This window comes from Epinephelus moara, chromosome 14 (genome assembly GCF_006386435.1).
Source record: "Epinephelus moara isolate mb chromosome 14, YSFRI_EMoa_1.0, whole genome shotgun sequence".
In the NCBI taxonomy this organism is placed as follows: Eukaryota; Metazoa; Chordata; class Actinopteri; order Perciformes; family Serranidae; genus Epinephelus; species Epinephelus moara.
Genome location: NC_065519.1, coordinates 22,526,675 through 22,598,763, shown reverse-complemented (window position 1 = coordinate 22,598,763; position 72,089 = coordinate 22,526,675). Strand labels below are relative to the sequence as shown.

The following is a 72,089-nucleotide window of genomic DNA, read 5'->3' as shown; positions in this document are numbered from 1 at the left end:
CCACACTCCTCTCTTTTTCCCTCTGTTGAGACATCCTGTCTTTGCCACAGTGCACCCGCCGCCCCCTCCTTTTCATCTACACGTGTGTTGTTAAATTATCCCTCCTGTTTTTCACATACTCCACACTCCATTCCAGGGGAGCTCTCTTTATGGGGCACGTGAAAGGACAGAAGAGGAGGTATGTGCCGCAGCTCTATTCAGAAACACTTAGCTCGTAAAGACAGCCTCCCCTTCCCCAATCAATCCGCTACTTAAAGGCGGATGTAATTTGAGCTCAGTCAATGTGCTTGGTGTTGAAAGCATCCTGCCTGGTTTTCCTAACCTGAAAAAAAAAGCCCACTAATGTCCAAGCATCTAATTAAAGCTTGAGTCTCACTTGATCACATTCTGGAGCGGTCAATGGGTGGGGGGGTGTAATAGTTTAATTATCTCCCCCCCAAAGTGGTTAAAGCTAATATTTAATTAGAAAATAAACAGAAAACGGAGGCCTCGGTATCAAATCATGATCAATGAAGCAGAGCGAGGACCTATATCGTAATAAGGGGGAAAACTCCCAGCTTATATTGCCACATAAAAGAATCATAATTAGTCAAACGTAATTAGCAGAACATTACAGAATTACTAGGCTGCACAGCAATGCCTTTCATGCTTGTGTGAAGAGAAAGCAAGGAGACGGCAAATCAATGAGCCTAAAATTTGACGGATATGGATAGTGTTTATATACGGCAAACCCTCCAGTTCTTCACAGTGCTTATGGCATTTCATTTTCTTTAATACACATTTAGATTTGAAGGTTTGCACTCGGTAATACCCCATCTGAGTACTGTTATCGCTGTCAATAAGGATAAAAAATTATAACCTGTATGTGGATATTTATTGAGGAACATCCCACCTCGGGCAAAGTATACAGACATGTTGTTATTCTGTTGCTTAATAAGCATCCAGGACCTGGCTCTCTGCATGTAAGTGTGTGTGTCAGTGTGTATGACGCAAGCTCAAGTGTTGAGATCTTATCTCATAAAGAGGCTTATAAATGTACAACTATCTCATGTCACATAAAGGAGCCCACTGATTTATTCCTATTGATCAACTGCCGGGGGCCGCGACAGCCTTGTAACGGAAATCAACACTCCCTCACAGCCAAGGCAGTCTGGCTGCACTGAGACATATGCACACAAGTCGTCTGCCGGACTCTACGGATTAAAATGGAAATTATGCATGATTTATCACGCTTCACTTGAAAGTAACTCCGTGAGAAAGAAATACAGCGTGCATTGCGGAAAGACTGGCGGACAGGTGGACACACAGAAACACATGAATATTGCAGGAGGGGAAAACTGCACAGGCGCTCCATCCCCAACTTTGGCGAGCTTTTAAAAAACAAGTGGAGTAAACTGACACCCAAGTTTACTAAGTGTTTATGTGACATCACAGCTGACCAGTGCTAGACAATGACCCTCAACCTGTCTCTGTATGGTGCCCCCAGAGGTGTCATAAAACCTGGGCAGGGAGCTTTGCTTGGGATGACAGAGTGCCAGGCGCTCTCCCACCAGGACCTAATTTCCCCCTGTGAAAATGGATAGCACGTCCATAGCGTAGCTTAGTTTAAAATGCAAAATGTGGACATTATCTGGCATGGAGATTCAGCGGCATCCATCACGCTATGCTAATGCAGCCCAGTGGTTAAGATATTCTAATGTAAGCCACCCTGGAGATGTAGAGGAATTAACACAAACAGAGCAGGGCGGCGGGAACACAGAGGGGTCAGGAGATAGGACAGGGGAGCTACTCCTGAGACAGGCGCTGCCACACACACACACACACACACACACACTCACACACCTACACGGGCTCAAATAAAAAGAAACACACAACGATGTTTTTGAGCATGTGCACACACTGACATACTCAAATATACTTTGTAACTTATTCACAACCCATCCATACACACATCCACAAGTTGACAGCAGGAATATTCACAAAGACAAATAGTTTGATGTTTTTTGTCACTTTAAAAGCAGTTATGACTCAGTTTTTGAACCCATCACCAATTTTCAAAATCCAGCCATGAAATCAACACTGGGGGGATCAAATCTGCCTGCTGAATCAGGTTTTGTTTTTCATTTGGCAAAATATTATTTATTTCCATAATTACAGTTCCTGTACAAAATGATGTATGAATGTTAACATTACCTTTTCATGCATGTCCTAACTGAAGAGACCTGTTACTATTGGTACGGTGTTAGTGTTACATCAACAACTGATGGGAACATTAACAGATCCTAATGTTGCCCAGAGCGAGGGGAATATTCTCCACATGTTCATTAGCTAAGGCACAGAATATATGCTAGCTAGCTAGCGTTCTGACAGGAATTTAGCATAAGGAACAGAGAAGATAACCATTCATAAAATTATAATTTTCATAACACTTTGCAAACCTACCACAGTCGGCAGTAGCCTAGTAGTAGCCAAGATGACCTGGCTCTGCATTAGCCCAAACTCAGCACAGCTCGGTTGAGACTCGTGATGAATGAAGCCCAGCGGTGTCTCAGCCGGGATAGGCCCACATCTGCAACGACCAATCACGCCCAGATTTGGCAACCATCAATGAATGGGCCAGAGCACTTTTTGGTGCTGGCTGCGGTTTCATCCGGCAACCATGTCTCAGCCGGGATATGCCCGTGTCTATAACGCCTGATAACAAATTTTGGTGCTGGCCACCATTTAATCCACCTATGACATCTAAATCTGGGCCAGGTTTGGCAAAATGCAACGGGCTGACTGACATTTGGAACTATGAAGCCAGAACTTAGCTGAGTCAGCTGACACTCGGCCTCAACTGGACCGAGTCCGATGGCTACCTGGGATGTAGCCTAACACTTACATTCTAGTTTTCCACGTTTTAATATATCTGTAAGTACTGAATGCTGATGTACGGCAACAGCACTTGGACAAACCACACACAGAACTGCAGTACACCATAAAACTAGAACTGGTAGTCATAATAATGGCAGTTTGTTCAGTTTATGTATGACTGTAATTTAATTTGCTAATGATTGCATGGTGTTGGGGGGGGGGGGCATTTTGAGCATATTTGAATACTGGGGTGATGTGTCCCCTCAATGTATATTATAATTACTGCCTTGCCAGATGCACACACATTAGTTGTCTGACATCATTGACTACTTGCTCCCATATCCGATTCATTCTCCATTCAGACTGTCTCTTCCTGGCTGGAGTAATGTTTTCATTCACATTACAGCTGCACGAGCAGTGAGCTTGTTTTCCCCGTCCTGCAGGCTGTTTGGGGGCCTGTGCAGAGTCCCAGCAGAGTTCGTCTCCTCAGCTTAGCGGCGCTTATGAAAGCCCTGTCCCAGTCCCCTGCTCTGCCTGCCAGAGCTGTAAGGGAAGGCATTATTATCATTATATTAATGTGACATTAATTGCTTTTACTTTTTCACTCCATTAAGTGTGCTCTATCTCTTTGGGAGCCTGGCCAGATGGTTTATCACTTCCCGTGCTGTTGGTAGCACCATTAATGGGCTAAGACACTGGGCTATAAAATAATTGCGCCGCAGTGTTGGAAATGTTCATCGCGCTAATTGAAAAGTAATTGTGGAGGTATAGTGCAACTGTCACGCCATAAAAGCCTGTCATAGGAGAGGAGGAGGGCTTTCTAGTAAAAGGCTATTGTTTGCAGTCACACAGTACAGCAAGTGGTCAAAGCAACGGTGGAACAGCCTTTATGCTAAATGTTAACAGGGGCAATGAGCCATTGAAAACACGACTCTTTTATTTTCTACCACCTCACATATTAATGTAATAAATATATCACAGCAATTCTTTTTATACTGTAGTGATTTACATTATCATAGTGTTTTGTTATGTCTGTAAACCCTGTCTACATATTGTAAAATTAACACTGTGAACAGGAGTATATGAGTCAATTAAAGGTGTAAAATGACAATGCAGGTCCTGTGATATGACATTGGAGTGCTGGTAATGATTATTTTGATCAAACCAGGTGCATTATAGCAGAGCTCTTACACCGACTAACCTGTAAACCATCTGTTAAAAACAAGTAAGCATGCAGAGAAGTGAGAAATGGACTATTTTCGTTGTTTTTGCTGACCGAACAAACACACAGTTACGCCTGCCTGCAGCAGTGGGGACGAGGGAGCAGACACAAAACAAACACTGAATCTGAATCAATGACTCTGGAGACCGAAACCTCAGATAAAACCTCTGGTGCATCCTTATTTTTCCACTACCCTACATATCTTGTTGAGACATAAATCAGAATTACAATTTCAATAACCACAGCGCTATCAGCAATGAGATATGATTTACTTCTAATGAACTTTGGATATTACATTGCAAGAGTATTAAATCGTTAAAGTGTTAATGTAACATTATAAAATGCCATTAAGCTGGCAATTAATCAGCTTGAAAAATAAAAGGGAAGTTTTACTGCTCTAAATCCTATAGATTTCTAATTTTTTCCACAATACTGAGTGTTGAGAATTAAAACCCTGCAACCCCCTAAGTTGTTGACTTTCAAAGTGCATGAGACATATATTTGAGGTGACAAATATTCAACAAGAAGTAGTTTTCCTGAAACGCAGAGCTGTGGAATGTGTGCGGATGCTGCTAAGTGAGGGTCCACAGTTTGTGTCTGTCCCTTTATTGATGAGAGCTTGTTGTTTGAGGTGACGCTGTGGGTTAACGGAAGGGCCGGTGGGCGTTCGTTTAAGCCGTCATTACTAAAACAAAGCAGCCTCTCGCTGCTTATCAGCCCCTCATCGACTCTCCTTCTAGCCCCTGTCGTCCAGCGTATTGACACCCATTGACTGGGACTTGAGGAAGAACAGGATGGTGAACTTGTCTAACGCAGATCAGGGTCAGGGCAAGGGACAGAGGATGGGGATGTTTGTTTGTGTGCGTGAGAGAGAGAGAGAGAGACCCCTGCTTTCTTCCTCATGGATCCAATAGTGCTGTGTGTGCTCCAAATCAATGACATGGGGTGAAAATGGGGCCTGAAATTGGAGTGATTGATTCCAGCAGTTATGATGCCACGTTCATTGATGCCTTTTGATTTGCGCTACTCTCCTTTCGATCCTTCTTACTTCCAAAATGGCCACATGCAGCATATAGACTGTATACTGTGCGCGTGGGGGCCGCTTTGAGGAAGGAATACATTCTCTATAGGTCAAACAAGCAGCGTGAACTGTGAGCCACCTCCACCCCTCACCCAATTTCCCCTCCCTCCCTCGTTCTCTGCTCCTTCCCAAGGTCAATATCCTGAACAATTAGTCCGAAGAGGAGGAGGAGGATTTGAAGCATGGTCGCACCCTCTCCAAATGCCCCCTCAAGGGCTTCAGGGGGCAGCAACGGTATGTCAGACTAAAGTGAAAAGTGTACCCATTCCCTCTTTATGTCTCCATTTTCTACCCTCATTAGGGCCATTCATGAGCACTTAGAGGCCCCCTGCACATCTACACATCACCCCGGTCAGGTCTGCCCTCTCCTCGATGTACCTTTCCCAATCAAATAACTATCATTAAGAGCCAATGTGTCTGTGTGTGTGGCAGAGACGCAGACAGCAAGCTAGTTGTATCCATATAGCGCGATCATACTAATGTAATATTGATTGGTCCCAGTCACCATGGCACCAGGACAATAGTCCAGTCCTCCCGGCCACTGGTCAGTCCCTTCAGCAGCCTCTGTTGCCTCTCTCCTCCCCCACTTGGCTGGCTGGATGATCCATACTGCAGCACATTAAAAGGCATGGTTTTCTGTGTCTTTGCCTGGTAACATAAAGCGCGTAGGACGGCAGCGTCAGAGGACAAAATCTAAATGTATTCATAAACTTCACCCGCAAAGTGGCAGGTCCATATAGTCGTAAATCTCATCCTACCTCTCCTCTCTTTTTCCTCTCTCTGCCAACGCCCGCTGGCCTGTCAAGCCTCAGAGGAAGGGAAAACAAAAACGGGCCAGTCGTCAGGGAGGAAGAGGAGTGTGAAAATACAGCGAGGTGAAGCAAGTACAAATGTTGAGCTCAGAGGAAACTAGTCCCCTGTGAATACATGTGCAGCACTACACACACACACACCAACTCACACAAAAAAATAGACAGAATCATTACATTCAGCTCAGGATTTGCTGTTTGTTCTCACAGTAGACTCACCCACTTTCTAACATACGTGGAGAAACTTCCTCTGTTCTGAATATTTTCGGTGCGAGACAAAGTGGTGAGTTGACGTCATTTTGAATTCCAAATATCTGAGAGTGTTCCTTCAGTTGTTTTGTCTGGACAGCTGTGCCCTTCCATCCATCGGACCACACATGCACACGCACTGAGAGACAAGCAACTGAAGGTTTGCAGTAGCAGAATTCAGACTGAAGAGAGTGTTTGATGGCAAGAACTGCAGAAGAAGGAAGCTGATTCTCTTGACGTCTCAGCTGCCCGAAAACAAAGAGCACAGGACACCATTTTTGATTCAAGTGAGTGATTTGCATAGAAAAGTTCATAAGCACGGGACATAAGGATATGGTCATAAAAGAGAGCAATAAAATTTTTAACTATGACAGAATATTAAAAGTGGCAGTAAATTGAAGGCAGGCTGCAGAATGACCCTTGTGGAGTGACTTCCTCGGTTGGGACTTCTAATCTCGGCGTATGAGAGGGGCACTCACTGTACACAGAGAATAAAACATCTCCTGCCGACCCCTGACAGATATGGTTGTCTCTCACACTTTCATCCTGCTGGATAGTTAAGATTTAAGATAATGACACAACGACTTTCACATTGATGCCGACATTGAATCTTTTTAAGAGGCCTCCTGCTGCCGTGCCGGGACGGGCCTGTCAGCCACTGGCAGTGAAAGAGTTGAATGTCTTGCGCATACTCGTTTCCCCCCGATGTCGGGAAGAAATTGTTCGTAACATCGGCCCCCTCACACTTGTCTCAACTCATTTATTTCAGCCAAGGTCTGCGGATATAAATAAAAGGAAATGTTACTGGAGCATTCAAACTCGGCGCCAGCCTTGAGACCAGTAATGTAACCACATATCATCAAAAGTGCTGAATCTCCCTTTGTCACCACACATGACACGCAATTCCTCCAAACATATTCACGTTTTGTTGCCATTCATACAAATAAATAATCACAGGGAGCCAGGACAGCGCTTTAAAGCTGACCTCTACAGTAATACTGAGTGTCCATCAGATTTATCCTGAGGCTACTAAAAATAGTTATTATTTACCACCCTCAAGCATTTTTCTTTTAACATGCTGGAGCTTCTTCTAAAGCTGGATTTAAAGCTTTTCTCTCATGAATGCAGTTCAACAGGTGGTCCATAGATGGAGCTCTTCTCATTAGAATATACATTACATTACATTACAAAGCTGTCCTCGGGTAACTGCACGCTGTCCTTCATTCTTCAACAGCAGCAGAGCTGAGCTGCAGTGTGAGCTCTACCTCTACCTGCCCTCTTTGTGAGCAGGGGAAAAAAGGCAGCAGGAAAACAAACATGCCGTGATGTTGAGGGGGAAATGTTGAGCAATATCTAACTTTGTCTCAAAATGATATAGTGACCATTTTTATCGTTGTGTTTCTCTGCCTTACTTAACACACCGGACCCCTTGTGAGAGAGTGTCAAACCACAAACCACCGGGTCCCCGGAGCAGTATGACTTAATTGAGCTATCCTGGGAAATCTAATTACAATAATGCACAGAGGATTGTGTAATATTCCCTCTGCTTCTGCTCTAACACCTATCCCTCACACACGCGCACGTACACTCTAACTCACACACACACACACACACACACACACACACACACACACACACACACACAGATGAAATGAGCAGGGAGGGTGAGAGTAGACATAGAGATACGGATGTGTTAGAGGGTTGGGGATAGGCACAAACTGCAACAACCGTAAAACATTTTCACGGGAGATGTTTTAATCACGATTCATGGGCCAGTAAACCTTTAAACAGCAGTCAGTCAGACCCGCTGGGCAGCGAGGACAAAACAATGACATTGTTATATGATCAAAGAGTGCAGCACGGGGACGGAATAAAGTTGCTTCTTCTTTGCTTTTTTTTAAAAAATATATATATAACCATTTTTTTTAATAGTTCCTCAAAGTTTGCGAGAAGGGTCTGCATAAACAGTTTAGCTGAAGGTGGGCGGGTGACACAGGAGAACAATATTAGAACAAAAGCGCACTTAATTTGCTCGTTTGATATTACACCGTACAGCTGGGCAATGATCATAGCCATATCACTGTAGAGAGTTATTGAGCAAATCACAGCAATTCAAACGCGGCCATATGCAGTGTAACTCTGTGCTGCTGGGGCCAGGAGACAAGCTATAGAACACACACGCACATACACACACACTGGGAGTCGTTATTGGGATTTCTAAAATAATCCATCCTCTGGCTGTGCTCATTGACAGTGTTAATTCCACTAAAAGTGCCCTAAAATGCCTGCCGATATGTGAGCTTTTTCTGCACAAAGACAATAGGAATAGTCCTGCAGCTGTACACTGGAGGTATTGATGCTTGTCAGGCATCGACAGAGGCTACCTTTGTGTCTGGCGAGGACTGACAGTGTGAGAGGCACTTTGGGTGGCTGCATTTTGCGTGAGTGACACTACAAAGGGAGATGACTGGACACTGAAATGAATAAATTTGATTGTGTAACATCAAATTTATTTGAGAGTTCTCGTGTGTGTGTTGTGTTGAAACATATCGAGGGCTGGGAAGCAGATGTGATGTGTGTACAGTTTCTTATGGAGTCAATATGTGTGTATGTGTTTGTGATGGAGTGCAAGGTCAAAGGGACACAGGGGAGGGATGAGGAGGGGGGCGGTGGTGGTGAACTAAGAGGGGGGTTGCTACCGTGCCCAAGGCCATACCCACACAGACGGACACCATATTGAAATTAGCAAATGGACTGCATAGTGTCGCTTGCTGCCCCATTTGCGGTCCCCTCTTCTCAGAGTGATATACAGATGCACCCAGTGATGGGACATCACTGCTTCAAAGGGGCAGCAGGGTGGGGTATTCGAGAGGGGGGTCTGGCTAACCTCCCCCCCGTCCTAAAATGAAATGGGTTGACTCTTATTTATTTACAGCATGTTTTGCACTCATCCCATAACACTGTAAATTACCTGCATGGTCAAGGCTCCTTTCTCAGGCAAGGAGAGAGGGGAGAGAAAAGGACATAAAACATGTGATCTGTATGATATTTAATTCAGGAATCACATATGATCTGTCAATTTCCATATATCACGCTTTATGAGTCATATTTTAAATACAAAATCACGTTTATGAATATAAATGTGTGAATTACGAGCGGTCATATGTGTTATATGATGTACAATATGTCTATAGGCCCCAGACAGAGTGTCTTGCCAATATTTATGAGATTTCTACAGTATATCTCGTAAGAGGATAAGGGATGGGTGATTTCCTGGCTGGGGTCTTAGGTGGTTGATCACGGATCTATTTCTCACATGGCGCACATTCTCATCACGCTGTTGACTGTTTGACTCCCTGTTCATCTCTTTCTGAAATGCAAATGGCATGGAAATGGAAACAAGGATGATCACAATAAAGAAGATGATGCAGTGTGTTTTACGACCTGAAATACGTCATGTAATTTATTGTTATAAAAGGATGCTGAAGTTTGGTTTGTTTGATACAAGAAAGCTTGACACTTAGTTGAACTTAATTATACGGCAAAGCAGGCAGCAATGGAAACAGTACTCGGTGTGTGTGTGTGTGTGTGTGTGTGTGTGTGCGTGCGTGTGCGCAGAGAGAATTCCATCAGAGGGAGCTCTCTCGGGACCAGACCTGGTCTCTAGCTGAAAAAAGGCAGGGGCCTCCTCCATTATGGCAAACAAGTGCATTTGCTTTAAGGCCAGTGGAGATTTCTAACCTTTGCTTGACATGCCGAAAAGGTCAGGCCCCATCCGTGGCTTCCCTCTGGAGTTGAGCCTGACCATTTCCTCGCTGCTCCTGTGGACCCTGGGAAATCCCCGGATCCACGGTACCAACAAGCTATTGTGCAGGTAGTCTGCAAATAACATATGACAAAATTTGTCTTTCTGTGTAAAGGAGGAGTTAGTGGCATTTGGCGATGAGGATTGCAGCTTGCAACCAGCTGAAACTTCTCCCAGTAAGAATTCCTCTAGTGTTTATTATTCAGGAGGTTTTTACCAAGAGCCAAATTATCTGCAGAAGTCTCTTCTTCTCCAAAACAAAAGGACGCAATGATTTAAAACGGTAAAAACACTGAATAAAGCAGTTCCACGTTAAAAAATAAGCGTTTTCCCGACATTTTTAAAAAGTGTGACTGGCCCTAACGCCAATGCTTGGTTTGTCTGTTCTGGGCTACTGTAACAACGTAGTGGTGCAACACGCTGATTGAAAACACAATTCTTATTTTCAGGTGATTATACATTAAAGAAAACATACTTATTATATTATCTATTATATATCAGTTCCTGCTTATATATCCCCCTAAATCCAACACACCGGACCTTTTAATCACAGCTCACTATTTTGAAGTCTTTGTCACACAGGAATGGGACAGTACATATAAAACGGAAGGTTCAGGGGTCCTCTGCAAGGAAATTTTGAGACTCAAACATTTACTTTCTTACAATCTGGTAAATTTTTGTGCAGCAATGTGACTTTTCTGCATCAGTATATGGTGTAAAAGTCCTTTGCTACTTTAATTATTTCATTGGGGCAGACAAATACACACTCTAAATATTGAGGGGAACATGTCCCCTGTGTTCCCCCCAAAATCTACACCTATGATTGGTCAAAATATTTTGCAACTTAAAAAAAAAAAAAAGAAAATTCATGGTGTGAAATGACAAATATAGAAATATAAGCAATTATTACGCCTGTTTCAAGTTCCAAACATGCCCAGAAAATGTGACCAATCGCAGCTGCACACTCAGACGAAGCAAATGTCTTAATATGTTTCAAAACACAGGCCCGACCCTCAGTAATAACAGGGTAATTGTGTTAAACGCCTATGAAGTGAGCACACACAGCACCCTGTGTGAGTTTTTCTCCATTTGATGGACGTATCCATGCTTATCAATGTTCCTTATCTCCCTTCATTATTTCCAAACCAGTGGTTAAATTGGAAAAGCCCATAAGAACGCGTGAATACATGGCAGAGGCAATAAAACAGTAGGGGAGAAGAGCCCCCCCACCGCATCCCACACCAGTGTTTTCCTTGGGTGGAGTGAGATACATTCACCAGATAGTTGGAAATATTTCTGCCCCCCCCCCCAACAGCTTCATATCAGTGAGCAGCACAGATAAAGATACAGTTGGGCAAATAAATCTCAAATGAAGGAAGAAAAGCCTTCACATGCAGTTATCTTGTGTGTGAGTGTGTGTGTGTGCAGTTTATTACCTGCCCCACTCTCTCGCAGCGCTTTGTGTTCCTACAATGTTCAAGTGTTGGGGAACAACTGATTTTAGCTAAAAGCAGTATTTTCTCTGCAGCGCCAGAGGGTCAGTGTGGTCTCATCCTAACAGGCATCCTGTGCGGCGGCGGCGGCGGCGGCGGCCCCCCAGTGGTGCGCTTGTCTTTGTATCCCATGGGACTTTTTCTCAGGGGATTTCATGGGTTCGCTTTAATTTCTTATCAGCTGAAACACTGAAGCTTGTTCATGCAGATTCCTTCTGAAGGACCAGAACCACAGTTTGGCCCAGAAACTACAAGACCTGATTATTTAATTTCCTTTTTTTTTTGCTCTAGATTTTTATTTGGAGATTGATATTAGATCAACAAATGGGTGCTTAAACTGCACTTATGGTGAAAGTCTCACCTTTCACTGCATGGTTGCATGATGGTCTGATGAAAAAATGTAACCAGAGTAATTTGACAAACTGGGACAAAGGTTCACTGATGGCCACTAGGTTTTTTAGGACAGCAACTCAGCCATGCATTAAGTGGTGAGCAGAGCAGGCGTGTAACCTGATAAATGCACTTAAAACAGTGAAGATGGACAATGAGAGGGCGAAATCTCAGATGGCCCCGGCCTGTGTGCCTGCTAGGCACTTTGACAGCCTATTGATCAGCCAAAGAGAGTCTTGGGCAGGGTCAGAGGTGTGAGGATGCATGGCTCAGATACTGCTAGTGGGACAGGTACAGGACAGCAGTAACCAGGATCTATTAGGAAATAGATCTACTCCTGCAGAGCTGGTTACGTTGTCCTTTTTGTTGAAGATCAGATGTGTTGTTGACTGCTGGCGCTGGCAGTTTCCTCAGTGGAGATGGGTGAAATTTCTCCTCCAATATAATACACAACAACAATATAGCAATCTGTCTGTTGTTTGAAATTGATGTGACGTAACGTTTTCTGTCTGGGACATTGATAGCCCACGGTTGTGAAAATGCCCAGCTCCTGTTATTGAATAGTAATAGGCTTGTCGGCCAGTGCCTCCAATTTCACAAATGGAGCAATAAATACACATAACAGAATCAGTGGAACAATAAGAATGCCTATAAAGGATGGTTGTGCCTCAAAAACAAGGAGGAGCGCGTGGGGAAGGGGAAGGGAGAGGGAGTGGGGGGTCAAAAGAAAATTTGACAAAGGAAAGAGATGAAAACTGTGTGTGTGTGTGTGAGAGGGAAACAGAGAGAGAGAGAGAGAGATGGTGGCCCACTCTTCATTTCTGTGCCACAAGCTCTCCTGGGCATTTGCGTGCTCCGTTTTCAACCTAAGTGTAATTTGAGCCCTGGGTTGATACAAAGTGTATGCAGCAGCTCTGTTCAAACCCAATCACTCACCCTGACGTGTAATCCTTTCCCTCACCATCATCAACGTTGCTTTGGGAATAATGAAACACACTTAAGCAATACACAGCAGTCATACAGCTGCGAGCGGGGCCGCATCTTGATGAGATGCCTCGTAACTCTAATGAAAGGTGTTTTGACCTGTCAATGGAGGTAAATGATTGCCTTGCTACTGTATCTGTGGGAAACTTATTGATGGCAATATCTGGTCCAACCGGATGATTTGCATGAGAAACGAGGAGCACATTGCTTTTAAAAATACAGCACCTGGCAACCGTGCTCCACATTTTATTTGCGTGGGGCCTCCAGATCTCCTTTTTCTTTCCTTTCATCCCCAAGTCATCTTGTCTTGTGATGCCATTGTTTCCACGAAGAGGATTATTACAATTAATTGGTTAGCAAGACATTATTTCAAAAAGGGAAATTGGCTCTTATAATTATATAGAGAAGGGAATACTTTAACTCCCTGGAATATCAGCTTCCTGAAATAATGGAGCTACAGCCCCTCACTTCCCCCACCTCCATCAGCGTTAGTGTGTCTGTCTGCCTGTTTCCTGTGACGGATCCATTTTCAACAGCTCCTGGCCCTGCAGTGGCTGCGGTTGATGGCTGGATGGATGGCTGGGTGGCCTGCGTGAATCTCTGACTGGCTTGACTCGCGCACTGCCACCCATCTGTGGTCTGCTGGGAGCTTCGGTCGTCTCTTTGTTCTGTCTCAATGCTGAACTCTCAGTCAGTTCAGTGTGTGTGTGTGTGTGTGTGTGTGTGTGAGACTGGCCAGTAGAATGGGTAAATACACTGAGCAGAGGGCAGGGTTAGTGTAAGGGTTGCTCTACCGGGTGAATGACTAAGTAGACACACTACACTGATGGTAAACACAGAACAGAGCAAATGGGTATTTGAAATGTGATTTTTCTTTCTTTCTTTCTTTCTTTCTTTCTTTCTTTCTTTCTTCTTTTTACAACTACTAAAATAAATATTGTTTTTTTTAGCCATGCTAACAGCATGGCTAGCCACTGATATCGCAAGCATGCTGCATTGAGTATAGATTGGGGAAAAAAGGATGTAGCCACCGTGACATCACCTATTGGTTTTTGGACTCCCATACTGAAGCTTGGAGTTTGGCACCATCTTGAATTTTTGGAGCCAAAAGTGAGTTTATATGGATGAGAGGGTGGAGCTGTGAAGGAGCGAGGGGTGGATCTGACTGGCAGACTGTAGTGATGCCTTGCAGACAGCCTGTCACTCAAAGCTGCCAAGCCCTTTGTTATGCATAACCCTGAACCTTAATAAATGTTAAATGGGCAAGTTCTATAATAATTTACCCCCTGTACAGTCACCATGACCGGAGAAAGCTGTAGCTAAAGAGTGTAAACCATTTTTTGTACCAGGGCGTAATCATGTTTACTTCTGCAGTAAAGTCGGGGCATTTTAACATGGATTTCTATGGGGATTGACTCGTTTTTTGGAGCCAGCCTCAAGTGGCTATTAAAGGAACTGCAGCTCTTGGCACTTCCACTATGGCTTCATTTTTCAGCCCCAGATGTTGTCATTTGGGGACTGACTGACTGTTGATCTGATGGTTGGTCCATCAGTTTTGTTCAGACCAAAATATCTCAAAAACCATTGGATGAATTGGCATGAAATGTTGTTCAGTTATTCATTGTGCCCAAGAGATGAATCCTACTGACTTCAGTAATCCTCTGACTTTTCTTGTCACACCACCACCGTGGGAAAAAGCCCCCTCATGCAAAGAATTTCAATATCCAGCCTACTGGATATATTGGTGCAAAATTTTGAACAGACCATAGACTGTATATAAAGATCGATGTCATGACAGCATCGTAAAAGTGAAGCCAGAGCATCTTGATTGTCCTCAGTAGCTGGCTGCAGTAAAGGTAGAAAACCCCACCCTTTTCATGTTAGCCCATGGGACATGTGCCAAACTAAAAAACCAAAGTTCATGTCAAGTCCTTTTTTTTTTTTTTTCTTCAAAAGATGATCTCTGTCATTTTTGGTAGTTCTTATCATCCTGATGTATGTTCAAATGTTTATTTATTTTTTTATAAGTTTGGTTTTGGGAGGAAGTGGAGATGCGTTGTCCATCTATATATACAGTCTGTGGTACAGATATTCACGGTTCCCAGATGATATAGCCACATAACTTTAGTAATTCCTTGACTTTTTCCTCTAAGACCACTAGAGGCTAATATTTTTTTTGTCTTTAGTTTAGTAGGCTTGATGGCTATTGCATGGATTGCTAGGAAATTTGGTAGGTTACAGACATCCATAAACCCCTGAGGATGAATTCTAAAAACTTTGTTGTTACCTTAGACGTTTCCTCTGAATTTAGTTTTGGTTTATGACCAAATATGTGGAACACGAATGGCGCTCCCATCAGTCTTAGCAGTATTTTGTGCTGATTAGTAAGTGTTAGCATGCTAACATGCTAAAACAAGATAGTAAACACGGTAAATGTCCCAACTAAATGTCAACATGTTAGCATTGTCTTTGTGTTAGCATGCTGATGTTAGCAGCCTCACAGAGCCTCTAGCATCTTGTTTAAAAGCTGTAACTTTAAACATACTGAATATGATTTATAATTTTTTTTTTATCTTAATACTTTGCTTAAGAACAGATTTTAAGTTCCAACACAAAAGAATCACAGAGTTCAGGTAGTATTTAATTCATTGATCCTTTACCTTTTTGAAAATCAAAACGTAAAAGTTACACAGATATTGGTGATTCAATGATCAGAGATATCAATGTACACCATTGCCAAATGATATATTTCACACCATAAATACTCATAGCACAGAAGCAGGAAATCAGTAACCTGCCTCTGTCTGCAATTTATCATCAAGGGACCAATTCTGACACACTGATGTTCATAAAAACACATACCCGCTTAGTAACCAAAATGGGGGTCACACCCACTGATGGCCAAGTCATGTGGTCAACGTGAAGCATGCTTTACCTTTACAACAGATCTATGAAGAATGAGCGGGAAGAGAAGATCAGTAACTACAATTACAAATATTTTGGCAGGAGCACTGAGGGAGAGAAATGATTCTTGATAAAAACATGGATGGCTCAGTTTGTCACAGATGTGAGGATGATAAAGAGCAGAACGTGTTGAATCAGAGAAATATTGACAATATGATAATGAGGTAGTAGTCAGCAGGGCGCTGCATACTTTATTTTCAATGGTATTTCGGCAACCTACTGTATTGACGCTGATATATTTACATACTTAGACACAGCTTGTAATGTAAGACATGTTTTCTTTTACTTAACACAGTGCCATATTGCAAGGTAAAAAGAAAAACAGGGAGATGAGAGGACTCCCGTTATTATGATTCTTATGGCTGATCATCTTGGGCCACTACAAAATTCTAGTTGTAAAGATTTTATGCAAAAGTTTTCATTTATACTGCACTTTTATTGAAACAAAAGTCTTTTATCAGTGGAGCAAATCAAATATAGTTCTTCTGCTATACAGGATACATGTTTCTGATTAGAGGGATTTAGAATATGTCACTTAGTAGCATACAAATTCTCCCAAATCTAAGTAAAAGCATGCTTTGTTTAGCATGGTTCCAGTCAGAATTGGTCCCTGTTGCATTGCACAACAGTTAAATAACTCAAGTTATATTGTCACCCTCTAGAGTGGAGCTTGTTTACTGGACAGCGGCTAGTTCAAGTTGGGGTGATTGGGTGCTGGAGTAGGGTAGTCGTCCTCCATCACGTGGCCAATCACGCTGCTGTATAAAAGGCATGCCGGCCGCTGGATCAGTGCTAGCCACTGATATCGCAAGCATGGCGGCAACTCTACCCTACTGCAATGTCAGGGATTCCTTTGATCACAGTATCATATTATTGTGACAGCGCCACAATTTATCACATCACATAAAATCCTTCAGTAGTATAAGCATTCACCTCCAACACGTTCTCTCTCACATGGAGAGGAGCGGCATGGCTCGGCTGGACTGGACTACAGTATTACTCACACCCAGCGTTAATGGACATGGAGCTAAACACAGGGAGAAGGGAGCTCAAGGCCTCTCTCTCCCACCACGGATCACACCTTGTACTGACACGCTGTTGGGCTGCTGTTACCCTTAGGAGCATGGTGACACTTTGTTTCTTGCATAGCTATTCACATGTGCACGCGTGGGCATCCCGAGGTCTCCTCGCAGACGCCTGCCTGCCTCCTGGCCGGTGGGAAGGGTGTTACTCTGCACTGGCCACTGTGTCAACATGAGGTCAAGAAGAAGTGTTCCACGTGTCTACTGTACTCCTGGAGGGAGGCCGCGCAGACAACAACCTCCTGCTGGGTTAAAAATAAACCCAGTGTGAAGTGCCACCACTCCCGCTCTGCACCTGCCATTTACCTCTGTTTGGTTGAAGCTCTATAAATGCAGGCACGGCTATTAAAAGACGAGAGGTGTCTAAAATGGTGAGAGCAGATGCTGGGCACCTTGCTCCCTGTGTGTGGGATGACTCTGCCACAGGCTTAAAGGGGCCTGAAATAGAGTGGTTGACATATGGGCCTCTGATTGTTTGAACAAGGAATCTCCTGGACTTCTGCCACTCGGCATAAATCCTTTGATACTGCCACACCAAACACGCTGATCATCTTTCACCTAGCCCGAATCAGGTCATCTATTTGCATGCCAAGTGGCAATTTCCACGGGCTTAAACAATGACCAAATTTGGGGTTCAATGGGTTACATGAGCAGCACCGACACAAACCACTACGAGGAAAGGAGAGACGCGAGTGTGCAACAGCGGTGCAGTGGTGTGTCCCGCTGGTGGGACTGAGATACACAGGCATGGTCTTCTAGCAACAGCAGCATTGAAAAGCACATGAACGATAGGAGGTTAAGCCTGGCTTCCCCACAGCTCCCTTTATTGCTGAGTTACTACAGAGTAAGACGACTGACTACTTGTACCTGTCTATGCTAGTTTGGTTAAACATGGGACCAGCCAGTCTTCCAGTCTGAGACGGATCCACAAAGATCACACGGCTTACTGCTCTGGAGAGGTATATCCAAGGACATTTAAACTGATAAGAGTTCACATTTAGGTAACAATTTTAGTTCATTTTTTTTTCCCAGGAGGAGAACAAGAGAAAATGGCCACCAAGTTCACCAGACTTTGAACTGTACACTCAGTCTTCCATTAATAAATATATACATGTCCTGGTCAAGTCCAGGTAAAAAAAAAGAAAACACAAATGCAAGACAAGTGAGTCTGTTTATGGTTGTTGACACCTCGGCTGCCTTCAGAACAAATTTAAGGAACTTTTAGTTCTCTGAAAAAAAAAAACAACCTCTTTATCTTGTTATCAAGAACTGGCAACTACTTATTCTGAAGATGCTGAGGGGTCCGTCTTCATATACAGCATGACCACTGACAATTAACAAAAACCAAAAAAATTATTACTGTACATAGTATTTCTTATATATTTTAAATTAATCTGCATCATTTTTATATTTATACTAATAACCAAGTTTTGCATTTTTTTCTTGTCCCAGGGTTCCAGGAGGAGGAGTGAGAGAGGTCAGTCTCTCTCCTGCCTAGCACAGTCAGTGGGGGTCTCCTTCTCCTGAGTACCCTCAGCCTTGGTTCAAGTCACTTTCTGTATCGCTAATGCAGCCCTCCACCTTTGCCGTCGCCTTGGCCAGTCTGCCGCCCTCCGATCAGACCTTGGCCTCCAGCATCTCTAGGAAGAGTTTGTGCATGGGCACCTTTCCCTGCACTTTGATGCTGTAAAAGTGCTGCACAGCCTTGGTGGCCGTCTGCCGAAGCAGAGGCAGGGTCATGAGCAGCTTGCCCGCCCGCCGCGGGTCCTCCTGGTGCTGGCTGCTCTCGTAGTCCTGCAGGGCCTCGTGGAGAGCGTCCTGAAGCTTCTGGACTGCCTCCATGTCCTCTATGTGCATGGAGTCTGATGGGACGAGAGCAGAGGAAGCAGCGTGAGGATTGATGGATTTTCAAATTTGACAAGAGGAGAAAAGTAACTTGTAAGAAATGTAGTTTGCACTTTGAGACACTGGTAATATAACAGGAGTGATGGGAAATGGATTTTTCTAAAACTAAATTAAATCTCATGATTGATCTTTACTGCTCTGTCTGTAGCAGTAAGGTAGGGGAGCACATTATCAGTATAACTCACGCCCTGACAAGATAAAGAATAGATCATAAAAAGGAAAAAAACAACATCTGCTTTATTTCATTTATTTATTTATTTAGTCTTTGGTGGACTAGGAGGGATATTCATACGGCCCTTGACCAGCGAGACTGAAAATCAATGTTATCCTGCGGTAACAATGGCATGAATAGCACCCAATCTCTTCTGAGCGAGTACACATTAAACACCTCACTGTTCCAAAGGACAGATTGTTTACGAACAAAAAAACAAGGAAAAGAAAGGGGCTCCATTAGAGAATTGGACGCCATAAACAAGCCTGAGATGAATGCAACACTTCCTTTCAATTAATTTCCTTCCTTCTCCCTCAAAGGAGTTTCTGACCATCAGAGTGGAGGGAAAACAAACACTAAGAGGTTCAATTTACAGCGAGATGCTGCAGCAAAACCAGCTCTCTAAATATAGCAGTTAAAACCAGCAAATAGATATTTCACTGTAAATGTTTTGTGTTATTTAAAAAAAAGTCTTTCTTTTTATGTTGTGCTAAATAAAATCTGACTCTCAGGTTCAGTCAGCCCAGATCTCTCCCACCTCCTGGCCAGTTTTAGAGCAGTCTACAATTTCAGTCTGGCTTCTCTCCGGTGTTCTTTGCTCCTATAACGTTTCGCTACACTGCCACCATTTTTTACTGATCCTACTGTACATCATGTTACAGCACTCCCCTCTCATTCTCGCCTTTTCCTGCCCCTGTTTCTACCTCCCAGCCTCTCTCAGGGACAGTCCCGGGTCACGGTTTCTCTCACTGGTTAACCGGTGTCTGGCACTCCGGTGGCGGCACGTCATTGGCTGCCTGACTCGTCTCACCTTGGCGGTGCATATTTTACCACACGGGACAATAAAAGGCAAAACAGATTTCAGACTTCGCCCCAAATTCATTGACTGGAACAACTGTATTCCCAAGACCTTGAGACATTTCTCACCCTGACGGTTTTCAAATCCACAGTGGTAAAATGAAGTAGGTCGTTTTGTAAAGTGAATGTGGGAGGGGAGGGCGGTGAGAGGGGGGGAGGATGGAAGAACAAAAGGCAAAAAAGAAAAAAAGAATCACAGATGAGGATGTGGTGTGACATAATTATCTCTTGTTCTTTTCACAGAGGCTGGATTCACAACCTAACAAGCTGCATTCTTTTTTTTTTTTGTACAAAATCAAACTCGTATTTTCTTCTATTTTTCACACCCGCAAACACGTTTTGGCAATAAACCTGATCTGAACCTGCTATAATTGAATGTTTTGCAGGGAGGGGATAAAAAGAAGGAGAAAATAAAAAGAGAGATGGAGACATCTCAACAGATGGGCAGGAAAAGAGGGCAGGAGACAGCAAGCATGCAGCTTGTAGTCCTTGGAGGAGGGGTAGACTTAAAAAAACAACTTCGAAGAAACAATTTCCTTGCAATCCATCAGTGAGCCCACGTCGATCCGATTGATAAACTGCTAATTACAAAATCAATCGCTATGAATTTTCACAGCTGTCAGACAGAGGGGCTCCCGGGAGAGCGATCTCCCAGAGACCTTGTTCTAACATTCCGGACACCCTCCTCCTCCTCCTCCTCCTCCTCCTCCTCTTCTCTCCTCGACCCCCATCTCTCCTCTCTCCCACACACACTCCACCTCCCTACCAAAGCTCTGTTGTCTGAAAGCAAAGGCCCACCATCAGCATTTTCATTTTTCAGCCCCGGACAAAACAAGGGAGAGCGGCCCAGTGACCCAGGCATGCATTGATCAGAGCGGGACAGGTCCTGCCTCCTCAAAAGGAGCCTGTCAATAGTAGCGTGCCGTCTCCGCATTGGAACAAACGAGGCCCATCACTCCCTGATACTCATTCCATTCGACTTAACACATTTTATTGACAGCCCCTGTGCTCCTAATGAAATGCTAAATTTATCTCCCGTGGCTGCTGTGCCCTGCAGCTACTGTTATGGAGATAGAGAAAGGGAGGGGAGAAGGGAGTGCTGGAGAGAAATACCACAACATGGAAGGTGTTCAATTAAAAAAGCTCAGTCCCTCCATCCCTCTTTCCCCATACACTGCCCTTATCTTCCCTCCATCTCTCCATCTCACACTCCAAACTAAAGGTTACACCGAGAAACTCCTGAAAAACTAAGAAATGTCATTTCTGAAACTGTGTCAGACAATACCTCACTGTTTCTGGATATTACACTGGCTAGTGTGCATTACTCAGAGGTCCAGTCAGGAAAACGTGAATTTTTTTTAAAAAAGGGCACAACTGTACTGTATTCTTCATATATTGTGTGCATATTAATCTGTTATGTCAGTTGATAGGGAAAGCTAAAGTTTTCACTTATTCATTAAAAAGTGAATTTTATTTTTGTGTTTTTATTGCAAAAAAAGTAGTTTGTTAATATATATTTCACCTAATGCAATAATGCTTTTACAACATTAAAAAGAAAAATTGAGTGGTAATATCAAGATGTTTTTAAAACAAAATTAAATTACATTGTTGAATGAAAGAATAGCGGTAAAATTTAGCAAACCAATGACTGCTTTGGGACATATTTGTTCCTCTGAAAGTAACTCTAAATTCTAAATAGTATATAATATTTCAAGAAATTTTTAACATATATGATTAAGAAGAGGATTGATAAATTATGGTAAAAGTGATATTTCTGTTGCTTTAATATTATTAGCACAATTGTAATGTGATTATTATGAAATACTATGATATCAAATACTTAAAAAGAACAATGAAAGTGATTTTTATTTTTTTTGTATTCAAGTTATTCTCAAATTCTTCTGATACCAATGGAAAACATACCATAGTTTCCATTAAAATGCATGTAAAATTCGCCTCAGTGCAAAGTCACGACAACTGAATGCTATTTACGACGCGTCAGTGTGCTGAAGACACCCCACCTGAGTTGGCGAGAGCGATGGCCTTGAGGGTGACAAACTCCTCCTTCTCCACTTTGAGCTTCTTGTATTTGCGGACCAGCTGCAGGATGGAGACGTAGAGGTCGAGCAGGCCCGTCAGCCGTGAGTGCTCCTCGTCCATAATGTAGTCCTCGGCGTACACCAGCTCGTCCTCGTATGGCAGCGAGCGGAACACGATGCTGAGGATGAGGATCTCCATCCAGGCACTCTGCAGTAAACTCATCTGGTCTCCCAGAGAGAGAGAGGAGAAGCCTGGAGGGACAGAGAAGGGGAAACTGTGTGAGGACAGGAGGATATAAAATGGCGCAGAGTCTGTGTGTGTGTGTGTTTATGCATTTCTGTTCAAACGTACATAACTGTGCCTCCACCATGATTCAGACAGAAGTCTTCTTTCATCGTAAAGTTCTACTAAGTAAAAGGACAGATGGCACTTTGACTTGATCAGTAAACCAAACACGACTTGTCAAGCCCCGGTAGCCTGGAGTACATGCCGAGGCACATGTTAGCGAGCGGTGTTTAATTTTAAATGCACAGTGGAAGGTCCTCTTTGAAGCTGGTGTCAGAGCACTTGAGTGGGCTTTACTGTAAGTGAGGACAGTAAATCGGTGCAAAGGTCCGGGATACACAAAGCCATGTGGTTACCCCTTGTATCCTGTCACACCTCTGTTGGTGTGAGGGGGGATTAGCACCGAGACACATTCGCATTGGAGGGGTTGAGGACATGACATGCACCGTGTTGCGACAGGATGTGATCAGGGGACGCGGCAGCACACACAGATACACAAACGTGTGTCAACCAGGGAAACAAAACATGTGTGCACATGCGGATCATGACACTTATACGTATGCACATAAATCCATACACATAAAAGAACGCACAGACATACACACACAGCACAGGGGTCACGTGGTTCAAGCCCAGCCTGAAGACCCGCTTAAACCCGGGGCCTCATTCTCCAACAGCAGCTGGATGAGCTGAAATTGGCTCGGGCGCATCAAACCGCTGTCATTCTCCCTTCAACACCTCTACATATGCTCAGAATAGAACATTAAATAAAACAAACTGATAGATCCCCGAAAGATGAGCTGTGAGAAACTCAAACAAATTAAAAAGGGTAAAGGCAAAAAGAGAGAGGAAGAGAGAGTGAGGAGCAGATAACCAGATAGCCATCTCATCCCTTTTCCCTTCGTGCTACCCTTCAGCTGTCAATAAACTGCATGAACCCCCTCCACTCTTTCCCCTCCATCTCCCACCTCCCCTCCTCCTGCACAGCATGCCTGCAGGCGCCCCATTCTGACAGCATATTAGGCTCTTCTGCTCCGCCCCTGATTAATATGATTGCTTTTACAAGTTTGCCGTTGCCACGCGACCTGCCGCCGCGTGATTAAGTGGCGATAGATTACAGTATTGACCAGGGCGCTCACACCGCACCTATTCCCCACATTTTCTCTTAAATATAAATGATCTCACTGGGGTGCAGCCACCAGCCTGATGTTTATCTACTCCTGCCAGGACGCCATGAACACACACACATATATACACACATGTGCAGGTTGAGAAGAACAAGAGACATGATGAGGAAGTGTGAGAGAAAGTGAAAAAGAAAGAGGATGGACAGAGAGACAGGCAGAGAGAAAAGAAGAGCCAGAGCGAGTAGTACCTGAGTGTTCAATTTCCCTTATCGTGGTGATGACCACTGCAGGGGAAGAGCTGGAGGATACATTAATTAACAGATTGTGATCAGAATGTGAGGGCCTTCACATTTTGAAGGGGAATCAATAGTCAGTAGAATAGAGTGCTAACAGAAAGGTGCCGGTGCCCGACTGGACTGGTCAGAGGTCTGAAGAGCCCAAATTAGACCCAACAAAGGAAACTGCCGAAAGCATTCAAAACACTTGGCTATTATCAGTGGAGGCAATAAACCATATTTTGTAAAGGCCTGTGCCATTACACATATCCAGACTGCATCTTAAAATCTTTTGTTGTGTTATTTCCTTGTCTGCATACGTGGCCATTAAGTTGTACAGACTGTGGACTGGCCGGAGGGAAATTGTCATGCAAGCGTGGACGTGGTCTTGATTGCCGCATCAGGTTGGCATCACAATCACAGGCAAGGCTTTGTCTAGCCTTTTAATGCCAAGGAGGAGTGAAGCGGAACTAAAGCGCTGCTCCCAATGTGACAGCCCGTGTGAAGGCCTTGTTCAGGGTTTGTTGGAGAGGCTTTAGAGTTGTTCTGATACAGCCGACACCTCTCAGCCATATGCACACATGCAGCCCAGCAGCCTACAATTACCTTTGACGCTAAAAGTCCTTGAATTTAATCCAGTGTTGTGAGATGGAGAGGTGGTGTTTTTCCCCTGCTCCATCCCCTCTCTTCAGGGCCTAAATTATCGCTCCAAATGGGATCTCGTGTCGTTGCCTCGCCTTTTTCCACTCAATTTAATCGAGTAATGAAGTGACTTCCCGACTCCGCAGGTCACACGGCGCTCCGGCCGCCGCACTCTGAAGGTGGCCCGGTTAAGTGCCGTCGGAGTGGGTGATTTCCTCTAATGAAATATCAATATTTACATCTTCATTTCCAGCCCACTGCCTTGGCGGGGTTTGACCAAACATGACACAATATTGACCAAATCAGAGAGGCCTGTCTGCGCGCTTGAAGGGCCTTTTCCACTCCACTGCTGAGTGCACCGGCACATTTCTGTCTGGGAGTCTTTGTGGCAGATATACAGAGATAATAACAATGCAGCGTTTGTCTTTGTTCGCTTTGACTTAAGCACCCTGCTCATATAGCGATCAGATGCCTCAAAGGGATTTTCACTTTCAAAATGACCAGATGTGACATATTTTATCCTGCCTGGGCATGACTGAAATTCAGATCAATCTACAAAAAGGACAAAAATAAATACAGGTGACAGAGAGACGACACTACAGAGCAGCCCGACTGACCGCTAACTGCATCAGCACACCATCATCCATAGCTCAAAGGGTGAAAACAAGACCACTAAAGACCAACAACAGAAGCCAAAACCATCACCTCTCCCTTTATCTCCCCAAAAGCACTCGGCTGCGGGCAGGAGGGGGCAGCCCAAACCCACAGACGGCTGCTTCAAACCCCTCGCAGAGATTAATCAGAGCACCGTTTCATCTGCCAGAGCGCAGGACGGTCCAAAATGAAATGCTGGAGATTTCTGTTGAGCTGGAGTTCATATTCTATTAATTTATTATTGTTTCCCTCTCCCCGAGGGCCATTAGCGCGGGTAATAAAAAGAGATGTAATTACGAGGCACGGTGGCCCCCTCCAGCTGCAGCCCCCTCGTAACTCACCCTCAATCAGACAACAGAGCAGACAGAGGGAGGGAGAGAAAGGGAAGGGAAAAAAATGGCAAGAGGGAGAGAGAGAGAGGGAGAGAAATGGAGGATAAAAGAGAGGAAAAGATATGGGCCAGAGAGGAGGGAGATAAGGAAGAGAGAAAGGGAGCAGCAGCAGGCAGCGAAAAGGCGACCGCAGCATGAGGGGAAAAAGGAAGAGGGAGATAGAGAGAGGAAAGAGAGTAATTCTGGCTGGACAGCAGCTGATCTATCATGGCGAGCTATCAGAAGGACAAGCAGGCCCTGAAGACTTCTGCCCAGCGGCAATCTCACCTCAGCCAAGTCAAGTGCTCTCCGGGCTCCAGTTGGAGTAAAACTGCCCCTAACAGGACCCCAGAGGTTCAGCACGTCTTTTTTTTTCCTAACCTCAAACTGAGCTGAATGATCATGCTGCTATAAGCTTATTTTATATCAAAGCTTTTTTTTATTTTAGATGGCAGTTTAAAAAAAGGAGGACAAGGTGAAAATGTATGCACCTCTGATTCATATAGATTTCTCTGATCTGGCAGAGTGACACACACCATGGTGTAAGATGTATAACCAATACAGGAATGAAGGGCAATTTTCAGCAGCTTTATAATGCTGTGTGTGTGTGTGTGTGTGTGCAGGCTTGTTTGTGTGCAGCTGCCGACCATGATTCTTCTTGAATTTACATGACAGCATCAGGAGGACCCAATCAATAGCAGCTTGGTAATAAATTGCTGCGCTTGACATAAATAATTTGACCTGAAGTCCAGCCACATGTACAACACAAGCAGCTCAGTTTGCTGCGAGCTCTCCCTGGACGCTGATTTGATGACACAAAGGCTGTTCTTATATTGGACAAAATCATGTCAATACAAACTAAATTGACTCAGTGAAAAGAGGGTGATGACTGAAAATTAATCTTGTTTTTTTTTTTTTCCCAGCTCTGGCGCTGACTTTCAGGAGAGTCCGCTATCAGCCTTCTTTCAACGCGATAACCAGCCCATTATCTCATTGTAAGTAGCTGGGGAATGGGTGATTTGACCAGTAGCCTGTGAACGTTATGAGGTTGGAGAACGTTAAATACAGTAATCCCCTTGTTTTAATCTGCACCCTATGACCTCCTGACCCTAACCGAGAAATCTTTAGCCCTCCCCAGGGTCCCACTGCCCAATACTGACGTTACATATCTCTGTTAAGCCCCAAAGACCAGGACGAATCAGGCTTTAATCACTGCCATAATTACACATAATTTATCTCCTCTGCCATCAAGCAACATTGCTTAATGAGGGATGGCGCTCTGCTGACGATCACTTAAAGGCACATCAGCATATGAGATTTCCTTCAAAGCATTTTATATAAAATTTTACACAGGACGCGACAATTTCAGATTCACAGATTCAACTTGGTGACAATATGATCAGTGCACACACATAATTGTGATGCTGGATGTACCTGCTCATGTGTCACAGTAACTAAACAAAGCCCTCCCCCACCCTGCCTGGCAGATGTCCCTTTCCTGGCCCTGCATACTCCTGACTGCCTGTCTGCCTCCAATACGCCCCCATCTCAATCTCCCTGCAGCTTTTCCGCCTTCCTCCTGCTCTCCTGCCTGGGTTCAGGCCTCAGCATCCACCTGATTGCTCAATCTATCTTTATCTCCTGTGTTGAAGCCTACGTCAGAGGGTAAATTGAATATACTAAGAGCTGTCTGTTGGTGTCTATATTTAATAAAGTGCACTGATGAGGTGCTGATTTATTGCCGGGCAGTATTCACACTCTATTACAAGGAGATTACGCAGCTTGAGTGGGATCAGGCTGGCAACACAGTAAGTAGATTTCACAATTTAATGGCAAAGAGAAAACAGGAGCCCGGAGGGGGCTGGAGGAGGGTGGGCTGATGGGTGGGTGATTATGGTGGAGGGTTGAGCTGACACAAACACGACAACATACAAGAGGCGCGATCTCTTTTTTAACATCGCTGCCTCCATGCTAACAACTAACCCGCCAGGCGGTTGTCTGTCAAACGCGGAGCTGATGAGCTGGAATCCAATAAAGCACAGATGATGAATATTCCCAAAACACCAGTAATGAATCGAACAATGCCAACAAGACTGTCTCATTAGATTAATCTGGTCTGAATTTAATACCGAAAAATGCAACGACACACGAGGAGGATGTTCATTTTTTTCAAAGTAACGTTTAAAAAAAATAATTTGAGACATAAATACGTTTTTTTTTAACATTCTACATTCTCAGGGTGACACGCCAGAGCAAAAATATGTTTTATTGTTTAGCAGCAAAGCAGCAGCAGCAGCAGCAGCAGCAGCAGCAGCAGCAGAGAGTCAATGTTTGCTTGGCCCTTTAGCCTTCCAAGAATTCCCAGCTGAAAACACTCAGGCCTGGAAAGATGTGAGCGGGCAAACACCAAACAACGAGTGCCTCTTGTATAAGCAGCATGCATGGCAGTTTTTACATATAAACACATGACATTCCCACCGCGGGTGGGAAGCAATGTGGGGTGGCACGAGGCCACAAGGTCACATTGGTGTCCCGCCACTCGTGAAGAAGACAGCAATGTCAAGGTGGTAAACAGGTTCTGGTGTACTGAAGCTGTCAGTAGTATACATCCCTAAACCTCCGGGACGGAGTGAAATGCAGCTTTATGGGATGGAAGGGGGCCAGAGGGGTGGACAGTGGACTGCTATGTGTGTCAAAGGTTGTTAGCACCTTAGGAGCAACAAGCCATCTGTCAGCATCCCCCTAACACTGCTCCTAATGACCCTACCCCCCTCAGGCAACAGCCGTGTTAGACTCTGCTTCATGGTGCTATTTGGAGCAGTGACACAAGTGTCCAAAAGCTCCGCAGTGATTATCAATTAATCAAAGGCAGATTCAGAATGAGGGCAAGGCTGCGGTCTGGCAATGGCAAACCTGTGAAAAGGCTCTTGATATGTGACACCAGCCTTCAGTATCACCTCATTAAACCAAGATAACACCTGATCTGATTAATTGTGTTTTTATTTCGTCTGAAATCTTAGAAACCTGAAAAGTACTTCATGTATGGAAACTGACCTTTCATGCTATGCTAAATAGAGCCGTGATGACAAAGTTGACATTGGACCCTGTAAGGCAAAGATACCATCTACATTAATGACAGAGCTTTGATATCCTCCAATCGCCCTCCAATTAAAACTCAATAGGGCCACTCTACTCCACATTATGCCACTTTTGAAACGCATTTTCAAATGTTAGCTGAGAATAGGGGAAATTAAAAATCAATCGGGAGAAGGTAAGTGCCAATTTTCACGACATTTAAATTGTTACATTTGGACTTTGGTTATTGGCCCATCTGTCAATGGCCTAATCAATGTGGTCTACTTCATAATGAACTGTTAATCTTTTTAATTCCATTGCCTAAGGCTGCAAAAATCTATCAGAATGCAATCAGCAGTTTTTTTTCCCCTGTTTCTTTCTTGTCCCGGAGCGGATGGAGGGAGAAATATGGTAGGAAGCAAGCATGGTAGGCTGCCCTGGAGTACCGTTGTTGCATGGAGTGTTAGTGCATGGAGTCTCGCTCAACCAGTGAACCGTCTCTGATCAGGTTCAGCCATGTACAACTCAATTATGCAGCCATTTCATGGCCAGAGGACACCCACTGTCCTAATACAGACACCACCAAAGGGACGGACACAGACCAAGCACTCAGCTGAAGTGGAAGTCTTTTTTATCCAAGAAGACTATGTATGATTTAATGATAGGAATTTAAAAATGATCAAATATTAAACAAAAGCACAAGTGTGACTGTGTGTATTCATACAGCAGCAGATCAGAATAATCTACTTAAACTCTTTCATCTCGCGGGTGCTGCACATTGTTTAGCGCATCCGTCCAGTTCCAGGTACTCACTCACGGCTGGAACATACACCCGGGCTTACTGCGTCAGGTTTTGGGTTAAATCATAATCGACGCAGTTGGAATGACAAGTCCTCTGCAACAATCTGCGCAGCAAATCCCATTAACATTATGAATCTATCCAGTGTACAATACGTGTTAGTATAATCTGATTAACAGAGCTTCAACACTATGACACACAAAATCCGAGATAGAGTGTACACATAATAATATGATGTCGCACTTCAGGGTACAAGTTAATGCCTCTAACACTGACTGTACATTTAATTGTGTGTTAAAGTATTGTTCATGGAGGAAAAAACACAAGTCATAAACAATACATGAGTGTGGTGGCTGCTTCAAGGCTTCAGGTTACACAGTGGCCTCAGATGACCTGTCAAATATTCTGGATTTTTTGCCACAGTAAAACATAAAAAGATGACACACGCCTTTCTATATGCACACACAGTATGTGAGTTGTAGTGAATGCCATGCTCACACAGCCTATACTCAGCAGCCAGCACAGGAATGTTGTCGTTTTTTGTGCCCGTCTGCGACGCCGGTGTAATTTTTGGGTCACAACGATGAGAGTGTGTTATCGGGTCAGTTGTGATCCGGTCCTGACTAAGCTCCTTGTTAAACTCTCAGTGTGCTGACCATGCAGGGCCTGTGGGGAGTGATCCAAACAGTTTAGACGCGTAAGGGGCCGGGGCTGAGGCCATGGGCTGGGAGCATATCCATCTCTAATCTCCTTACTATCAGATCTGTACCTGATTAATACCCCTCCTTCTGAGAAGTACTCTAATACCTTTTCAGTACAAAATGCACCTGCTTGAGGTCAGCTGGAGTCCACTTTACTTTACTGAAAATAAATGAACCTTCCTAATATAGGAATTGGGATTGAAATTTATCTTCTGAGTTAACTAATGCGATCCCAAAGCAAGCACACACTTGTATGTATGTGTGCATGTGTGTGTGTGTGTGTGTGTGTGTGAGAGAGGCAGACAGTGTATGTGTGTGTGCGTCAGTGCTGTAGTGGTGTCGCACATTTCCCGCATGCTGACAGCTCTGTCCCTGTCCAAGTTATGCTGATGAGAAGAAGAGGTTATGGAGGTGCCGCTGAGGGACACATTCATTTAGTTTGTTACCCCTCCATGCCTACAGCACAGTAATGTTATAGAGTTATGGGGGTCAAGCTCAAGATCAAGGAGAATCTGCCTCGGTTGCAAAAAAAAAAAAAACAGCGGCTAAACAATGTGTTCTCTGTCAAAATCAGAGGAAAACTCTTGAAGGAAGCAAAATCTCTGCTGACGTGAGGCGCTGTATCCTTAATTCAACAGCCTCTTATAACCTAACACCTCGTCTATCAGAACGTCTATGGGGCGAGGAAGAAACATGATTATGCCCATCAATAATTCAATGTGTGTGTGCTTGTGTGTGTTCCCGTGTGCATGTGTGTGAGTGATATGATGTCTTGTTTGGTTGGGCAGGTCCCCAACTTTGTTCTAAATCTCCCTGGTGATTACAACATACATTTGGCACTGGGTATGTGTCCCCCTCTGCACTCAATGCAGGGGTTTTAGATGCACTCTATTGATTTGTGTCTTGCACAGCTATGTCCATTTTGCACGCCCTCCGTCCTCCACACACCCCAAGGCTGTATGAGCTGCTATCATTAATTATCTACGTGTGTGAGTGCACATGATTATTCATAAAGTGTGTGGGAGGAGGCAGAAAAAAATAAAAGTGGGGGATTTTAGAAACAGCAGAAAAGGAAGCAAAAATCATTTGTTGTGTACCTGGGATGTGCTTGGCCCAGCCGATGATGACCACCAGCTCGCGGTCAGCCAGGTCGCACAGCGTGGTCAGAGCCTTGATGTCGCTCTCCGGCATGGTGGGGTCAGGCATGGCATAGATCTTCTCTGGCTCGGCTACCAACAGGTGAGACACTATCTTTGTGACTGAGGATAGAGGAGGAAGGAGGGGGAGGATGTCAAAGCAAAGCAAAGGTCAGAGGTCAGATCACTGCAAAGCTCAGCGAGGCACAAAGATGCACCGCACCGATAAACACTGGGGAAACTGTAACACATGACATAATGGTGGTCTCACTTTCACATCTTCTTTCTCTGGATCATTATGCAAACTAATGGATGGAGTGAAAGGCACTGAAAGCTCTTATCCCTACAGAATGCATGCAAGTGGAAAAACGTATGCGCGGAAAATGCGAGACACTAGTGTCCTCGAGCACACTGTTTAATATCGGTCATCTGCTCGTGGACTTATAATTCAGCTCTGTCCGGAACAATACCTGGCCTATTTTTTTTCTGACCAATGAGCTCTCAACTGCCCAAACATGGCAGAGACAGGAGGAACATGAGGCTGGCCTGAAACCTTGCCTCAGTTTTACCTGCATGCTGGCCTGGCAGAGGAGGGGCCTCGGAGGAGGGAGACAGTGGGCTAGTGACGGAGCAGTACTCACGAGGCTTTTTGGTGGGAGGGGGGAGCGTCAAGCCCAGGTACGGATTGTTTTCCGTGTCCAACCTCCGCTTGTACTTCTGTCGGCCCCCTCGCACGCGGTCCAGACGAACCCCTGGGTGAGAAACGACAAGAGGGATTTGAGATTAAGAGAGTGTATTTTTGCTCAAAATAGATGTTTTTAGGGATAGCAAAAACATGAAACTTAAATAAATCCAAAAAAGCTAATAAATATTTTAGTCAGCGTGTGTTCATCTATTACACAAGAACAAACATGCAGGTTTGTGATAAGAGATGACACCCTAACATATTCTGTATCAGATCATGTGTAAAAGCAGTAATGTTAAAGGACTGCATTGTGGCATAAGTGTGTGTGTTTGCGTGGATGAGCTTGCACCCCAGTGTGTGTGTGTGTGTGTGTGTGTGTGAATGTGTCAGAGGCACGGCTGCCTTCCCATATGTGGTCCATGCCTGGCTGGTCTACTGTGACACAGCTGAGCCCAGAGCAGGTCTAAACATATGAATATTTAACGCAGGGTCAATGATCTCACAGACTGGCCCTCTAATTATTTAGCTTTTGGGGTGAGGCAGACTGCATACTAATTAGCTGCCAGCTACATGCCTTCTTTGCTCGTGTGTTTAGGGTGGGGGCGGGTGTGCGAGCTCAGGTGTGTGTTCTTCGCTATATCCAGCAAAAAGAAACTTGACCAGCCTACGAGCAAAGACACAGTCCCACACACACTGTACAAAAACATCCGCTGTCATAGCGCAGATAGATAACTAGGTATTGCTTTCCCATAAAAGACCCTTATTTCACCCCTCTTTCACTGGAGTAGCACTGAGGCCTTATCACCCCCAGCCACACCTAGGGGCCCAGGTTCCACACTGATACTGTAAATGTCAAGCCAGCCTCATCATAACATAAGTTATTTATTATCTCATTATTTGATAAGAATGTTTCCATTTGGATGTCTTTTCTATTCTATTAATTTTCAACATAGTTAAAATATTTCATCTACGCTGTTCTATTTATTTGATACCACTGGGCAGGTGTTTGGTTATTAAATGCAAGTGTATGCAAACATTTATATCCCGCATCCCCATATTTGGACCAGTGTGTCACTGCAGCCTAAATATCCCTGATATCTTAATCCTGTCAAGAGAGAGAATCCCTTCAATTTACGTTGTATGCATAATGTAACCCCACCACCCCCCCACCCCCGCTCCCCAAACAAATTTAATACTAAAGGGTGGAGGAGAAAAGGCTCAATGAAATGCTTGCGGTGGAGGAGGAGTTAATTTGTCAGCTGCCCGCGTCCTTTGAGCGAACAACACCCGCAGCCAGAGCACTTCCTTGATGATTTCATCACTTTATAACAGGGAGGACGGTGTCAAACCTGGGCATTGTGTGGCCACTGCAAATGAGCCTAATACAATTTGCCCATCAGCAAGTGCTCTTGGAGGGGATGAGTTTGGATGTGTCCCATGCACGGTGATTGGAGGTCGCTCGGTGAATGGGAGGAGGGGAGGAAGGAAAATCAGATGATGTAAGATAGAAGGTGGCCTTCATTTAACAAAGAGGAATTCAACGGTGGATTTATGCAAAATATCTTCTTGATTTTCGCCACTTATCTTACGTGGCCATCGGCCCCTCTCCCACACACTCCACGCATGGGGAGGGGGGTCCGGTAAACTGTATTATCATGTAACTGTAGAATAGAGATTTCTTCTACTTATATAAATTATTTGATTCCCTAGAAACACAAATCTGATTAGGATTGTCTTTCAATTTCCTGACACTGACAACCCACTAACCTAATTACCCCCAATTCCCAACAGAGCCTCATCCTTCCCAGTAATCACCAGGGAATCATCTGATGGCAACTACCTGTGCTTTACACACACACCATGACAATTTCGTTTTTATGTGTAACATATAAAGAAGGATTTTTTTTTTCTGTGAAGGCGTCTTGAGAATACTCTTCAAACACCCTCCACTTGCTGCTTGGATTTAAGCGCTTAAAAAAGTTTCAGATTCAGCTGTGATGGTGCCATCACTACTGTAGGGATGGAAAATTCCTCTCATTGTCAAACGTGATGTCACCACTTTCTACGGTTTCTTCCGGCTCTCCCGATGAGCCCGGCCGCTGCCAGTTGGCTGTGCCTCTGCTCTCCATGATCCTCTCTGCCGGTTGAGTCATGTGGCTGTGTCAGCCAGTGTAAAGCCAGTGATGAAGGTAGATGGGTGCCTCTTTTAATTAGAACAGTCCTGGCCATAATTAACAGATGCTGACAGGAATTAAAGCTTGGCACTAACCTGTCTCATTTTACTGTCCAACAGGGCCAGATACAGGCAGAGAGGAAGAGGGAGTGATTAAGAGCAGCTAGACGGTTTCAGTCACTCGTGCTGTTGGGCGCTATTGGCGGGGACTTTATGGGTGCCTTTGTGAGGTTCATATGTCCCTTTGGTGGCACCCGAAGCTTCTGACTCTGTTGTGCTCCCTCCAAAGTAAACAGTAGGAGTGTTATAAATGTGTAAAGAGAGTTGAGTACTACCTCATCCAAAGTCATCTCACTGTTTTATGGCCCACTACACAGTGCAGTGAGGGTAGCAGCGGGTGAGCTCGGGTATCATCTCTTCAAAGCAGGGTGCAGGGGGAGAGGGCTTTGGGCCAAGGCGGCTGGCATTTGTGCACGGATTAGCGCAGGCCTCGGGGTGGGGGCTGGGGCCAGCTGACCTAGGGCTCTTCTTTCTCTCCAAAAACAATAATAATCCCCTCCCGAGTACACTCCTACAAAAGGGCCTGTCTTCACTCACTTTGTGTGGCCGGCCGTGGTGGTAGGGGCCCTTATTTTGAGTCTCTCACCTGTTCTGGGTGTCTCTCCATGGGGGAAAGTGTCAGGATGTCTGGGATGGTTGGCAATGCCAAGGGGGGCTTAGGCGGACCCTATTTTAGCTGGGAAAATCAGAAGGCCACATGGCAAGGCATGGTGAACCTTGCCTTTCAAGGAAGCCGCCCCGCTAAACTGCCGTCAGCACTATTTCAAAGGGCCCCTGTTGCCAGCTTTGCATGCTTGTAAGTGTGTCGCAGCATTTTTAATCACGAGTGGTGATGAGCGAGGGTAGCGGAAAAATTGTCACGCATTGCCCTCCTCCCCTTCTGCTGACCCCAGGGGCTGCCATACTGACACCCTCGTCACATAGTCCATTTACAGGTTAGCTACAATATCCCCAGTGAGCTCACATCCCTGCCCGTACTGCTAATTGAAACGACTAAACGGTATTTAAACTACACTTTACATTGCTCTAAATTACACTATTGTAAATGTACTGTATTGTGGATGCAGACTGTATATGCCTTACTGGTACAGACAGCCTGCAACACATGTGGACATTTAGGTGTCTAGTATTTCAGGCACTATACATGTGAGCGTAGTGTGGTTTATGTCCTGTATGTTGCGTATGTGGCTATGACATGGCTATTGTGGGATGTGGTTGTCCTTTGCATGCCAGCCTGCCGAACAATGAGAGGTGTATTGTATATCAGCAGAGACACACTTTGCTCCTTTGTTCAGCAAATGTTCATGACTGTCACACTCTTACTCTACAATAAGACAAGATACTTTGTACCGTTACAAAGAGCACTATTACACCGTGAGGACAATGGAGCCAGAAGCTATTGTATTTGCTCCATGCTGAAGACGTGTGGATAAAAATATGTATATGTAACTTTACAGAAATAAAACCTACATGTCTGCACTGGTGTATGTGTGCAACCATGTGTGGAGGGATCTGTGTGTTAGTGAGCGATGGAGAAAGGAAGTCAGTGCAAAGAGCAACCGCCACTGAATGATGTCAATGCAATCTCTCAATAGTATCTTGTCTTCTCTCTTGCTCTAAGCTCTGATCCGTTTTCTTCTATTGATCACTTCCTCCTTTATACAGTCGAGGGAAAGTGCAGCGACTCAACACAGAGTTCACGCCGGTCTCCTGTAATCAGACTGCCGATCTTCAAAGACCACTCTTCTTATACCTCTTACCGCACTTTGAGATATGAATGTTATGATTGCAGCTTTTGTGCTCGCTCCATAGATACGGATAGGATATAAATTTTACTAGTGGGACTATAAACAAAAATATCTTAACTTCCTCAGAAGATGTCTGATGTTATTATTTCAGGGACAGTGATGGATTTAAACTTCTGTTTCATTGGGGGGCAGCACTGTACTTTGTTGGAGCTGTAAAGTTATAATTAGGTGATTTTCCATTGAGACACAATGTGACCTTTCTGCAGTAATGAAAGTAAGTGGCAACCTCAGTCACATGAGCGGTGGCCATCTCCACACCCTGGGCCTGAGCATGGCGTTGAGCCGACGGCTTCATAGAGCTTACAGTGGACAGGGACCATGTGTCTCTCTTTCCATTTCGTCTTGGTGACACTTTAAAAGTGCCGGGCCTCAGGGCAGAAATGCACCTCTCATTTCTCCATTAATCATGACAAATGTGTGATTTTAATAATAATCATTTCTATTGTGACAGAAATCAGTTATTTTAGAGGGATCTGTGACAACATCTGTGCAGGACTTCAATCAGCCTGTGATAATAGTTGCTGTGTGGCGATGACAGCCGCTGTGTAAAAGAGTAGGGTCATTCTTATTCTGGGAATGTGCTGAATACACAGAAGTGTGCAGCATTAGAACCTTGGGCTTAGCCGAAGTCTGCATATTTGAGTTTTACACTCTTTTTACTCTGACCTGACACTGGTCATTCATTTATAGCCACGGCTACATATTTTTGTAGTCTCTTATTCTCCAAGATGATATATTGGCATAAATTTTTCATCAGATAGTAATGCGATTACTCTGTCTTTCTGGCACTGAGGCTTTATCTGGCTGCATGCAGTCCAGGGGATTCTGTTACTGTGTGGAGATCCATACGGGCTATGACTCTGGCTTCAGGTGGCGACCGGATATATATGCATCTATAAATCCTGCTCTCCAATGAATAATGGGAGGAATAATGGCGGGATATACTATATATACTGCACAGAGCTTGACAGAGAACTTAAAAGAGGACGTTTGTGCAGAAATTCATTTATCAGAGCTTCTACCCGGCAGTATTTATACCACTGTATAAACACGAGGGACAATCATACTTTGCACAACATAAGTGCTACCTGACCCACACTCATCAGCACTCGAGGAAAACACGTTTCCTTACAGAGTCCCTGAGCTACTCCCAGAGGAGGCTTGAATAAATATAACACCGCCACTTCACCCCCTAGCCATATATCTTTCATTATTCATTTGTCTGGCTCTTTTGGAGCAACCAACAAGTGAGGAGGAGACAGAGAGAGGCAGGTGAGAATGCATCCACTGATGCAGCAGGCTATGAGAGAATGGATAGGTGCCTCCCCCGGAAGAGCAGCCAAGCCTCGGGGTCTCAGGGGGCTCAGTCAGGGCAGCAGAGGGGGGAGAAACCCAGCCAGACAAATCCATCGGAAGCATGTTTAATTGTCACTGAATTCCCTGCTGGCGTGACTTTAAAAAACCATCCACAGGAAGAGAGCCGAGATGTTCGGAAAACATTTAGTGGATCAATATGCCGAGGAGAGCTGAGACTGTGCCCAGTGTGTGCTCAGGGACCCGGCCTGAGCCTTTCCAGGCGGAATATGGTTACATTTCTATTACTCAGACGGCAGGATCAACCTATTCAGCATATTTCCGTCCCCAGCTCAACTGCACATTTATTTACTGCTGTGTAGGTAGGGGGAGGACAGGGGGGCTGGGAACCGGTGTCGAGGCCAGCCAGTTGCATGCATCTCTCACTCTGACTCATTGAGGAAGCAGTGTGGGACTGAACCAAACAACTATGAGTCTGTAATGCTGTAATGTTGCTTCCTTATCAGATCAATGGGAGTTTCTCTAAATGTGTAACTGTTATATGAAAGTCATAAACAATAAAAAAAATACGTACAGTATATTTATCTGTGGGTGTAGGAATAATAAAAAATGCTCTTACTCTTCTTACCTTCTTTGAGCATCCCCACTTTGAGGCATTTCATGAAGCGACAAGCCTGACATGATTTGCGTCTTCGTTTTGTGATCTCACACTCATTTGTGGCAGGACAGCTGTATTCTATGTTACCTGAGGAGGAGGAAGAGAAGAAGAGCACATGGTCACCACCGACAAATCAGTTGATAAAGATCCAAAAAAATTGAATTTAAAACAAAATGTTTGTGGAAATATTGACATTTTTAGTAGAATATGAGGTGGAAGCATTTCAGCAGGCACTAAAGGGAACCTAATGGTAATTTAGGTGCTGCTACTGATGAAATAAATACCGGTGTGTACCCTCAAATGGACTATAATAAATCATCTTTTGCCAACCACACTTGTTAAGCACATAGATTCCTATAAAAACCATTTCTGCAGGTGGCTCAGGTGTTCTCCAGCGAGCACAGAGCCTTCCAGCACTGAGGGCCACGGCAGGAGGAGAAGCTGGGGGTAAGAGGTAAAGGGTGGGGGTGCGGGGTGGAGGTAAAGCTACAATAGTCCTTCAGGACCCATCAGTAGACGCCACCCAGGTCCAACACTAAATTGGCCTCATTAATTCTGTGCGTGTCCCCTCCGGGCCCCGGGCGCAGGCCATGTCCCCCTGCGCTCAGAAGGGCCTGCCACTGCCTCAATAGCGGGCTAGAGAGCCAGACACGCTGCCCCTGACCACTTTACATAATACTCCAGCAGACCCAAACCTGTTGTTACCACTGTTGCCATTGTTGACTATTTACATAGTGTACAGGCAAGAGGCCTTATGCATTATTCAGCTGCAGCGTCTGATTCCAGGACGGAGCAATGAAAAAGAGTTTCATTGCTACACAATAAAAGAGCCGGTTCTGCTCTACTCTAGCATTAGCAGCAGAAAGGGCAGGAGATGTGAGGCAATGCCTTCGCTTCTGTCTGATTCCCTACATTTTACTGTATTCAGGGGTTTTCAATAAAGGGTTTCTATATAATGGTTGCTTCAGCCTCAGAATCTGAATTATCCTTCCTTTTGAATGGGCTTTCAGTTTTAAAGCTTTTGACATTGGGATTTTTCCTGAACTTTTCTTTTAACCCAGGGTTTACGTCTTTGGTAGTACAGTGAAATAAACTGTTGAGTAATGTAAAAATCTAATTCAATCACGATAATTACTTCTATATTTTTTTATTCACTAAAATGCAGGTAAGTTACAGGACGAATTTCATCCATCCTGTGTAAGAGTGTTGTGTCTACACTTTCTCGTCAGCCTGCATTGGGTCATATCTGCACTTTTTGGATAAGCTAACTATGATCTACAAAGTTGTGTATTAACATCTTTGACTCAACCCCAAGATTAAACCTCATCGATTTACGAAGATACACATAGATATTTGCTCCTTGTACAGCTGATTTTCAAAAGGCTGCTGATATATTCTCAAATTGACCATCACAACATTATACTGGAATATATGTACAACTAATCACTGCTAAATTATGCTGACATTTAGATGGACTAAATTCTTTTCAACAAGGAAAATCTCTTCAGATGGGGGACGTATGTATTCTGATAACAACATAGTATCTTGTATCAATAGATGCCAAAATGGGCTCACAAGGCAGACTATCAATTTCCATGTACATAGGCTTGAGACCAAATATACAAATTATAGAAAAACATGAATAGTATAAATTCTGTGTGCCTTGATACTTGTGTATTATTCAGTCTAGCTTGCCTAATTTCCAGGCTTTAGAAATAAATCTAGCCCGTACTTTGCCACTAAGTCCAACTTCTTATTTTCATCAAACCAAAATAATTCAGGATTTTTATTCTGCATTCTGATAAAGGTGCACGCAGGTAATCGTGTAAGGTATCATGGGCTGAGACAGCCAAATCGTGCCCTGCTACATCCTGCAAAATCACACTTATCTGGGTGAAATACTACGTTTTTAGGGAGTCTCATAAGTAAATAATATGTAAGCAAATATGCTTTCTGTTTAACCTACTAAATACACACATACAGTACAGAACCCCTGTGACAGATGCAGCAAGTTCACATTTACACTGTGTTTAAAAAATGCTCAGACACATCAGGATTGTGTCCCAACATCCTGCAGCTGCTCCACAGCTCTGCCCCGCGCTCCATATTTTCTGTACAGAGCAACAGAAAGCTGTGTAATATTCCGCCGGCGTTCCTCCACTAGCCCTCCAACATCCTTTGACAACTTATGCAATTATGTTAACATTATTGGACAGATCAAGTGGAGGGTCCCAAGATGTTATAAATAATTAGAAATTCCTCCTTATATCTGGGTTAGAAATCATTATGCTAATTCTCCTCATCTCTTTGGGATTGGGGTAAATAAAGGTGTGAGGGAAGCGGCTGATGAGCTCTGATTGTCTTTCCTCTGTCTGTTTTCTCTGTTGTCATAGCAGAACCAGACCATAATAATCCTATCCGTCTCCCATATGCTGGGAGGAGGCAATCAGTGGCACCCTGCGCTGGAATCAATTCATTGAGGTCTTTTTGGTTTGCGTTCCTATTACAGACTAACCAATCAACAATTTGCTGGGATGTAAAGAACTTAATACATGAAAGAAACATTGATTTTGATTTTCAAATCTGAAAAATCTTTACTTATCACTTCATTCACTTGATGTTATGTTGCAGGTTTGTTTGCACAACTCAACCAGGCACAGTTGACCCTGTGTGTCCCCTGAGGACGCTGTGTTTATGGGGGTATTTTTCTCTCCACCTCCCCTCCCTTCCCGTTCTCAGGGGTGCTGGGGACACGTGCACCAACCCACACCTGGTGGCTAACTAAGAGAGTTAGCCCTTTGATATCGCACACTCCAGAAACAAAAACAAACGCACACTCACATGCTGCTGTGCTACTGTGTCCACCTGTCCTGTCAAGTCCTCTGCGTGTCTGATGTTCTGTCAGAGGGGGCTTCTCATAGCTCAATGCAGAGAGAGGGGTGGATTAACCAATTTTTCATCTCTACATTTGGTTTATATTTAGGAGAGCGAGTGTTTCGGTATCAGTGTCCATACAGTAAGTCCCACTTCAAAACATGCCTAACGCCCCTTAGCTGATCTAAATGACCCCTCTTGGCCTGTTGTTTTTATTAACATAAATTCATAGTGATGAAAGATGAAAAATATCCAAGCAATGTTGATATTAAAGGCACAATCTAAACAAAACTGTAGCCCCACTGACCAACTGTAACTTGTTTTGACTCCCAATTTGTTTTCAGGTATTTTAATACACATGCAAACACTAAAGGTTGGTTTTATCAGTTACCTTTTTGACCACACTTGTAAGAGACCTGTAATTCAATTGTGTTAAGTCATCATTAGGGCAAATACTTAATTTATACTATATGCAAAATATACCTGTAATTTAGGTTGTCAATTTGAACTGTTAAATGAAAAACGACATTATAGGTATTTATGTTTATGCATTTACCTTTTTACTTTGAACAGAATAGGCTTTATTACTGTGAGATACTTTTATTGTCTTTATGTGAATGAATGATCCCAGCTGGCCACCAGCGTCGTTAGATGTTTATATTTGGTTGGATTTAGGTTGCGATGTCGGGTGTCCAACATTTAATGTCATTTAATGCCAACGACAATTTGACGTAGAACACTGATAACAGATGATGTCGATATTTTGTTGATTTTAAGTTGTGTTGTTAAGTAGCCAAAATCCAACGTCTTCTAAACGTCTCATACCAATGTCATCTTGACGTAGAATGACGAGATTCAGTTGTAATGTATGGGGAAGAAGACCCACCGTCAAACACAATTCATTCACATTCACACAACATGAAAATCGAACATTATTAGACATTTAAATAACGTAAACCTAAATTTAACGTTTGTCCGATGTAAGAGTCCAACATCTTTTTGACGTATATGGACGTTTGGTGCCAGCTGGGATATTGTTTGTAGCTGTCTTTAGGTGTTTCTTGTCTCACTGATCACAATGCCCACCCGAGGGATGATTACACTATTTCTACCTGAAGATAACTAAACAGAAGTATAAAAATAAACTGAAACAAATGCTTTGTGACTCTGAATAAGACTGTGTGATGTTTTTAGATCTACTTTAGCACTACAGTCCCCTGAACAGTAGTTACAAAGTGTCACATAAGCACTGATTTAATTTGTATTTTTTAGTTACATTAAATAAAAACACTGACTTCAAAGGGGCACACCTTTTACTGTAAATGTTTTACAAAACCTTGTCATTCAGAAATGATGGCTGGAAATGCTGCCTTGTAGAGTAATACAACGGCCAGTTTCACTTTCAGAAATGAAGCATACTGGCGGGAACCCCTTTAACCTGAAGGCCATGCTCGGGTTTATCTGTCTTTAGAGAGGTTATGGTATGGTTACCAATAACATTACAGAGTGAAGGGAGAAGAAAAAGATTTCCCTCCTTCTTCTCTTGATAAGTATCTGTCTCAATCTATTTTATGGCTTTTCAGGACCCATGCCAGGGCAGAGAGGGGAAAGTCAGGTCTTGTAAGTAAATTACAGTAAAATGGCAGGTATTTCTCATCAAAATCTAAACCGACTTTTACAGGCTTACTGTCAAGGTCTATTACTTCATATAAAAAGAGGGGCACCGAGTTCAGTTGGTTTTCAAGCAATTTTTGCACTCGGGTTCAAAATGGAAAGAAAACAGGGTTCAATAAGAGATTTATGTTTTTGATTGGTGGAGCACGTGAGGCGCAGGAATGGCGGGATGATTAGGGAGCAATGAGAACAGAGGTATTTCTGGGATGGATGGAGATCCAGGTTGACATTAATTTCGGCCTGGCCTTGACTAATGTAACTATCTCCACGTAGGAGTTCAAGGGGCTTTTCACTGGATGAATAGGTGACAGAAGATGGATTTTCCATCCGCTTTTGTTGAAAAGGTAAGGGCATCAGCTGAGGAAGTGGAGGCCGGAGCAGGAAATGGAACAAAGATGTGAAGTTGCTCAGTGAATAAATGCTGGTACTCATAGTCTAAACATCTTAAATACAACTAAATTGAAAAATTATATATTAATATTTTTTTAAAAACAACTACAAATCTCCAATTGAGAATTAGCCACTGTATTACGAGAAAATACACACAAGGTGAGCGCAAGGTGATAAAGAAACTGTCATGTACGTGGTTAACATTAACTTAGCATGTTGTTTGCCCTAAGTGCTATAGAACAATGTGATAAAGGGCTGGCAAAGACAGCTCCTTTGTTTTCCTCTCATTAGAGAGGGCCGTCTCACACTCCACCCTTGACTGCCTCGTTATTCCTTTAATTAATCAGTTCTCATCAACGGCACCCTCTTATTCTTTCAAGGGCTCTACATCCCGCTATTTACTGCCTCCATTTTCCTCCAGCAATCCTGCATGTGTTTCTTTTATCATTTCGGAAAAGGCTTTCACCTCCCCCAAAAAGTCCCTGCGTCCTCCTGCCTTCTCTGCCTGGGACCCCTGTCTGATTATTATGCCATTAAGCCTCTCCTCCTCTCCTCTGAAAGAGCAGCAGGGTCCCTCTCCAATCTAAAGAAGTCCTGGGTTTTTTTCCCCTCCTTTCCCTGAAATTACCCGGCGACGCGTGCCTGAGTTTCTAATTGGCATGCCCGTCCCTGGAGACGGCCCCCTCCCTTCTTCCTAATGAAAAGCCTCGGCCTTAATTACACTTTCCAAACGCTGATTGTTATTGACAAAACTCCTGTGGCTCGGACAAACGACGGCAGATTAGCTCCATTACAGGCAGCCCTCCAAGAAGAGAAAGAGAGGGATTTCAAATCGACAATGCAAAGTGAGGGGGGAAAAAAAGAGGAGCTTTCAATTTTTTTCCATGTACCTTCCTCTTAATTGTTTGGGCCATTGCTCCACTTAAGACGTCTCTTTCTTCCCCAATGCCTTTTTTCTGTTCCATTGTGTTGCCGTCAGTGTACTTTCAGTGAGGGGACAAAGCCCAGTTATGTTACTTGAGAAAAAATGTTCATCTTTTGTCAATAGACAGGATTGCTGATGGCAGCATGGGTAAACAGGGGGATTTGGCCTAATGCTTTTGTTTGCCTGCAAAAGGTACATAGACTGTCTAAAGCTGATAGGGCTGTAAGGTCCAAAATCAACACCTAACAAGCAGACAGACAGCCTGATCTCCATATAATGCCTGTAATCATTTGTTGATGAAAATTTACGGAAAGCAATGGATAAAACATGTCAGATTCTTTAGTTTAAATATCAAATTCTTCCACTCTCAATCATCTAATCTCACCATACCTCAACCCTTTGGCTCGTTTTACCTATTTTATCTAGTTTTTCCACTGTATTTATTGCACTGCTAAGCCGGCAGAGCTTAGACCTGGGCAGCTGTGCCTGTTGTGCGGATTTTTTTTTTTCCAGGCTCAACAATATCTCCGTCTTCCTGATTAATCTGGAGCAGAGCGCACAGTTTCACAGTGGGGGGCCTTTCATTGCCTCTCTAATGAGAAGCTGTGATACATTATGCCTTGCAGATAGCCAATCGCACCCTAGTCCCAAGTCACACACACACACACACTCATGCACACAAACACAAAACAGGACAGGGATAATAAAGCACATTCTCTGAGCCCCCCCCCCCAAGGCATCTGGGCAAACAGCCCCTACACTCCGCCAAATCTGACCTCTGAGCGATGATGTCATGGCCACCGTACACCACCAACCATGACAGATGATGTGATCATACCTACATTTGTGAGCTGTCCCATGTCAAAATATCCTTCTGGTTTCTGTTTATTTTTTTAAAAACCAGTGCAGTGGATGTTTTTAAAATGCAGTTATTTGATAATCACTACATAAGTTTGTAATGTCATCCTGTCGTAGTTAGGTATTGTAGATTCTAATGGAATCAAAAACAAACATCTTTATGGAGGCTGCTGGTCTCAGGAGGCAGAGAAGACATGTTTCACACTCCAGTGATTTTTTTACATAGCAAATTGCTTGGACTGAGTATGTTTCAGTGTTGTTGTGAGGCCAAAGGTGTCTTGTATGGAGGGTGTTTTTATGTCTGGTGATGCAGCGACATGGGATGAAGTAACTCGTATTGAGTGTTTGTAGGGGGGGGAGGCGAGAGGAGAAAAATACCTTGTATTGTCCTTTTAAAAAAGGCTTTGCAGGCCTCACATGAGGCCACCCCATAGTGATACCCCGAGGCTATATCTCCACAGACCAGGCACAGCCTCTTGGGGAGGGAGTTCAACATGTATTCGCACTTTATGGACGAGTCTTCCATGATGGTGCTGGAGCAGTCGTCATAGCGCTTGCGGCAGGTGCCGGCCCCGAGCCCGCTGGGGGTGAACATAGGAGGAGAGTCCAGGCCGTTTGAGTGGCTGTTCATGGCGCTGACATAGCCACCACTGGCGTCTGAGTTGCCGCTGGGGCTGTGGTGGCTGACCGTGTCAATGACCGAGGAGGGACTGGACGGCTCTGTCTTGATGTAGGACCCACAACTGGAGGGTAGGTGCCGGTCATCAGCGGCCATTCTATTCAGCAGCCTGAGGGACGGGGTGAGAGACGGAGGGGGAGGGTTGATGGGAGAGGGAGGAGGAGAAGAGGAAGATGATTAGCAGAGGTCTTTGGAGAGTACAAATGAATCTCATCAACCAGTGGAGTGACATACATGCCTAAACAGCAAAATACTCAACAGACATTAGGTACAAATTATTATGATTCTGTGGCAATTTGTGACAATTACAACATAAATGCTCTTTACATTTAAATATACTTCGCAGGAGTTATCAGTTACTGTTTGTAAACAGTATCGCCAGCAAAAGTGAAGGTCTCTCTTGTAAAAGTGATTTTTAATCTCAATGGGACTTCCTGATTAATTAAAGGGTAAATAAATAAATAAACGTCCCGAACACAGCAAAGAAAGAGGAAAATGCAGCCAGAAGACAGGGTCTCTGCAGATTAATACACCGCCACACACTTCTAAGGGGGTCATATGTGATCATTGAGAGGAAATAGGAAAATCCTGCATAGTATCATGGTAGGTAGGATTTTTGTGGTCAGTTTTTATTAGCTAAATCCCAATTAAATGTTTTGCATATAGGGTTGCAGCGGTATAAAATGAAAATTGACTGTTATGATACATGAACATTTGCTTATTTACAATGTTGTATTGGAGGAAAAAAAAGCAAGCGGATGGAGAATCTCACCTGCGCATCATCTTTTCTCCTTGACTGCCTGTCAGACTTTTAAAGCTTTTGTTCAACCAAAAAAAAACTTCTGTTATCATTCCTTTAAGGGTCATTGTAACTGATAATAATAACCGTGTAATACCGTGATATTTTCTGAGACATTTACCGTACCATAAAAATCTTACACCGTTGCAACCCTTGATTGCGTATCTACGTTTGTCATGTGTCTGTTTTTTTAGTCTTTCCAATGTTCTGTTCTTTACACCTCTATGTGTCCTAACCTTCCCTATAAACCAGTGAACCAGAGGGAGGATCCTAAGTGCTTCATTAGCCACACACCACGACAGCTGAAAAAGCGCTCCAGTGTACAACTACACACAACTACAACACGCACGTCCACACACACCGCTGCACACATGCCCAAACACAGTACAAACACACAGACAGAGAGAAAGGAAAGTGGAAGAGAGAGACAGGGAGAGATAGAGAGAGGAGAGAGCACTCAAATAACTTAACACGCAAGTGCACACACGCACACACAAACACACACAGAGCGCATCAAGTCTGGGGCATCTCCATAGTTTAGAGCACAGAGTGGACCTTGGCTTGTCTCCTTGAGTCAGCAGTCAACCAAAAGGAAACATGATGGCAAGATATTGACTTTTTCACTGTCTGCCTAATAACTGTATTTTGGAGTACATGGAATATGATGCTGTAACGTGTGCAGACTAAAGTGCAGCCTTTTGGCTGTGGCCACAAAATGCACTCTGAAGCCTTCCTTGCCCATATAAATCTATTTCAGTCTCACTCTATAACCTTTAACTTGAAATTGCACTGGGAGGACAATGGGGGGAAAAACTTAGCCTGGACATGTTCAGCTCATTTTTTCCGTCCGCTAAGAGAGTGAACTAAAGGGGTGGACTGCTGGAGGAGATGGATAACTCAATGTATTGGGGATGCCGTGTAGACATAGTGACCTCTTTGGGTCAAGGCGAGGTCGCACACTTACATACACACACACCCCTTTGCATTAGGTACCACGGAAGGGGTGAAAGGTCACCTGCACTTGCCTGCATTAACAAAATTGAGCCTTGCATGGCTTATGCAAATTCAGACACAGGGGCTCCTAGTGAGTGGCAGCTAGACAGCCCGAAGTTGTGCCTTAGCACATTAGTTCCATTAGCATATTGCCAACTAATGGTAATGTTTACATATTTGACATGTCAGTTTACCATCAGCACAGGGAGAGGGGGCCGTTCCCTGCTGGGCTCTCTCTGCCTGATTGGACAGTAGCTGTCTGTCTAAGAGTGCTTCAGAGGAAACAGGAAATGAGAGGCCTCCGCCGTGTCCCCTATCGGTCGGCCGGACTGCCTCTTGCTCTCTGAGGCTGATTTAATTGTGAGGGTGGGTGACAGAGGGGTTCAGGCCCAGGGGTCAGTGGGTCAACCTTATTTTCTCACCCTGGCTTCCTAGGCCCGTGGAGATGGGGGTCAGCGTGTCAAATTAAATCTCATTCCCAGGTTTCCCTCCCTGCTGTCATGTATATTCATCGGAGCTCCAGGTGCCTACCACTTCTGGAAATTCACAAAAAGGTTAACTGCTAAAATAAATAATAAAAAATGCCCCCTGTTAAAACCGTTGACCTTGTGGAATAAGCCCTTTGCCTGAGCACTCCTGGAATTCTTCTTGTAATATAAAGCCTTCACTGTATAAAACTGATACACAACTACCACTGTGCTGGAGAACATGCTGTCCAATTTAGTCTTCCTTTCAGCTGCCTTTAATTTAAACAATGCAAGAAAAAAATTATTATTACTGGTGGCATCGGGGGCGGTTATTCAGATTTGCTGTTTTAAAAATGGTCCACTTGTACTCTTAAATGTCCTTGCAGACAGAAATTGAAAAAGTGACTCCATTTCATGCCTTTCTAAAATAGAACTTGCCGCTCTTGATAATGAATGCAGATTGCATCCCCATAAATTAATGCACGGCTCTGTGTTCATCTGCTTTATGTTCTCTGTTTCAGATGGATATGTGCACCTGTGCGATAGGGCACCTGCACTTGGCTTATTAAAGGCTATATATTAAAACGCGGGAGCACAAGATGGCTCCATTTAGCTTTTATTTCACAAATTCAGAGTAAGCTTAACCCCGGTTCAAAGGCCATCTTCAGGGTGACACTTAGCATAATTGCATAAGTGTCTTAACTGTTTCCCCTCCAGCTCAATGTGGTCATTTATAATAAATGTGCTGGCTAGAATCCCCTTAACTCATTCCGCTATGACACATTATACCACTGCTATGCTTATGTTTTTAACAAGCCTGCATATATTGATTAATGATACTGAGGGAATACTAACCACTTGAACCTGGCGTATTAATCAAATAGTCTAAAATATTTCTATAAATATTCGTAATCTCTAATGGGACAGGTCCAATTTAAATCTATAAATACCATTGTATGGGAAAATGAATTATGAGCATTAAATAGTTTGACAGCAGCAATAGTTGTAATAAATAATTCAATATGTGGGGCAGGTGCTAATTAGTTTGGGTGCTACACAGACAGAGCAGACAGGAAAGGGTCTGCTGAACTAACTGAGACTTGATGCTGTAAAATCTATAGTTCTAACTTCCTTCCTTCCTCAAGGTAAGAGCATTTCAAATTCTGCTGCCTGGCTGCCCAAAGGAGCAGCGCTCGTCTAAGATACAGTATCTCTCCCTCTCGCCTTTTCTCTCTCTGTTCCTCCTCCTTTTGTTCCCTTTGTACTGATCAAAATTCATGCTGAGTAGTGGGTTATGGGCCCGCAAACGCACACTGCGCAGTTTGGTTTTAATCTGATTCCACCTGGCCCTCCTAACAGCATTTCAGATCCCTAATATCATTCCACTGGTGCTGCTGTGACCAGGATTAGCTGGCCTAATGATCTGGCAGCTCGTCTCGCACTCTCTGTTCCTCCACTTCCGAGAGGAGAACCGAGGAGCGCTCATTCTCTCACGTCTCTCTCGCCTGCGAGCGAAAACTCTGAACGTTGGATGACACCGTCGTAAGAACGCAGAACATTCAGGATGTAATTGAGCCAATTTGTAAGTATTCCTGCTGAGAGCTTCCTGCTCACTTCAGGAGGATACTGACATCCTCCGCTGTTCTCTGGGTAACTACAGCTCTCGCTCCGTTTCATGTGTAAATCACAAGCACACACACAAACCCGTGCTAGAGGCTCAACTCAAAGAGTGAGCAAATTCCTGATGTCCTTTTCACTCTCAAGGCCACCAGATGCCAAAAACACCATTTTATAACATTTGCTAACCTCATCCCGGAGTGTCACATCCTTGCTACCTGATCAGACTGGGCAAGTGGAGGGGAAGGGGCGGGTGGTGGAGGTGGGGGTTGACATCTGCAGGCAGGGTGATCGTGATATCAGATGCCCCGGTAGGGGCAGATCTGTCTGGAGGGCCCCAGGCGATGTGGCCTGATAAGCCACTGGCCCCAGAGTCAGCGCTGGTAGGACGAACTCAATTAGCTCCTGACAGACCTCCTCGCAGTCGGGCTCAGCCTCCTCGCCACAGCAAGAACCCACTGGCAGCTGCCACGCTGACCTCTCCTCCAGGGGCCACTGCCACCTTTTACCGCTCCAACACACAGCCGGGGATTCATTTTTAGGAGAGCAGACACCATGCTGAAATTCTGCACAGCCCAACTAAAGTCCCAGAAATATGTTCGGTAGTGTGTGTGCCACCAAGGGTGCATAGTGTGTGTTCTCACAGGGGAAAATGGAAATGAAAAGGGACTCAGACAGGGGTTGGGGTGGCTCTTGGGAGAAATGAGGGGAATGGAGATTCCAAAACACACTTAGATGAAATATGGAGGACGCCTCTCTGTCTAACTGGTCCCAGGTTAATGACCATCAGGGGAATAAAGGGCCAAAAGACTCTTGGGGTAATGTGCATGTGTATCTGTATCAATGTTGCATTGGCTTATGTGCTCATTGGTCAGAGTGTGTTTGTGTTGCAGACAGAATATGAAAGATGGAAATATAGCAGGGAGGAGAGTAGGGGTGGGTGGGTGGGGGGTTTGATGGCTGTGGTTTGGTTGGAGGCAAGCCCGGCACTCCATAGGGACCCATTCTAATCTATGAGGGAGAGGCCCCTAATTTTGGAGTTTCTCATTCATTAGTCCTGCTCTGGCAGAGAGAGGAGGGAGCGGAGGGGGTGGACCTGAAGGGAGGGGAGGGGCCTCTTTATTAACGGATATGCCAGACACTCAGGAGAAGCTGACAGAGATTTATGATGTGCAGATCTATGGAGGCAAACAAAAGGGAAGTGGAGGAGACAGAAAAACAGGAAAAGAGGGGAAGAGAAAGTAAGCGATACATGAGGGGAGGAGAGAGTAGAGATAGAGAGAGAGAAAGCAGTGTTTATGGTACCAATGGAGAGCGAGGGCCCTGGATCAATAGTCCGTAGGCTGGGGGCTCGTGCAGGGTTACCACTGGGGGGGACCATGCTGCTCTGTGGCCTGGGCAATTAAGTTTTTCAGTCTCCAGCAGAGGATTATATTTAGCCGCTCCACAGCGATGTCACTGTAGTCTTTATAAAGCTATGAGCTCACTCCACTACGACAACATGAGCCCCATGCTCCAGCGGCACCACAAGATAGCGCTGGCCAAGAAGCAGATCACATCTATTGATCCCCCCCTCTTGCTCCTTCCTGTTCTAGAGATGCTGCTGGCAGGAAAGAGAGAGCCTCTTGTGATACAGGCGCTGCTGTTTGTCTGACGTAAACTGTCTGGGCCGCACTGGGCAGATCTAGTTCTTATAAGAGGGCTGAGTTCAGGATGTTGAGAGAAGCAAATGGCTAATGACAGAGCTACTGTCAGTGGGGGATGTGAGAGAGTTGTCTAAACTTCCCGCTGCGGAGAGCAAAGAGTTAACAGTCTGTGCAGACCCAGCGGGGAAGCTCCCCGCAGAATTAGACAGCTCATCACACTGAATGTAAAAAAGAAGTTCAGTGATAAGTCTAGCCTGCCATGCAGTACATTTGGGATCAAATTTCTAATTCGGCCTTTTCATTAGAAAAGATTAGTTTCCATTACACCCATTATGTGGCATGGCCATGGTATAATTTAACAACACACATTTACAATGGCCCGTGATAACTAGAAAAAGTAATTATAGTCCGCTACTGGCAAAAATCACCCTTAAAAACAGTCTCTAATTATCAGTGTTTTGTATATTAAGACTCCTCCAGGGCTGGTGGAGGTAAAGACATCAGAGACAACCTGGTGTTGTGTGATATGTCACTGATACACTGACGCAAATATCCCAATACACTCTTGCAGTGCTGAGGCACAGGTGGATCCTTCCTTTGCAACAATACATGTTTTAACTATTCTGGTTTATGACAGTTCAACTATTTTTCACTTTATGACTGATTAACATTTGAATGAGGGAACATGTTACTGAAAAGACCATTTTTACACTTGTTTGGCTATAATAATACGTAAAAAAAAAAAGTGTAACAGTTCGACTTCCACTCTTTGAGAAATTGTCTTGACATTTTAGTGGAGCTGAGTGTTTTCCTCGTGTTACACACACGGTATTGTGCAAGATATTGTTTTGTCACAGAATCTCCTGCATCATGACGCCATCATCAACACTGTCTAGACAAAATATCATGAGTAGTGTCGTCAAAATATTGATTTATTTAAAAAAAAAATTCTCTTATTATTAAACTCTTATCAATGTAACTAACACTATTGTATGCCCTCAATGTCAGTTTTTCACTATAGTATTGAATATGGTAACAAATATCAGTATTTTTCAAGGTATCATATCAAAGTTATAAATTCCAGTATCGTGACACAAATCATTAGTTACCTCAGCCAGTCATGAAAATTGCGATTTTCCTTCATTTACGTGTGTAATATGATAATATCATGAACGGATAAAGTAAAAGATCCAAAGTAGGGATGCCCCGATCCAATACTGATAACGGATATCGGGCTGATACTGATTCATACAGCTGGATCGCGCATTAGTTAGTATGTTTAAGGCTGATTACACATGGCTATACTATGCCATGCATCAGAAGTGCGTTATTAGACTGCACAGCTGACGGAGCTAACAACAGACATATCAGCTGTTTGGAGGCATTTCAATTTTTTTTTTTTTATATCTACAAGTGTTGTAGATATAAGAATTTATAACTTTAATACAGTACCTTGAAAAATATCAATACTTAATACGATTTTGGATACAACAGATTGAGAAAACTGACACTGAGGGCATAACATTTAAAATGAAAATAAAAAAAAAATAGTAAACATTAACAATAATTAAAACTTCATAAACTAACATTTCATACATTAACATTAAAGGAAACAATATTCTTGTGGAAGTGAACATCTTAGAAAGCCTCTGAGATTTTCACGTGTTTAAAATGCAGTCAAGTGCAAGTAAAAAACAAAACTGTGCTACAAAATCCTCTATATAACCAGAGCGAATGACACGAGTGACTAGAAGACAGCACTGTGAGTGAGTGAGAGGAGGCGAAGCTATGGGGGCGCTATAACTGTGTGTGTGTCAACTCTGTTTGAGAGAAGAGAGAGCGAGATAAAGTCCTATCAATAGCAACGATACTTTGGACAATGAGCATACGAACGATATGTATCAATAAATCGATATTTTTGACAGCTGTAATATCTATGTATTAGTTATATTTTGTTTTACAAAGTTAGGAAAGCAATGTTTCAGTCATGTCTGATGTTGCCTCACACATAATAGAAAGGTCCCAGTCACTTTCATACAGTGAAGCGCACAGCTTATCAGATTGCTACCCAAAGCCCAGGTATCGGTACTGGTATCGGGACTAAAAAAAAAAAAAAAAAAAAAAAGATCAGTGAACTTCTAATTCAAAGAACACCAAAGTGTCATCTCTGTTGTTAAAGAAGTAAAAAGAAGACAAGAAAAAACAAGAATTTGGTGATATGCACCCAAATAACTGACCAGGCTGATGTCGCAGGGATAAGACATAAAAATTCTGTTTTATGCTACAAAAGCCTTTTAAGACGAGGTTTTGTTTAACTGCCATAAATTATGTGGAAAGCCAGCAGATATCAACCACAGCACACCTCTCACGTACTCTCCGTAGGGTTCCTTATGTAAAATAAAGAGGGGGGATTATAAAATATGAATGATGGAAACTTGAGCAAAAGAGCCAGACTGGTTAATTTTATCAGAGAGGTGAAGGATATTCCTGATTATGTTGCATGTCGTTTTGCATCGTGTGTGTGCGTGTGTGTGTGTGTGTGTGTGTGTGTGTGTGTGTGTCACAAACAGAAAGAAATATTATTGTAAAGGGTTAAGGCTATTTAACACAGTCCAGTGTAAATCACAGGTTTAGACACAGTGACTGTGCGTACAGGAGGACGGAGGCATAGAGCCATGCATGAAATTACTTCATTAATCTTCTTCTGATAGGCCGTCCTTGTTTAGGGGGGAACTCTACCTGCTTAAAACAAAGAGCCCACCATGCCTCCATCATAAATTGTCCTCTTCATATGAAGAAGGGCCAAATACAAACAGACAAACACACATGCACACATGTACACGGCAAAATTAACAGGGCAAAAGTAGCAGGTTTATCAGGTGTCCAGGATCATTTTAAAGGCAATCAGATGTGTAAATGTTTGTACAGGTTCACGGTCAGTGTGTCAGCACGCCACATAAGTTAGATTAAAATAACATGCATGATAACACATGATCATCAAATTTAACTTGATTTCTCACATTTATAAAATGTTGTTTTGTAGCACACATTTCAAACAGTTCCAACATGAATTGATGCTGCTCACAACACTAGTGCTGTGACTGTCTGCCACAGCAGCAGACACAGTCATAGCAATAGCCTCTAGCTTTTTACAGGCTCATCTCTACCAGCTGCCACACATTCCCCATAAATAGTGCTGGTAATAAAAAGACGGGTGGGCCTAACTGATTTATACGGTAGTGTCCACCACCACACCATTCAGGAATAATTAAACTTTGGGGATATTTCCTGAATTAATGTCTCCTTCAGGGGGCAATCTAAACATACATTTCAGCGTTCGCCACGTCTGGTGTCACCGGATGTACTGGGAGGGAGGGACTCTCCAAGTGGCAGGTTCAACAGCCAGACACTCAATGTGACCATTCGATCGCACTTAGCGCTGTAGGGGTGGTCTCATAAGGAGGAATTTTAATGCGAACGTGTTTTGTGAGCGACAAAAAATACACACAGATGCACACAAGCAGGCAGGAGTACATACTGAGAAGCAAACACACACACATACACACTTTTACACTAACAAAACTGTCAGTTATCAGATGAAATGATTGTGTAAGTGAAGTTGTAAACAAGAGATTTTATGAGACATGAGACAAACAAAGTTACCTGTAATGAATAACATTTTGTGTAACAGAGAGTTATAGCCTAGCCTCATAATCAGATTGAAACTGAGATGAAAGCACCATCAGTTTAAACAAATAAGTAAAATAACAGGCCATCGTTCAAAAAAGCAAAAGGGAAAAAATTTGTTTATAAAGTAAGAATACATTTGGGTTTATGTTGCATCAAAAATATAATGAAGACCATTTAGTTCTGATGTCTAGAAACAGGATTTTACAGCTATGTTTTGAGCCACTTGCAGATTACCTGTAATATGAGCAATGCATATTTGAAATGGGTCGAGAGACTAGAATACACAGTGGCAATCCTAAACTCTTGGGGGCCCTGGGCATCGAGCCCCCCATGCCCGCAGAAAATCTAAGTAAAAAAATGCATACCGTAAATTTTGCTTGATCAAAAGTCACAATAATTTATCAAAAAATAATAAATAACACCATGAGCACACATACACATCTCCGTATTTGAACATTCAGCTATAATACGCAAGCTAGAAGAGGATTTTCGGGACAGCAGCAGTGCACTGTAGAGCCTTCATGGAAGGTATAATGGGGTTTATATATGTCACTGCAAATGTGCCAATATCAGTGGCCATCGGGGGCCCCTTTTCCCAAATTTCTTTGGGTGGCCCCCAAACATTTGCCTGACAGCGCACCACTGCAAATTCGTCAATACAGATTTGCTCAGCAGAGAGAAACTAGGCCCACAGTGGCTGGCTTTTTGCACACTGCCATGTTAATGGATGGTTATTGGTCACATCTACTTCCCTTGGGCAAATCAGGGATGACTGATAGTAGTACTCTCTCTCTGTTTCAAAGACCCACTCATAACATAGCTACTATAAGTGTGCACACTGCATTAGTCTTTTTAAATGAACAGTCTTAAACAGCTGATGATGCCACGCTATTCAGATTACATAAACACACTGGGATGTGTGTTTTAAAATGAGCGTAAAACATTTAAATCACAGCTTTTCTGAGAGCGATGAGGAAAAAAAAGTACTTGGTCTAAAAGCTGTAATGGGTGCAAGGCTCGTCCCGGCTCTGTAGAGGAGACTTGGTGAAGCTGTCAGTGGGAATCAGAGCTGCTACTGTGACGGACGGTTTCAATATTGATTTCATAAATAAACAAAGCTAACCATCGATCCTAATGTTATTTTGCATTTCAATTACTGCTCCGAAACATAACCTTCAAACAACTGGCCGTTCAATACCAATAGCCTTCACTGATAAACACCCATATAGTTACCCACCTTACATCACATTTTCTTACCAAGTGTGAATTAGTGCGCCTAGAATTTTCCCTCCGCTACATTCAGAGTGGTTGAAAAGCTGCAGCACTGCGGTGAGCATTCATATATTTCACACTATTAATGGAGCGAAGTGAAGGACACATGGCAAACACAGAAAACTTCACTTTAATGTTTTAAGTTTCTTGTATTGTGTTATTATAATATCTCTTTTCTTGACTCAGTTATTTTTCTCAACTTCTGTGTTTTAGAGTGTATGAATGTGTGTGTGCAGACATGCATGTGTGTGTAAATGAAGAGGAGCCCTTCAATGTTGGAGCAACAGGAAGAAGTGCTGACGCACCGTGTCAGTGATAGCACTCTGCTGCCACAAGGGCATGAGAGCCCACGTAGGCTAGCATTATCCTTCTAGACTAATGGACCTAGTTATTTTTAAACAGATTCTCACACTGTGGTGGAGGTGTCCAAGGTTACCATGGATGAGAAATCAGGAGGGACGCGTGCGGTGACGGCTGGCGGTTTTCTGTGTGGGTGGATGTTGTGAGATAGCCAAAGAGGCATGGTAGCTAATCACTGAGAGGTGTAAAGGCCGAACATCAGATGGGGTCTCAAGAGACAGCATGTTATAATGACAGGAACTTCCAAAAATGTCCAATATCCAAAAATAAATGTCATACTTTCTGCAAACTTTCTGTTACATACGTGATGTTAGAAATAAACTTGCATTTTTACACAGATTTTTATGCACAATATTAAATATGGTGCACTGGAATCCACAGGAAGAATTATAAAAAAAAACAAGTCTGGATATTGCATGCTTTTCTTATGCTTATTTCTAATTAATTACCAATGAAATAGAGCACCCAAAGGTGGGGTAGAACTACCACAAATGAATGGTAAGTTTGATGCTGAAGCGACTTAATAAAAGCCAGCCTAAGCACTAACAAGTATGATCCCGAAAACATCTGAAGCTACAGAACAGTGCACATCCACAGAGTGTCAATATACTCTGCATCCCCATTTGGCCTGGAGAGGGACAACATGCTCCACCCTCCCCCCGCTCAGCCTGAGCTGAGTGACATATTTACAGTGAAAGTAATGATACTAGATACCAGAAATGAGAGGGCTCCAGCGTGGCCAGTGGACTCAGGAATCTCTCTAATGAATTGGACAACAAAGCCCTGTTGGTACAAGGAAGAAGTATTTAGAATTGAGTGACAGACTGAATTTTAAAACATTAGGTTTTCTTTTAAAAACAGCCCCTATAAGCTCGGGGAGATGAGGAGGGTGGGAGTGGGACAGGTGGACTGGCTGGTCAGCTGGGCTGGACGCTGCAGCTACAGAGGCCACCAGCTCCTGGCTCGTAGCGGGGCGGCCATTCTCGGCCAGGAGCCTCTTCTGGTAATGTATTCTGAAACCAAATTACCGTAAGCTGATCCCATCTGGATAGTGTCTGTGCACGGCTGCTTTGGTTACCCACCACTGCCTCTAGCCTGCGATAGCATCTCCATGAAGACAGCAAAAATCTGATTAACCCAATAACAATGAAACACTTGGTCAAAGAGCAAAGAGCTTTTAACTTAAGATACACTAATGCAATTCCCTCGCCTTGTTTTCTGAAACCTAATAAGAATCAAGCAGACGGACTGCTAGGGATGGGTGTTTGCAGGCTCTGATGCAGCAAGCTGGGAATGAAGTCAAATAAATTGAAATCTAATTCATCATTGTGTGCTAACTTCTTTCTGCTTCTCTAAAAAATACATTAAAAAGCTCTTATTTCACGAAGGGAAATTGGATAGCCTAGTTAGTTTACAGCAGTGGCGGTGCCAGGGCTTAAGGAAAGTGAGGGTGTTGATGGAGCATTTAGAAGCAGAAAGAAGTCACATCTCAATTCACTGCCGCTCAGACCGCGTGTGTTTTCTAGCGAGTACAGAGGAACTCAAACTGACAATCCTCAGCATTGGCTGACTTCTGAGTGGCGCGAACTGCCACTGCAATACAAGATCAACAATAAGCCTGTCAGACTCATACAGTAAATGGCTCGTCTCGCTGCATGAGCCAAGAGGTATTTAGACTCGAACATGTCGAGCAAAAGTAAATAACAGGTGGAGTATAACGGGCTGCATACCAGCGGCGATGTAAGGAACCAATTTTGAGAAAATACATATGTCAGAGAATTAAACGTGTCATCAGAATACTTGGTGAAAACTTGCATGCGCTCACGTTTCTAAATCTCGCCAGTGTGCAAAGAGACAAGAGGAGCGTGTCTGTCTATTCTGAAGGCAAAACTCTGTTTCCATCTAATTCCCAGGCAGTGGCGATGCCCCCGGGTCAATCTATAGAGAGTATACTACAGTGATTCCACCACAGTGCTGTGCTAATTACATGGAGCACATACGTCCCACTAATCCTCTCAGCCAAGCATCACGGACACATCCAGCCCACAGTGAGGGGCTGCAAATACCGCTGTACAATTAGCAGAAGAGAGCCACTGCTGAACCAAAATTAACAGCACACTCAGGCCAGTGCTGGAGAGATCCCACAAATAACTAACTGTTGGTGGGCAGACACATAATCAGGAAAATGTTTATTTACTATCTTCAATTCTAGATAAGTTATTGTGATGGATTTTTAGCTGAGGAGTGAGAAAAAAATACATGACATCCACATTTTACCACAAACAATTTCTACACACATCTACAGTGAGTCTCTGAAGTTATTTATATATCAAATACCTATTCACAGCTCAGCTTTAAAAGAGTAAATACCTTGTTCATCCTTATTTTAAATGTTACGTGCATCCAAATTAATCAAATAGTATGAAAATGAGACACAATTTTTTTTTCTTGTGTGGAGTGTTGTTAAATATTAATCAGTATTTTCTTTTACTAAATACACAATGCAATTCAGTGCACACCATCACTTAATTTTTAATATGTAACTGGAAGAAATACCTTGCAAATCAACAAACATAAACATATATTACTAAAACATATTTTTGCATTTACAAATTTGGGAACTTTTTATTTCATACTCAATAAATTCACTGTAACATTCAAGAGTAAAGTAAAAATTTAAAAAGTAAAAAAAAACAATTCTGAATTTCGTCAGATTATGTGAAAGGAGATAAAGTCAAATAAAGTCGACTGAGAATGAAAACATTTTAAACTAATTATTTTCAACATCATCAAACATGTTTTCATGATAATAATGTTTCTGCTTGTTGGAATGACTATGATTCAAAATGTGTTGGAAAGTGCATTTGCAGGCAAAATAATTTAAAAAAGTAAAAATATCAATGTCTCCTCACACTTCAGGATTATCCTGTATTAAAATTTTAAATATACATGTATAGTGTTGTGGTGTGAAGATCTGTTTTAAAACTAGACATTTATTTTAATAGTGCTTTACAATTTAGGGAATACTTTCAGGGAATACCACAATGAAAAATATAAATACACTTGTACATATAACACTTGACAGAAATACACACTTTGTTACTGCTGTTTGTGAAAATGTGTATTTAGGTGTATCAGAGAGAGAGAAGTGAACTTATGTAATCAATTTTGGAGAAAAAATGAAGGTGATTACTGAATGAATGTCTAAGATATTAATATGTTTTATAGAATGACTTTCTCAATTTGTAGGGATTAAAGCCCAAAGTAAGGAATATGTGTAAACACATGGGATGAGTAAAGCAATACACACTTACAACATCCAGTTGTCTAACTTTACACTAAATTATTTTCTGTTAGGTATTTTTACTGCATGTATTGCTTTAACATTTGATGAAATAAAAAATAATCTCTTCAGTTATGGTACCATTAAAAAATGCTCAGTGCATGAAAAGTTAAGTTACAAGAACAGTCAGTTTGGGCTGATAATAAGAATGCACAGTCTAAACTGGAATGATGTGGACATTTCACAAGAAACAGATTAAAATTCAATTTTTCTAAATGAGTTATCAGGCAACTTTAACAGGTTATTGAAATATCTTTAAACATCTGATAGGTCCTCCACAAATCCCCACTTTTGCATTTTATCAATATTATCTATGGCATTTTATATAATATATAATAAAGGTTGATATAAAAATAATCTGTTAATTGAAACAGATCATCTTCACACAAGCCCAATGTTTTAGTCTGATGTTCAAATATTAACAGGAATATGTTGAAGTTAGTATATAGAACTGTTTCCAATAAAAAATAAAACTAAAAAATATATTTTTCACAACTTAAGGTTTATTTTGTATTAACTGTAAGTTACTGATGGATTTACAGAGTTAAAGTGTGGCAGGTGCTGTGAGCTCAGACTGTCCCAGCAGCCAGGAACTGTTGAGACAGCAGCTTGCCTCGTGTGCCGCTGGCTGGGACAGACCTGCCGGCTCACTGAGGTTACAGGGTGCTTTCATTCGTCTTTCTCGGGCTACAAATATTACAGTGTGTAATTTATCCTCTCCAATTCCACGGATTCACGTTAATCTCATCTCCTTAAAATATTATTCTCTGCGGGCGGCCCGATCTAGGAACAAAGCCATCAGCGAGTAACCTCCTAACCCAACTGGACAGGTACCCCAAATTCTTTAAGGAACAAGAAAAAAATACACACTTTTTGCAGAGGGGCGAGCTTAATCAATCAGCCATGCTCTGAGTGAAATTTATAAAGACTGGCATACGTGATATGCTCGCACAATAAATCTACACACTCATGCACACACACATACACAGTTGCACCTGCCCTGTTGCTCTATATTGTCAAGTCCTTACATGATTTAAGAGCCCTTAAAACAATGAACAAGAGAAAGTGCATTTTTAAGAGTGTGAGTAGGTGTGAGAGGGAATATAAAGATAGAAGCCGAGGAAAGTACATCACTGCTAAAACAAGAAAAAGTTCAGTGCCTAGACTAGTTCAGGAAACTAGAGCAGGCACTGTTAAAAGAGGATATGAGGAAAAAAAGAATGAAAGAAAAGACAGTGAAGAAACAAAACTGCATCACAACATAGGGGTTAAAAGTGGCAGAAGAAACAGAAAGAAACAAGGTACACCTACTGGTTATGATAGCTGAGAGGGTCTGGAAGACAAAGTTCTGAAATGTCCATCAGTCCAGTTTTAGCATTCCAGGAATGAGAGGAAGAGGAAAGAGAAAACAATTGAGACCCGCTTCTTCCCCAAATGATGGCACAGCACCCTCAGAGACAACGCTGCCGAAAGCCCCCTCCAGCACCGCTCCCCCCAGCCTGCACAGGTATGTTGGACTCGCGTGTGTGTGCGTGAGCATGTGTGTTGTGTATGTGTGTGTTTATGTATATATGTGTGGGGGAGAGAGAGTGTGTGTCTGAGTGTATGTAAGTGAAAGTGTGTGTGTGTATGTCAGAGAGAGAGGAAGAGGAAGAGAGGGAGAGAGAGTGAAGGGGGGAGGGACAGATAGACGGAGAGGTAAAGGGGGGTGAGACAGAGAGAGAAGCGCAGGCAGCAGCGGGATGAGCGCTAAGATGGAGAGAGCATGAGAGCGCGAGCGAGAGGAATGACTCTTTCCATGGTCGGGATAGGGCTCTTTAAGACTCAAGGGCTTGATGAATATGGAACAGCTGCTGTTGGCTGGCTCCGAGGGGCAGGACTTAAAGCGACAGAGGGGCCGGCGGAGCACCAGGGAGGAGGGATCCAAACGCTCGCTCACACACTCCGCTATGCACAGATACAACACACACACACATGGCTCACACACACATAGACAAAACAACCTATCACATGAACAACAGAGATGCAACTCGGAGAGCAGTCAAAGTTTCCATCTCAGTTAAGTAAAAAGAGTTGTGAGTTTCTGGATGCTCAAAACTCACATAAAAACATAAGTATAGATAATAAATTTGTGGAATATATATAAAAAAAAATTGAATCATTTATTTCTGTATTGACTTGTAGAAAAGACAACATTTACTGTATTTAATAGCAAAGTATTTTAACATTTTTATAACATTTTGTAATTTATATTTTAAGAATTTGCAAAAAGAAAAAAAAACATTTTGTCTACATTTCTATATCATGTTTGTCTGCTTATATCAATAAGCATTGCAATGATATCAAGCAAAGCCAAAGCAATACCACTTCACATGACAACACCTGAGAACTTCACCAAGCAGCTGACATTTCAGAACTCGACCCCGACAACATAAAAACTTGCCATAATCAACTCTATGCATTTTAAGATATCAAAATGAACCCTGCGCTGTTATATAACACATAATAAAGTCAAATCTGACACCAGCCTAAGCCACACTATAGAAGCTCCAGCAAGCAGTCGAGTGCATCCGCAGCACTTCACTCTCAAAAAGCAATAGCTTTCAAACCACTAAGGACAGTAAATGTATTTATTGAGCTGTGTCGCTAGCTCCATTTGCGGGTGTTACATGTGAGGTACCATTGTGAACCTTTCACCGCCTGTGAGAGATGATCTCAAGCCATAACTCATATTCTGGAAGCCCATCAGCTTCTAAAGCAGCGGAAAATCCAGCTCTGTCTTCTCTAACCCCAGCTTTAGAACCGCCTGTGTTTCACTGTTGATCAAGCTCAGTAAGAATGCCGAGAATGCAGATACCATTTCACAGTCAGTGAGGGTCTCCATGTTACTGTATCCCCACATTATAAGAGCAGAGCTTACCATGGCATCTTATTGGAGAAATGAGCTGTCCGACAATGGCCGACACTTGGCCGAGTCAAGAAGGGAAATCGCAGCAGCTTGCCCACTTCTCAAAAACTCACAAGGTGTCTGACAACGGTCTTCAGCTACTTCAGTGAAAATAGGAGTGAGTGAGGAGGAGTCGAGATCTACCAGCAGATTCATGCGAAAAAAGGTGTGTTAGGTCGCCCCTGCTGCTCTCCGGGTTTTTCTCTGCTGAACAGGAACAGTGTAACCCTTGGAGAGGAATCCGGTTCCATTCATCGGCTCACGTTTCTATAATCAATGCAAAAACATCACGCAATCCCTATTGATCATCACAGGCCTATTGATGTGCAGCAAGAGTGCCTCCACAGTGGCACAGATCACACAGCATCTGCTCTCTTTTTGTGACAAAAACAAACGACAAAATAAATGAAAATCCAATTAAGATTGATGCCAAATCAAACACCTGTCAGTTTAATTCCTTACAGAGGAGTAAAATCACTATCAAACACCATTCTCACACTTCAATAGGACACTGCACGAAACACAGGAGAAAGAAGGAAATAAAACACATCTGTACACCTCACAAGGCACAAACTATTATGTGTATTGTTCTTCCATATTCATTTGAATTGTAATAATTTAAAACCATAATTTTCAGCTGTTTCTCCTCATTTAGGGTGGGAAAATATTTTAAAACATTTCAAGAACAATAGCTTCAATAAAGGAACCAAAACTTACAACACACCCCTAATTCTGAGTCAAATCACTGCACAAATCACAACATAATTCTACAAACAGCTGACCCAGCATGATTCAAGTCAAGAGACTTAGTAACTACTCGCCAGAGACTCACAAGAGGGGGTCCTTTCTCATGACAGACTGCAGCATTATCCTGGTTATCTAGCCTTTGTGATGTCTGTCCTGTTGATAAACGTCTTCACTTGATAAATCACATTTCTGCATATTTTCCCTTTGGCCTCCCAAGGTTTTTGACTGACACCACACAGACTTTTGTTACGCAGCTGCTGCTGCTGCTGCTGCTGCTGCTGCTATCGTTGCTTCTTATCAGCTCTGTTATGAAAAAAAAATCACGGCATGTGACAGTTGATTTGACAGGAAGGGATCTGATACAAATAAAGAATAGAGGTGCACTGTGCAAACGCTCGATCACACATGGCGTGACAAAGTTAGTGGAGTATGACGACCAGGAGCAGGGCTGATTATCGAACATTATTTTTTTAATTGATATATCTTTTATTGATATCTCTATCCTATGGCATCATATATATCTGCATTAATACACTCTGTGCAGCTTGTGTGTGTGTGTCTCTTTACATGTCATGTATGTAGTCACTTTTTAAAATTAAGTTACTTTAATCAGTTACTTGCAAACTTAAGTAGCTTAAAGCAGTTTGGTCACCTTAAGTGAATTAAATTAGTGTCATAAAATGATTATTCCTTCATTTTGTTTTTTACACAGCAGAACTTAAACACAACACCAGCTAATTTTCCAGTTTACACAGTGCTTAAGTGAAACTACAACATGCTTAACTTTACAAAGCAAAAAGATTATGGTCTTATAATGTTGCTTTAATCAACTTTTCTCATTTACATGTCAATTTTACACACTACAAATTGTCATTTAAGTCTGCTGCTGTAAAAAAAAGTTTGGCTCTTAAACAACCCAGCATCCTTAAAACTTATTTTTTTGTGAAGAATAAGCAAATAAATCCGCATTGTCAGTGAGTTCCATTTAACAATTTTACCTCTGTGAATAAACAGACAGCCGGGCCTTGTAAAGTCGCCATATTTAACCTCTTCATGCATACAGTAATGGCCAAATCGATAACGTAATTCAGTCACCATTCCCAGAGGAAAAGGTACAGTGCAGCAGGTCCGCGCGCACTGTACATGCCTCAATTAGAGCTACGTCGCGTGCACACTGATGTCATTTACAGTAGCTACAGGTGCGTCGAAGCTACATTTAAAAAAAGAATTTAAAACTCTTTAAATTAAAAATAAAGACAAGTAAATGAAACTGAGAAAAACTAAACAAGCAGACGAACTTTAGGTTGATGAAGGTACCTTACTCGGACAAGTCATGCCACATCCCCGCGTGAGCACAGCGCGCAGTAGACGTCTCCAGGTTGTAGTGGTGGTGGTAGTGGTGGTGGTGGTGGTGGAGGAGGTGGTGTGGCTCTGTGTGTCTGAGCGCGCCGTTTAACTGTCACACACGGCAGCCACACTATCAACTCCTCCTCCGGCGCGCGCCCTGTGGCTAAACCAAACACCTCCACCGGCAGCAGGACCCTAGCGCGCGGGGTCAAATGTGATTCAAGGAACGAGGAAATGCCTGTTTGTCTCGTGACTCTAACACCGCACTATTCTCTGCGTATTATTCCACCGTTATTATTTTCTCTGCTTCTTAAGAGCTCAGACCCGGTAAGGAAACTCACTCAGTCTCATTTTGAAGTCTGTTGAGCTCTGTCAGAGGCTCGAATTTGGTTTGTTGTGCCTCTCTGCTCATCACCACCACCGAGGTGTTGTGGGTAAACATGTTCACCTGAGAAACAGGTGACAGCAGAAGTGAAAAGGTTCAACGGGAGTCGGCTGGTTTCCACTATTGATGAATAAATAACAGGATGATAGCAGTGGCGCGCCTGCTGCAGAGATCACAGTATCACATCACCAAGGTGCTCACAAACTCCATTTGATATGATTTTCAGGGGTGATCTAAATATGCATTTCAGTGTAGTTTGTTATGCAGTTTTCTGGGAAATTAAACTTACTGCTAGTTCCTGAGGTACCCCTCTGCATGACCCCTGGTAGTCTTCTTGGGCCCTATTTTAGGATCTACTGTCTTATTATGGCAAAACACTGCATATACCAGAAACATCAGCATGTCAAACAATTTAAAAATACATTTCCCAGCAGTACACTTGACTTTACAACTTCTGGAGTCCCTTTTTAATTAAGAAAAGTGATTAAAAAGATTTGTAATTGTTGATATAATTTCTGTTTTATCCTGTCTCATGAAAGGTTTTCCTCCACACGTCTCCCATTCTCCATCATTGACTGACTGCCTCAGCTGTGGAGCAGAGCATGAAGCCAGCTGACAGCAGTAACCGACTCTATCATCTCCACTAGAGGGAGGGCTATCTCACAACAAGGCCACCAAGGAGCTGCAGCAGAGGTACCTTTTATTTATTTATTTTCCCAGGGTGATAGTGTAATTCATAAACTGAATGAATGACAGTCAGGACAGTGCCAACAACCAGGCGCACAATGGAGACTCGGCTGCATTTACTCGTGAGCACAAAAACCTATCCATTACAAACGTGTAATTATTGTCCTTAATAGATTAATTCATGCTGAAAGATAGAAATGGGTTCCAGGCTATTGATGTAATCATTTCACTGAGGAAATTAAGTGACATTAAAAGAATGATATTGTCACCGTGAAAGTATCATTGATTCTTTTCGAATGCAATTAACTGTATTTGAAAATGGGACCTGCACATTGAGCTGCGCAAGGAGCACTGAGGATCACTTCATTTGTGAGAGATATAAAGACCAAATTATCCCATCAAAGAGAAAATCTATAAATGTAATGGCACAGCGCTTCAGCACTAAGGAATGACAACAGCGGTCCTGTTCAGTTCCCTCTGTTAGGCGTATTAACTACCAGTGAGCAGCTCTCAACAACCCGCAGAGAGATTATTCAGACTGTGAAGGAGAATATCGCCTAAATTTATGAATTCACATGTGATTTTTTATTTTTTTTTATTGGCTAACATAAACAATCCTCTCTTAAAAGTAGGAGCCATGAGATGGATGGCTGTAATATGTAATGTCATGTGAGATATTGCTCGGAGCCATCATTGCTAATAAATAGAAGAGTGATTTTATGGAGTTGTAGAATCTTTATTTCAGTTTCAACTCTTTGAGGTTTTTGCTTAATGTACTTCAAAGTAGAGCTGAAACCATGAGTCGATCAGTCGATTAGTTGATCACCTGAAAATTTATCTTTATATTTGATTCCTAATTAATCAAAAAAGTCAATTATTACCTTGTCCCAGCCTCCCACATGTGAGGATTTGCAGCCTTCCTTTGCTTTAAGTTTCTCTAAAGTGGATTTCTTTGGGGTTTGGACGATTGGTCAGGCAAAACAAGCAATTTAAAGCTGTCACTGTGGACTTCAGGAAATTGTGGTGAACATTTAAAACCACTTTCTTCCATTTTGTTGATCAAAATAGTCAATTAATCAAGGAAGTAAGTGGCCCATTACTTGATAGTATAGGTCAGCATTTGTAGCAGCTCTACTTCAAACACATGTGAGTCAGTGCTGGTTTAGATAAAGAGTTGAACTCAACTATTACACTAACTGCTAACTAATTTGATATCTGATAACTGATTAATCGGTTTGAGGATTTTTTATTTTTTTTTTAAGATTATTTTTATTGGCTTTTTGCCTTTATTGACAGGACAGAGGGTGAAATGGAGAGACAGAGAGAGAGAGTGGGGACTGACATGCAGCAAAGGGCCGTGAGCCGGATTCGAACCCGCAGCCGCTGCGGCGAGGCAATGCCTCTATACATGGGGCGCTGGCACTATCCACTACGCTACCGACGCCCCAGTTTGAGGAATTTTTTAAGAAAAATGTCAAAGTTCTTCGTTTCCAGCTTCTTGAATTTGAATATTTTCTGGTTTGTTTACTCATCTATGACAGAAAAATTTGTGTTTAGGGCAAAACAAGACATTGGATGATGCCATCTTGAACTTTGGGAAACACCGATTGTCATTTTTACCATTGTCTGACACTGCATAGACCAAACAACTAGGGCAGGGCAATATATCAGCATTATCTCGATATCGTGATATGAGACTAGATATCATCTTTTGGGGAGCAAAATGTCGTAAGTGTTGACTTTTCCTGGTTTTATCGGCATTACTCATTTGATTATTCATCAAAAATCTTTTGTAATTTTTTTGTGAAAGCACCAATAGCAATATAATTGAAATATTAAGGTATCTGGTGAAAAATATTGTGGTATTTTATTTTCTACATATCGCCAAACTCAATATCTGCACACTGTATTAAAAGCTCACAGCAATTTTTATAGTGCAACATTTCGATCAAAGGGAGAACTTGATGAAGATCTTGACAAAACGTTGCACAATTAAAATTGTTGGGAGTATTTAATGCAATGTGCGGATCTTTTGACAGATTCTTGCCTTAGCGTGATTTATTTAATCCAGCACCTATAAAGTCCTCCACCCTGCTTGTATTAAATGGTTATTCCCATCAAATGTGATTTCAAGGGGTTTTCTCATGGTTTTCTGAAAGTCACCATCAAATACATTATGAAATTGGCCACCATCACTGTGACATATAACAGTATATTTCACCTGCCTTCTGTCCTGCCTGCTACTGTACTTAAATGGTTAAACTGGAATGCACTGGAATAGCACCTATACATGAGAAAAAATGTAAGCTGATATGCAGATTTACATTTTTGTTTGTCGCTTTTATCTTTAGAGTCAATGTCACCATGTACATAGGGGTATACATGCTGCCTACATTTCTGTAATACCAGTTTTGCATGTGTCGTTTTGTTGACTTTCCATAGTTCTGCAGTGACTTTTGATGTATTCCAACAAAAGCATGCTCATGTTGTGGTTACTGGTCCACACAGCTCCCTAACCCAATTACAGTGTTGGTAATCCAGTGAACAGAAATTCAGTGAAGAGGCGGAGAGGCGGGCAGAGATGGAAAAACATGAAACATATCAGCTTGTGACTTGATGTCCGAGCAGCAGATGAATCAGGCATCAATCTCCAGCCCTGGTCAAAAATGCTGCATAATTCAAACCCAAACATTTTTCTTTGCGTGATTCAAACCAAATCAGAGGGTCCTGAGCCTCTCTCCCTCCACCTGCTGTCAGCCACACTCCATCCAACCCTCGCCTAAATTTCATTTAGGAGACATCTTTCTCCCTTTCCCCCTCTCTCTCATGCTCTCTACATCGCTGTCTCTTCTCTCTCTTTGAATTCAGTGCGCCGTGGCCCTTAGATTTACTTGCTTAACAAATATGGACAGGGGGCCTAAGTGGTTTTTGAAATCTTCGAATGGACTTTGGAGTGCCTGTGCTGTGCTGGGTGACAACAGTCTCTCTGTCGCTCTCTCTCCCATCTAACCCATATGTGTGTGTGACTGTGTCTGGATGTCTGTTTATGTTTATGTCCACATGTGTGCGTGCATGCACGACTACGGCTTCCCCATGCTCTCCCAGACTCCCTGGCTGGGAGATGGCAGTGCTGGGGTGGAGCGGCAGTCTGGAAATGAGATAAGGATGTCTGATTCATAGGATCTGACAGGAAATCTATACTCTGCAATGTTTATAATCCAGCCATTACTACACAGCCAAATGAAAGAACAATAATCCAATCATTTACTCCATATTTACCTGAGGCAGATTCTCGGCTTTAAAGGCAAAGTGCATTGCGCGGTGACGGAGGCTGTAAAACGACTGATAGGGGCGAGGGTGCGGGAGGTGCTGGGGGCAGACTCTAGCCCGGAGAGAGGAGGACATCGAGGAGGGCGAGGATGGACTCAGTCCTCAGGCGAGATGTGTGTCTACAGGAGATGCGATGGTTCACCTGTGTGCACTCGGCAGGGTTAAGGGTCACTCATTACTCATCATTAAGACCCCATTGATTTATGAGTAACTTACAAAAACGGGAGACACTGTAGTTTGTGAAACAAGAGGTTAAAGGTTACAGAGATGAGAGTGAAAAAAAGAAATCCAGAGCACACATGTATTAGCAAAAAGCGTCTACTATTACAAAGCTCATGCAGTTTAAAGGAGAGGTGTAATTTGGCTCCCTCACACTGATCCTGTGTCATCTATAACAGAGAAGTCCATAGAGGTGCCGTCTCTCCATAAGCATAGAGGAATTCTCTGGTGGGGGTTTACTTATCATAGAGTCTTTCATGGACAGTATGAGCTGCTCTTCATTGTGTACAAGGGGGGAGGTTTATCTTATTTGGAAAAGTGAAGGGGGCCTGCCCTTATCTGTCAATAAACAGTAATTAGATTTTGTGGCCGATAGCGTCGATTGGTTTCTAATCTAGCTGTCGCCCTAGACGTGTGTAATTAAAATCCTGATTGATAAAGGGGCACAAGCCCGCCCACGCCACCACTTTACCAGACCCTACCCCCGACCCCTTCAAAACACAAACAAGAGAGAGATATGGAAGAAGGCCTGGGGAGAAAACTGCACTACTTATTGATCAGCTGTATCTGCCTTCCTATCAATGCCCTTTTCCCACAATGGAGGGGCTAGCACAAAGGTTTCCTACGTAACACTTCATAGCTAATCTTCATCAGGCAGATTTTATCCTCCCTGAAAAATAAAAACAAAGCAACCGACATTTTAAGCAGGAAAACAAATATTTGGCTGCTTGTGCTCACACAAATAAGAAACAAAAATGTGCATGTGTTTGTGTGAAATTACCTGTCTAAATTAAGATATTAAAACATGCTTACCACTAATGAGGGAACGCTTACTATGATTGTAATGCAATCAAGGAAAAACACCCCTCAGGCCATACAGAGATGAAAAAGGAATGCATTTTATCTATCTAACTAATGGGCCTGTGAACACAAGAATAAGGTCCAGACAAACACACACACACAACACGCACGCACACACACACACACAACACGCACGCACAGGTTAATGTCAAATGTGCATCACGCATTAGACAAATAAGGTAGTGCCTTCAAGTCAGAGGACTCCCACAGAGAGTAGCCAGGCTGAAAGATGTTCAAAAACACTGCCTCCAGACTTCACTGTCATCAGGGTCCATGCAGACAGACGAGGCAGGAAGAAAGGCTACGTGCTGTCTAAGTTTTGTAGAAAAAGGGACAGTGAAGAAAGCGAAATAGTGAGAGAGGAGAGTGGGACAGAGGAAACACATCAGGCAAAGAGGCATCCAGCTAAGTGAGCTTGCACGATTCGCTGCTCCAGCCACTGAATATCTCACCACGAACCAAACTTCAGAACAGCACCATGACTGCGTGAGAGGCAGATAATCTGTTTCACAGAGTCAGATTTTGCCTGGTTGTCCGCAGGATTTTTTAAGCCGTGTAAACTGTGCGAGAGTGCAGACTGCAGGCCTGTGACCTTTCCTGTCTGACACTGGTCACCTGCTGTCACGTGCGAGGGCTGACCCACAGCAGTGAATGATGGCTGCATACTCTGCTTCACCCCCCTCTGTGACACATATGCACTGGCTAACACACATAAAACGCTTGCACACACACACACACACACACACACACACACACGCATACATAGTACCCACCGTGGAGTGGATAAACCGCCTCTCACTCAACAGCAATGCTCCTAACACCTCAAGAACATAATAAATCACAAATTAGAAGTGTGTGTATTTTGACAGGGGTGAACTTTCTAGAAAGCACTGGTCCAGTGCTTAATTTTATTCTTAATGGAAGGCAAAATTTCTAAAGGAAAACTTTTATTGGGCACAAAATGACTTTCCTCAGTTTTTACTTTCTTACACTGGGAGAGATTGAGATTGATACATGCTGGCAGTGCAGTGCCAGCCCATGCATGGTGCACCTCATTTAACCAATTTCTGTAATTTCCTCACTAAACAGTGATTAATAAATGGTTACCTAAATAAATGGGACATAGGCCAAAAAAGAATTGCTAAGAAAAAATTTTTAATTCTTGAAATTGATATTGATATTACCTACAAAAGCAAACAAGACCGCCAGTGACAGGATTTCTTTTCTGTTTCTTTATTTATTCTTAATGCATGTTCCTGGGTCTGATTCCTCACAAAATCAGGCAAAATGATTTACAGCACACAGACTGGAAGAGCCTGTGCTTCTATGTTCCCAGGTAGTTACACAGTCAGTAGTACACTAGCTAGTCAGAAGAAAGCAGCAAGAGATTTTCCTTAAGTGAGTTTTATTTTGATGTTACACTCTGTGGTTATGGTTGATACTGAGGCCAGATCAACAAAAAGAAGAAGAAAAGAACTGACCGAAGAACAAAAAAAAAAAAAAAAGCTAAAAGGGACACTGAGTCAACCTCGGTCGATCCTTCAACAAATGGAGAGAATTAAGGGATATTAAAGAATTTGTTACTGATCCTGAATTGGCCCTATTGTAATATGTTTATTCTATTTTATGTATGAAGCACATTGCTAGATGTGGTTTTACATCTGTATATGATGTCACATTGGTAGCTAAAACAAAGTTTGCTTTGTTACAATACAGTTATGAATCGTACATAGCCATAAATAGATACATAACCTCATTGCTGTGCGTCCTGCAAACCGCTGTTCTAAAAAAAAATTGAATAAATTGCATCTTTCACCATATAACAAATGCACACATTAGCCAGCTCAAAATTTTGATGACAGGACACGCTGTTGCTCACAGGAACTTATAAATCCACACGAAACATAAGTTCCTTGTTGTTGCTTTAACCAAAGTCTGATGCATTGCTTGTATTATAAATCTCATTTTATGGAAGAATGGTGCCTTTATAGTATTAGAAGTTTCATATGCTCTACAGTGAGTTGAATCTAAGTTAATAGGATTTGTTAGACATTTCAATTATTTCAACCATAGACGGTATAAAATAATGGACGTAGCTACTGTGACGTCACCCACTGGTTTGTGGACTGCCGTTGTGAAGCCTCGAGTTCAGCTTTCGGCTGCTGCCATATTGGTGATTTGAAGCCAGAGGTGACCATATTTGGATTAGAGGGGTGGATCTGACTCAGACTGTAGCGACGCCTAGCAGACAGTCACTCAAGCGGCCC

The 72,089-nt window shown here is 43.0% G+C and overlaps 1 protein-coding gene across 9 annotated transcripts; it reads right to left on the bottom strand.

Annotated features, from left to right (window-relative positions):
- Positions 1 to 15,528: 15,528 nt before the first annotated feature.
- esrrb (estrogen-related receptor beta) lies at positions 15,529 to 64,426 on the bottom strand. Of its 9 annotated transcripts, none has more exons than XM_050062587.1 (9): positions 64,311 to 64,426; positions 60,611 to 60,647; positions 56,671 to 56,739; positions 44,812 to 45,221; positions 37,674 to 37,799; positions 31,656 to 31,766; positions 30,976 to 31,137; positions 21,931 to 22,200; positions 15,529 to 18,797 (listed from the first exon to the last, which is right to left on the bottom strand). In XM_050062587.1, the coding sequence occupies exons 4-9, from the start codon at positions 45,206 to 45,208 to the stop codon at positions 18,553 to 18,555; spliced, it is 1,311 nt and encodes a 436-aa protein (XP_049918544.1). In that variant the 5' UTR covers positions 45,209 to 45,221; positions 56,671 to 56,739; positions 60,611 to 60,647; positions 64,311 to 64,426; the 3' UTR covers positions 15,529 to 18,552. The 9 variants fall into 9 exon arrangements, with proteins under 9 accessions (XP_049918544.1, XP_049918539.1, XP_049918547.1 ...); XM_050062582.1 differs by having other exon boundaries at positions 64,316 to 64,409; XM_050062590.1 differs by lacking the exon at positions 56,671 to 56,739.
- Positions 64,427 to 72,089: the final 7,663 nt, after the last annotated feature.

Bases quoted from the DNA above. Each gene is read 5' to 3' on its own strand.
- esrrb (XM_050062582.1), bottom strand. The intron at 45,222-56,670 runs GTATCTAGTATC...CCCGTCCCTCAG, and splicing joins CTGGAGCCCTCTCATTTCTG to GCTGCTGAATAGAATGGCCG. The intron at 22,201-30,975 runs GTACACAACAAA...CTGTCCCTCCAG, and splicing joins CTGGGCCAAGCACATCCCAG to GCTTCTCCTCTCTCTCTCTG.